Here is a 72,089-nt window from a genome sequence, read left to right as displayed (position 1 = left end):
GCCTTTGCCTAGAGGCGTATAGGTGCCCCAGCCCACCTAACGTCCCTTAATTAGGACCACCCGAAATTAGAATCTTGGGTCCACCACTAAAGGTCCAAAATTGGATATGAGACCTCTCGACGTCACCATGGGACCTGAGTGTATAATTTTATTCAGGCGGTCAACTACAAAGACACGCAGATCTAAACCAAACCATATCGTGGTTCGAACAAATCAATTCCCCAATAGCTAGGAAGGAGCACAATTTCTTGAAAATAGTCAGCGCCGTAGGGAATTCACCCTCATTTCATTCTTCTAAATCCGTTTTCTTCTGAATCCGTTTACACGAGTGCAATCAGATTTTGTTAGAAAGTTAACTGTCTCCCGCTCTCTATCTCTCTCTCTAAAACCATTTCAAACTCACATATGATAAGCTCATATTTATATATATTTTACATCAAATTCACTTGTCTTTTCTTAGTTAGTTCCTTATATTTTTGAGCTATTTACTTTGTTTTTGTGTTTTCTAGGATTTGTCAAGCAAAGAAAAGAAAAATAGCACAAGTTGGATATTAAGTAACAAATTCGTCAAAACTGCTTGTGCAGGTCAGCTGACTTTGGAAGAAAGTTGTAAACAGCTCAAAATGAATTAGAGAATGAGCCTTATATGCTTGGAAACCTACGGATGTCTATTTTCTGGAGCATTTCGCAGATTGTTAATATCATTTTTGTAGAAGAAGTTATGGCCGTTTTAACACTAAAAGGTTCACAAGAGACTGGGCAGTTTGTAACTGCAATGAAAGCAATAAACCCAATAAATCTAGCAGCCAAAACTGATGCAGCCAAGAACAAGCCAGCTGATACCTATTCAAATATCAGAGGAAATGAAAATAAAGATGAGGATTAAGTGGGAATAATTGGCATAAAGGCTACCCAAAAAGTTACAATTGTTTTACCATTTCCTCTCATTTATTGTCATCTCTAAATGGCTGTTAGTGGGGTGAGTTATGGAGCAGAAATGATGCAGCAAGAATTGGTTTAAAAGCAACAACAAGAAAACAAATCAAACAAATTCTTAGTCCCGGCAACGAAACCATAAGGATTGAAAAAAAAATGACCAAATTGAAAATTTGAACTGGTTTGATTTGTTTTCGTGTTGTTTCTTTTTTTTTTCTTAGTTAGTTTTATTTACTCTAAACAGAAACACAAAAACATTTAGAAAATTTGAAAATTCAAACAAAATATTGTCTTGTTTTATTTATTGCTTTGAATTAGATTTTTGTTAGTTTCCCGACCCAATGATATAATTGGATTGAATTTGAACTACAGGGATCAAGAACTTAGTAAGCATGTGTTGTGTGAAATTCCTTATTCTCTTGTTAGCCTTGTACATGTTTAATCATCTGTGAAAAACCAAATCCACGTAGCCTTGTTGATGTGAAACTAAAGTATGACTTAAAACTTCACATGTGAATATAGTGACCATATACAACCTATGTGAGTTTTTGAGCCTATTGAAAAAGTGTGCATTTTTCATACATTCATATTCTTTCATGTGTGATGAACTTATGTGACTTACATCTCTAGAACTTGCGTAACGATCTTTCGAAATGTTTGTCATTTGATTGCATGAACTTGAAAAGGATAGAGGCATTAGGTTTATCACCATGGCCCAAATAAGCATGTTTCCTAAAGAGAAATGATATCATTAGATTGCCAATTTGAGCCGTATATATTGAGCCTTTTATTTCTTATCACCTGATATGTCTACCCTTATACCTTAAACATTTTTCCTTACCCTTTCCAAGCCAGCTAGTGAGCAATGTGAGATTGTCTTATGAGAAATATTTGTGAAGTACTTCGAAGGAGTTTGGCAAAAGAATAAGTGTGGGGGTATTTAAAGGTTTGTATTTAGTTATGTGCAAAATTGATTAAAAAAAAAAGAAAAAAAAGAAAGAAAGAAAAAAGTATACAAAGCAAATAATTTTTTTTTTTGAAGTTTCACTTTAGGGGTGTGGTTGGAGGTATTAGTAGAGTGGTTGAAGAGTTTGAGTTCTTGTAAATCTCAACAAGAGAATTGCTTGCAATGTAGCTTGGAACGTGTGTTTACCTATCCTTTCATTTCTACAACCCTCTTCCTAAGCCTCATTACAACCAATAAAAGTCCTCTTGATTTAAGTTTTGCAATTATGATTGTGGAGATGAGATCTTTATGCAAGCTTATGGTAGATCTTGCACATCTGATTCTTTGAGCGAAACACGTTAAACTAAACATAAATGTGATTGAGTGTATGTCCCGTGAGAAGGTCACTAGTTAGCATGTGGTGTTTTAAAAAAAAAAAAACTTGAAATTGCATTAGCATGGCTATTACACACACTACACTTCATGGATGATTAAAAGGTTACTGCTAACATTTGAATAAGGAAGATGAGCTTGGATTAGCTTGTTTGGTGCTAGCTAAGGTTCTTGATGATTTGTTTTCTTGAAAGAAGTTCTATGAGGGTCACATAGGGGGAAGCTAATATTTTTCATGTTTTCTTTGTTTTGCTCGAGGACTAGCAAAAGCTAAGTGTGGGGGTATTTGATAAGCTCATATTTATATATATTTTACTTCAAATTCACTTGTCTTTTCTTAGTTAGTTCCTTATATTTTTGAGCTATTTACTTTGTTTTTGTGTTTTCTAGGATTTGTCAAGCAAAGAAAAGAAAAATAGCACAAGTTGGATATTAAGTAACAAATTCGTCAAAACTGCATGTGCAGGTCAGCTGACTTTGGATGAAAGTTGTGAACAACTCAAAATGAATTAGAGAATGAGCCTTATATTCTTGGAAAGCTACGGATGTCTATTTTCTGGAGCATTTCGCGGATTGTTAATATCATTTTTGTAGAAGAAGTTATGGTCGTTTTAACACTAAAAGGTTCACAAGAGACTAGGCAGTTTGTAACTGCAATGAAAGCAATAAACCCAATAAATCTAGCAGCCAAAACTGATGCAGCCAAGAACAAGCCAGCTGATACCTATTCAAATATCAAAGGAAATGAAAATAAAGATGAGGATTAAGTGGGAGTAATTGGCATAAGGGCTACCCAAAGAGTTACAATTGTTTTACCATTTCCTCTCACTTATTGTCATCACTAAATGGCTGTTAGTGGGGTGAGTTATGGAGCAGAAATGGGGCAGCAAGCATGGGCATAAAGGCTGAGGTTGCAACGACAAAAGAGGAGTTTTTTTTTAGGAAAAAAAGATAGGAAAAAAAAAGGAAGGAAAGGAAGAAAAAAAGGCAAGGCTGCTGCGTTGAGAAAGGAAAGAAAGGAAGGAGGAAATCTTGGCATTCTCTTCTTTCGGTTTTATCTTCTCAAACTCATGTCTTTCTTTTGGTTTAATTTGAGAACTATGTGTAACTAAATTTTTATAAGTTAGGGGCTGTTTTGAAGCCCCGAATATGATTGCAAGTTTGTTATGACATTTCGTTTGAATTACTTTTATGAATGGATGAAAATTGGTTCACTACTTGTCTGATTGATGAATTCTTTATTTGTTTTCTATGGATGCATACTTAGTAAGTATATCTAGGATTCTAATGCTATGAATATGTGTGTGCCTGCCCTTGTCGAATGAGGACCTATATATGTTCTAGAGTAGGACTTGTTAATTGCAATTAACATGTGAACCAATTTCTAGGATAAGTAAGACAACGCCAGTACTTACGATGCCTTGTGATAACTCAAACTCTTTTCGTTCTTAATGATTTCTACTTGTTAAATCTATGAACATGCCATTCTAGATTGCATGCTAGGGACTAAGTTAAGTTGAAAACACCATTCTCTTAACATACTACGTAAGAAAGAGTAATATGTTGAGTTCTAACATTGAGCCAACTTGAGCATCTTCATCTGGAAATAAAAGGAATTTGAATGAAACATAACATGTTTGCATGATTATTTGGTGGTGGATAGCAATTCCCTTAACTCGTTTTTCTTAATTTGTGAACTACTTAAAATTTGTTTTTGTCCTGTTTTTGTTCAATTTAATTTAAATAGCAAATCAACTCCAAAAATCCCAAATATTTGTAGGAGTGTAGCTCTGTGTGTCTAGTATCTTCATATAAAATTTCGTAGAATTTAGATAAGTGTAAGTCGGTCTAATAATTAGTTTTCGGTGGCTGGTCAGTAGGGAGAGCAACTAGTTTTTGTGACATTTTAAGTAGTTAGATAAATCAATCTTCTGCGGGAAAGACCCTTATTTTCATATGCTACAATTGACAAATCTTAGTGTTAATAAGGAAAATAAATAGGACATTTGTGTGCTACTTTGTGGTGTGCTTTTAATCCTATCAAATTTTTTGGTTCCGTTGTAGTCTAGTTGGTCAGGATCTTATTTGGGCATGGTGATAAATCTAATACCTCTATCCTTTTCAAGTTCATGCAATCAAATGACAAACATTTCAAAAGATCGTTACGCAAGTTCTAGAGATGTAAGTCACATAAGTTCATCACACATGAAAAAATATGAGTGTATGAAAAATGCACACTTTTTCAATAGGCTCAAAAACTCACATAGGTTGTATATGGTCACTATATTCACATGCGAAGCTTTAAGTCATACTTTAGTTTCACATCAACAAGGCTACGTGGATTTGGTTTTTCACAGCTGATTAAACATGTATAAGGCTAACAAGAGAATAAGGAATTTCACACAACACATGCTTACTAAGTTCTTGATCCCTGTAGTTCAAATTCAATCCAATTATATCATTGGATCGGGAAACTAACAAAAATCTAATTCAAAGCAATAAATAAAACAAGACAATATTTTTTTTGAATTTTCAAATTTTTTGAATGTTTTTGTGTTTTTGTTTAGAGTAAATAAAACTAACTAAGAAAAAAAAAACAACACAAAAACAAATCAAACTAGTTCAAAATTTTCAATTTGGTCATTTTTTTTTCAATCCTTACCCCCCAAACTTAAATTGGACATTGTCCCCAATGTCAACAAAAAAAAAAACACAATAATGCATAAAATAAAAATAAAATAAAATAAAATAGTAAGAAACAAAATGAAGCATTTGGACTGAAAACTTCCCCAATTTGCTGTAAAATCAAGCAATGACCCCCAAACTCCAATTCTGCAATCAACTCCAATGGTGGACATAACCAAATTTTCCTTTAACACGTTTCCGGTCTTTGCACTTTGAATTTCCACTTTGATTTCTCGACGCTTTCGAAGTGTTCGTTCAAGCTCAGGATTGTAGGAAGATAGGTCAATGCTCTTGGACCTCTAAGTATGCATATACTACAAAGAGTACCTGAAATAAAAACAAAAATAAAAACACTAACTAAACAAGAAAATAAAACAATAGAAAAATAAGTAATTAGAGATAACAATCCCCGGCAACGGCGGCAAAAATTTGATAAGATTAAAAGCACACCACAAAGTAGCACACAAATGTCCTATTTATTTTCCTTATTAACACTAAGATTTGTCAATTGTAGCATATGAAAATAAAGGTCTTTCCCGCAGAAGATTGATTTATCTAACTACTTAAAATGTCACAAAAACTGGTTGCTCTCCCTACTGACCAGCCACCAAAAAATAATTATTAGACTGACTTACACTTATCTAAATTCTACGAAATTTTATATGAAGATACTAGACACACAGAGCTACACTCCTACAAATATTTGGGATTTTTGGAGTTGATTTGCTATTTAAATTAAATTGAACAAAAACAGGACAGAAACAAATTTTAAGTAGTTCACAAATTAAGAGAAACAAGTTGGGGAATTGCTATCCACCACCAAATAATCATGCAAACATGTTATGTTTCATTCAAATTCCTTTTATTTCCGGATGAAGATGCTCAAGTTGGCTCAATGTTAGAACTCAACCTATTACTCTTTCTTATATAGTATGTTAAGAGAATGACGTTTTCAACTTAACTTAGTCCCTAGCATGCAATCTAGAATGGCTTGTTCATAGATTTAACAAGTAGAAATCATTAAGAACGAAAAGAGTTTGAGTCATCACAAGGCATCGTAAGTACTGACGTTGTCTTACTTATCCTAGAAATTGGTTCACATGTTAATTGCAATTAACAAGTACTACTCTAGAACATATGTAGGTCCTCATTCAACAAGGGCAGGCACACACATATTCATAGCATTAGAATCCTAGATATGCTTACTAAGTATGCATCCATAGAAAACAAATAAAGAATTCATCAATGAGACAAGTAGTGAACTAATTTTCATCCATTCATAAAAGTAATTCAAACGAAATGTCATAACAAACTTGCAATCATATCCGGGGCTTCAAAACAGCCCCTAACTTCTAAAAATTTAGTTACACATAGTTCTCAAATTAAACCAAAAGAAAGACATGAGTTTGAGAAGATAAAACCGAAAGAAGAGAATGCCAAGATTTCCTCCTTCCTTTCTTTCCTTTCTCAACGCAGCAGCCTTGCCTTTTTTTCTTCCTTTCCTTCCTTTTTTTTTTCCTATCTTTTTTTCCTTAAAAAACACTCCACTTTTGCCGCTGCAACCTCAGCCTTTATGCCCATGCTTGCTGCCCCATTTCTGCTCCATAACTCACCCCACTAACAGCCATTTAGTGATGACAATAAGTGAGAGGAAATGGTAAAACAATTGTAACTCTTTGGGTAGCCTTTATGCTAATTACTCCCACTTAATCCTCATCTTTATTTTCATTTCCTTTGATATTTGAATAGGTATCAGCTGGCTTGTTCTTGGCTGCATCAGTTTTGGCTGCTAGATTTATTGGGTTTATTGCTTTCATTGCAGTTACAAACTGCCCAGTCTCTTGTGAACCTTTCAGTGTTAAAATGGCTATAACTTCTTCTACAAAAATGATATTAACAATCCGTGAATGCTCCAGAAAATAGACATCCGTAGGTTTCCAAGCATATAAGGCTCGTTCTCTAATTCATTTTGAGCTATTCACAACTTGCTTCCAAAGTCAGCTGACCTGCACAGGCATTTTGACGAATTTGTTACTTAATATCCAACTTGTGCTATTTTTCTTTTCTTTGCTTGACAAATCCTAGAAAACACAAAAACAAAGTAAATAGCTCAAAAATATAAGAAACTAACTAAGAAAAGACAAGTGAATTTGATGTAAAATATATATAAATATGAGCTTATCAACATACAACTTCTACTTCTCTCTCTAGAAGAAACGTCGGATGTTGGAGTCAAAGCTTCAGCAGCAAAGCATGCAACAAATTCATGTAATTTCTCTACACCTCTGACAGCTCATAATTGGTAATTAATGAAATTGATTACTGTTTTGTGAAATCGTTCTAAATATAGGTATATATACACACACATTTGATATTTTGGTTATGAGATTTGATAGAAACAAAGCTTCATTGGACATCTATATGTGTTTGTAAATGGCAGTCAATGAGGCATGACCTGGGCTCATGACGAAAATGATTTTCTATTGGACATATCACAAATTTCGATCAATGAGTTTGAAGAGACTTTCAGGGCTCATATTACATGTTGAGAACAAACTTGCTAGATGGGTGTACTTTGAGATAATCACTACATGCATATGAATCATTTCTCCTTGAAATAACAAACAAGAGTTGTTCAATCATATTGTTCGAGACTCCTCCCCACCTCCTTCCCCTCCGGCTAAAACACTAGCTTTCGAGGTTGCCCCTCCAGCAGTTGCACCGCCCATTATGGCTGGACCTCAGGCTGATGCACCAACTTTCATGGCTACCCCTCCAGCACCACCGCACACTGCTCCTCCTATAGTTACCCCTCTAGCACCACTTCTCCTTGTTACTAAAAACAAAGTTTTAGTTTCCTCCAATATTTTATTCTAAAATTGACTTTACTCTTGTGCATTTGTGTTTCAAGATCACTGATAGGAGCATATTTATGCGACTTAATTAGCTTGTTTTCTTGCGTTTTCGTAGTTAGTTTGTGTTTATTATAGTGATTTAAGCTATTTTCGTGTGTTTGTAGGTCCAAATGACAAAGTTGGCAAGAAAGTGCATTTTGAAGCATTTTGGAGCAGTTTTGGGCACTAAATGGATAGCACATGTATAGGCCAAGGTGGATGGACGTTTTTGGAGTTCAAAAGGCTAGGAATCTGATAAGGAGATGAAGAAATTAAATTCAAGACAAAGAAGATAAGGAGTCAGCTCAAAAGAAGAAACATTATCCAAAACCTTATCCAACCTTATCTTATCCAAACTAACCTTATCTTATCTTATCCTATCCTAATCTTATCGTGCCTTAATTCTAGCTGCAAGGGGACCTAAATATCTATTTCTAGAAGCTATTTCTAGAAGCATTCCCTTCTAGAAGTCCTAATTTCTGCCACAAAACACATTGTTTCTAGAAACCCTACAAAAGTGGCTCTTATTCCCTTCTAGAAGGTTTTTGCCTTGCCTTGCAAGCAATTCTCATTCCCTCCAATCCTTGCTGTTCCTTTCCTCACCCAATTCCCCTTGGATTCTGATTTTGTTAGCCTTATTCCTCATGGATTTGGGTTGTGCAAATCCTTTTCAGAAATTAATTGGGCCAAATCTTTTTCTTGGTGGATTTAAACACTTGTGCCGCACCCTAGGGCCCTAATTCTCTTAATGTGCTAATTCATAACCCTAATCTGATTCACCCTAGGGTTTGGCTGAACCTATATATACATCTTTTCAGCCAAAATTCGTCACCACCCTCTACCATTAAATCACCACACCATCCACAACAATTTCGTGCACTACACATATAAGAGCCAAAACATCAGAAAATACATACTTGTTCGCAGATTTGCAAGGAAGGAAGGAAAGGAGACCATTGAAGTTGTGCCCTGCCATTCAAGCTTGGATTGCTGGACATTCCTAGGTGTATTCTATCCTTAGTTTTAGTTCAATGTTTGTTTTAATTTGGTTTTCAGTTTTTAAAGACACGTGGAACTAATTTCTTTATAGTTAGAGGTGAATTCGAAGCCATGATTATATGCTTTATATGAATTGATTACATCCAGTTATTGTTTCTAAAGTCTTGAATATGGTTTGCTTATCTGAGTTATTAAAATTTGTTTATGTGTGTTAATTGAGGGTCGACACTTAATTTGCATGCATGAATTTGATGCTAGAGTATAAGGGAGTTTCACATAATTGTTATGAACTTATATTCACAAGTAGTGGAGGTTGCTAGTCACGATCATGTTAAGTAAATCTTTGGCAGGAGTATCATGCTTTTCATAGTTATGAATGCTTCGTCAATGCTTATGATTTTCAAAGAACTTAATGACCTTTGATATGTTTTCTATCATGCTTTTCATAGTTAGGGGACTAGATAAGGATAATTTGGTTATGATGCGTATCCCGTCCAATTCAATGAATTAAGGAAAATCTGATGGTTAATTTGTGCTATCACGGTTAACTTGGGGTGTTGTCATTCATGGTTTAAAGGAATAATAACTGGAAGTTGGTTTGTTTGCATATGTCATGTGTGGAGAAGGACCCTCTAACTAGCCTTTCACCCTTTTCAATTCACCAAACTCGTTTTTATAAAGTGTTTTATGCAAAGTTTCTGTTTTAAGTTTTAAATTCGTCAAAAACAATCCCTCATTCGTTAAGTCTTGTTAGTTGAGTCATAATCTGTTTTCTTTTAGTCTTTTGAGTCAAGTTAAGTTTTATTTTCGTCAAAATCACTTGTTAGGTCTAGAATTTAGTCTTTTTGATTGTTTGTTGTTGTTTTGAGTCATTGAAGTCAGTTTTGAGTCTATAGAGTCTAGTTTAGTGTTTTTGAGTCTTATTTGTGTTGATTAGCATCCCTAGTTAATCTCTGGTCTATAACGATCCCTACTTACATCTTTGCTACAATTGTTATCAATATGGTTTAATTTGTGTGTCAAGTTAATTTTCACATCAATCACTTTAAAAGTGTACACTTGCAATATAAAATTCATGCTAAAATCAATAAATTAAATTCATACCCATAACAAACTAGTTCATTTTCACACATTTAGCATGAATATTGAGAGCCTAGTGCAATTTCTGTTTTTTCTCTAGTGCAAATGAAGCACCAACTTCTTTTTCATTTTATTTAATTATACATGTTATTAATCAGTTTAATTAAACATGTGGGGTTCAATTCGTGATACTATTTCAAGCCTTGCCAACTGCCAAGAGGAACACTAGTGTTACCTCTAGTGATGTAACTTTGAGAGCTTAAGGTAATGAAATATGATTAGGAAAGTTTCAGGTTCAATTCTCTCTCATGTAACATAAAGAAAAACAGAATTGACGAAAAATTATTTTCGACTACTTTTTTTACATGATCTCTGGTTTATCCTCTAATGCAATATCGCACTCTTGTAGATATAATACATCCATTACCTCACACAGCCACATGCCAAATTATTTCAGTCATTAAACTCCTAAACCTAAAGTCTGACACTATCAACATGATTTTTATATATCCATCGACATGTTGGTGTGACCGGGCAAGTTGTTGAGTTTTTATTGTCCAACTGTCCAGTTCTTGAGCTAGTTTGATATTGCTGTGTTTTTAAAAAAAAAAAATTTCTATTATGTTGTGAGAATAAACAATTATAAAATAAAATTGTGAAGTGTTTGTAAACTTTTTTTTTTGTAAAAGTGCTTTTAATAATAAAAAAAAAGCAGTTTTTGAGTGTTTGGTAAACTTTTATAAAAATTGTTTTAAATATGTTAAATGACTAAAAATGATATAGTATTTAACGTGATAAAATAATTGTCCAAGACAATAATGTAGGGGCAAAGATTGTAATTTTGTAAAATATGTGGGGTTATACATTTCATTTAAAAGTTTTATTAAATGAGCATTGATTACTATGTTTTTTATTTTTTTTTTAAAAGAGCCCTTTTTGTTAGGAGTATGGTATACCCTACTTCTGCTTTTTTATGCTTGTCTACTTTTATTGACAACAGTTTAAAAAAAAACTTTTTTTTTTGTTTTACCAAACACATTTAATGTTTCAGATTTTTTAATAAGTTGTTTTTTTTCAAAGCATCACAATCCCAAACCAATGGAAACAAGTGAGGTATAAGATACGTTAGTTATGTAGTTCATGTTGTGAATAATGTGTTTAAGAATGGAAAAAACATAACAAACTCAAAAATGGAAAACAAAATAACCAAGATAAATAACACTAAGAATTTACGTAGTTTGGCTATGCGCCTACGTCTTCAGGTAAGCAACAACAAGCCTTCACTATATCAATAATGAGTACAACGGATAATCTTGCCAAGCCTTTAGATTAAGACTTGACGAAAAACCTAAAAGAATAAGAACAAGAAATACACTCTTATCTCTTTTCTTTTCTCTCGCACACGCTTTTCCCTTACAATATTTGTCGAGCAAAAAATAATCAAGAAAATTATGAAGGTAACATATGGACTTTAGGGTGAGAAGGACAAAATTACCCTCGAGGCACACCGGGATTCCCACGCGCATACAACGGATAATAACGGCTCAATCAAGGAAGAGTCAGAGATAAAAATGGTATTTATTCAAAACCCTCTCATCACTCCTTATCAAGTCCTCACTCAAAAGGTAAATCCCAATTTTCCTATTCAATTTGGGATTAATTGCCAAGTTAATTGCAAGATATTATTTCACATAATATCTTACAATTACAAATGGCGGGAGTAACTATGACTCTCTTAAGGTAGCCAAATGCCTCGTCATCTAATTAGTGACGCGCATGAATGGATTAACGAGATTCCCACTATCCTTGTCTACTATCCAGCGAAATCATAACCAAGGGAACGGGCTTGGCAAAATCAGCGGGGAAAAAAGACCCTGTTGAGCTTGACTCTAGTCCGACTTTGTGAAATGACTTGAGAGGTGTAGTATAAGTGGGAGCTTCGCAGCAAAATTGAAATACCACTGCTTTTAATGTTATTTCACTTATTCCGTGAATCAGAGACTGGGCATCGCCCCTCTTTTTGGAACAAAGGTTTGCTCGCAAGTCGATCCAAACGACAGACATTGCCAAGTAGGGAGTTTGGCTGGGGTGGCACATCTATTAAAAGATAACGCAGGTGTCCTAAGATGGGCTCAATGAGAACATAAATCTCGTGTGGAACAAAAGGGTAAAAGCTTGTTTGATTTTGATTTCCAGTACGAATACGAACCGTGAAAGCGTGGCCTATCGAACTTTTAGACCTTGGGAATTTGAAGTTAGAAGTATCAGAAAAGTTACCACAAGGATAACTGGCTTGCGGCAGCTAAGCGTTCATAGTGACATTGCTTTTTTATCCTTCGATGTCGGCTCTTCCTATCATTGTGAAGCAGAATTCATTAAGTGTTGGATTGTTCACCCACCAATAGGGAACGTGAGCTGGGTTTAGACCGTCATGAGACAGGTTAGTTTTACACTACTGATGACAGTGTCGCAATAGTAATTCAACCTAGTACGAGAGTAACCGTTGATTCGCATAATTAGTCATCGCGCTTGGTTGAAAAGCCAGTGGCGTAAAGCTACCGTGCGCTGGATTATGACTGAACGCCTCTAAGTCAGAATCCGGGCTAAAAGCAACATGTGCACTCGCCTCCCGATTGCCGACATGCAGTAGGGGCCTCGGCCCCCAAAGGCTCATATAATGGTCAAGCCATCATGGCGGACAAGTCGTGGTGGCCACCTTGAATTGCAGACGACTTAAATACACGACGGGGTATTGTAAGTGGCAGAGTGGCCTTGCTGCCACGATCCACTAAGATTTAGCCCTGCGTCACTTCGATTCATCTCTCCCATTTTCCTTCCCCACCCAACCTTTTCAATTTACTTATGTGTTTGAAGGCGAGGCTATTAGTCAACAATTGGGCAAAAATTCCTAACACTTTGCCCTGTCCAACAATTGTGCAAAATTCCTAACACTTTGGCCTGTCGGGATTTTAAGTCTGCCAAGTTTTTTTTCCAAGTCATGTTGGTACTTTAGCTTTGCCGTGTATTTTGACATATAGCCTCGCTTTATGTCGACAACAAGCGAGGCGAGTAAAACCCTTGTGATTTGCTATAACATGTCAAAAGGTCCATGTGATTTTGCTATGACATGTCAAAAGGTGCTCGAGCCTTACTTTATGCTAACAACAAGCGAGGCTATGGCTACTAATGCACATTGTCAATGGCATGTCGCAGTGCGTTCAATATCGACATTTTCCTCGCATAATATAATGCTCTCCATTGTTATAGTTTGTGGGTTGTTAGACGATTAATGAATGGTAAAAGTGAACCGTCTAATATTGGGGTCCTAAATCATGTGAACATATTTTGTAGTCCAATAAAGCAATTGTTGTTATTGCACTGGCCAAGCCAAAAAATACAACGACGACACTTAAGTAAAGGGTTTCTTGATCTAAAAGTTGGCTACCAATTCATGTCGCAAAAGAAGCTTGTTAGACATTAGCTTTGCATGTATTTTTCCAACTCATGTCGAGACTTGGACTTTGTCGTGTCGGGAAATTGTATGTCGCGACATGCCAAGACTCGCAAAGTGTCGGCATAATGCATGGTCACTCCCCTATAAATAGCCATGTTTTCCCACTAAAATGCTAGGTCATTCTCTTCCCAAAAATTCCTAAACACTTTCTCTCTCAAATTCTAACTTTGGCATCGGAGATTCTTCGGCCAAAGCTCCCCCACCCCCATTCATGATAGGTGCGTGAGACTTTTGGCCTTAATATTAGGTGTTATTATTTTGCAGGTGCCTTTTCATCAAAGGAGAAGACGACGGAAATTTGCATCCACTAATTGGTGCTTTCATTGAGAGTTTGATTCACACACTTGAAAAAGACTCTTGCAGTCAAAGTTTCTCATTTCTCGTTCATTTGTAGATTTTTCGTATATTCTTATTCTTAGAATTTTTTATAAGTTCTTTGAATAAATGTAAAAGAAAAATACAATGACTAGAAATTCGAAAACCACAAAGAATGGAACTTCTTACACTCAAGGATTTGGACCAAGCGATGGAGATCGAGGCATAGCTCCACCACGACGATCCACAAGGCTTAACACAATGGTTAGTGGAGTAGCACCACCCCTATGGGGCACCACCGTGGCAGCCCTCGGTGAGCTTTCTGCCTTCGGTGAGCATGCAACAATGCAGCAGCAAGCTCAGGCCAGCACCACCTCGCAGCAGCAGACCCAGGCCCACTTCATAAGGCCGCAAGCCCAGAGCGAAGCAGGCCAAAATGTTGCGCCCCAGCAAGCCCAGGAGATGTAGGCCCAAAACCAGGTGGACGTATACCCAAGGCAACAGTGCTTAGTGCCACTCTAGCCCACATGGGCTTATGCCCAAGGCAAGCTGACCCGAGCTACATGAGAAGTAGCCAAAGTTGCAACTCAATGTGAGCTCAACAAGCTCCAAGCCCAGCACAAACCCAATTCACCCTTGGCCCAACACCAAGCAGAATAGGTCGTACCGCGCCCACACGCTCCGCACGTGGGGCGGCCCATACACATGGCCCTCCTAGCAATCCCAATCGGTTAAAAGCCGGTTCAACCGTCCCACTTCAGATTTCTAGATTGACGATTGAACCGGGGGTATTTCACTTTATTTCTCCACAGATTTGACAAATCCCAACTCAAATTTCACACCTGGAGTCCATTACACTTCAACTACTCAAGGAGACGTATACCGTCCAAGCTTTTCCACCCCAAATGGCGAACAACACTTGTGTCGACAAGTCAAATAGTTGATAAGTGCCCTCATGCAGCAGACTACCTTGGTGAATCAGATCTTGCAGCGTACCAAGATGAAGTGTGCCCCAGACGAGATGTCTCGAAGTAGGACAAAGGCAGACGACAAACCTCTCCAGCAACATTACGACAAGCAGCCACTTAACCAGTCATGAACCTAGCGTTTTGATAGTGTACACTCTCGACTAGGACCTCGAGATAACGTATACTCTTGTCTTAGTGGGCGGAGGAGTGTGCACTCTCTGTTCGGCCCACAGACGAGCATATATTCACGATTAGGGCCACATTCTGATAATCAATATGAGTAACCTTCCATGTGAAGTGTTCATTCATGGCTAGGCCCGAAAGAAGTATCATCCACCTCACATCGAAGCAGGTAACACGACAGATGGTGAGATTCACTCGCCTGCTAGGAACGTACCACATGTACCGCAATCGCGACATAGATGAGCTGAGCACATGAAAGAGAAGCCTAAACCAGCAAGTCACGACTGGGGGCAATCAAGAGCTCTACTACCTCAACAAAGGTAAATTCAGGAAGAAGTACAGAGACTCTTGACTGAGCGATTACGTGATTTCCAACGCAACAAATCTACTGATAAAACGCTTCGGCGACACATGACCAATATAAACAGGTCACATTTCTTTAACAACATCGAGCAGACAAAACCATCCCACATACATTAGAGGATACCATGATTACTTCCATTCTGACAAACACAGCAACTCAGCCTAATCGCACACCGGGGGCAAACAAGTACTATAAGGACACACCAGCCCAACCACTAAGAACTAAGGGCATGTCTTGTTTTAAACTCCGCACTCAAAGTCTTGCCTACTTGCTCCATGGCCCCCGATCACCCTTGATCTGTCACTATTGCTCCCAACTGCGCCGATCTTGCACCTCGGCTATAAGTCATGTTGTAATAACTCGTTCTCAATTTTACAATTTTATTAATTTTAAAAGAGTGAATTGATGAAAATGCCCTAGAGGTGAAATTTTTAACTTTCGTTAACCAGCGCATAGTGAGACATACAAAATATCCTTTTAGCGTATCCTTGAAGTACTCGACGATACGAACACGTAGGCGCAAGCAGAACTGAATTTGGAATTATGACGAAGATTTTACAAATTTCAGAACGTGGAAGACGTTTTGGTAAATTCAAGTTGTGGAAGATATTTTTCTGTTTTTCTTTTGTGGCTTTATTTTGTGAGCCAGTGGGGCTCACGCCCCATTCCTCCACCTCTCTCCCGTGTCCCCCTACTTCTCGGGACTCTGTCTCACCTTTTTTTTCAAATTTCCCTCACCTCACTTCTCCACTCTTTAGCTGTCACCTCACCCTACCTCATTCTCTCCATTCACTCTCTTCCTTATTCCTCGGTAAGTACCGAGATGGTGCAACGGCATCGCCACACACCACATTCCCAGCGAACTCCATCATAGCCATCAGTGAATATCATGATTCTCACTCTCCCTTTTTCATTAATGTCCTCCCTCGTCTCTTTCTATCTCTACAAGTACAGAGACCACATCATCACCACCGCCATTATTCATGGCAAAAACTCTACTGTGCACAACTAAGGTATGCCTCGAGACCCTCAAATCTTTTTTATTTGGAAGCCCTTATAACGTTTTCAACCTTAAAATGTGTTAGGGGGTGATCTAATGCAGATTTCATCCTGGGAAAGAATTTCTCGAGATTTCTGGAAATTCAAAACTGTGGCCATCCAACCACTTTCAGACCAATATTCTAACCAAACCACAGCGAGTTAGCCATTGAGGATGGTACCAATATGTTCGCCTCATCTTGAGGTATGATATTCGTTTTTGAATTGCTCAATTTTGTTAAGTATTGACAAAGTTATGAACGTTTAAAATTTGTCCAGTTTTTCGGCCAATTACCCAGTTTCCAACGGACTAGTCACCTTTTAGGCCATTTTTTGACTATCTTCGGTCATGTTTTGAACTCTAAACATGTACAATCTTGTTCTACACTTTCCTAGCTTCATTTTGATATATTATGGGATAATTTTGGCTGAGAAACGAATGAGTTATCACTATTTAAATTTAACTAGAAAAATCTGGCCGAAGAAGAAGAAGAAAAAAAAAAGAAAAAAAAAAGGGCCTTAAGCCCAAACTCGGCCGAAAACCTAATCCAAGTATTTGACCCAAGCCTGGCCCAAACCTTTGGGCCATTATTCCAGCCGGCCCAGTTCTAAAATGGGTTCAGAATATTATGGGAATATTCTTTAGAATATTCCTAGAATATTTTTTGGAATATTCTCTGAAATATTCTTTGTGTTGATTTTTTCAGAATTTTCTTTAAAATTCTCATAGGCTAATTTCAATGTCCCAAGTCCATTTTTAACATCCATTTAATGAAAATTCGAAGTTTTAACATAGTTGACCACCGGGGCATCTCGATTGACTTTTAGGATTGACCGTTGACTTTTTCGTTGACTCTTTGTAAAATTTGCCCGAGACCCCTGTTAGCGTAATTTGACGCTCTGATTCCAAATCCGCCATCCGTTTCTCCAAATTCAAACATTTTAATTGAGTTTTAATATGGGGTCCCAATATTGTGCTTAGGTGCGATTACTATCAGAGATTTCGACTTCCTAGCTCGAACAAATGTGATATTGTAAGTAACTGTGAGTGGGTCTTTTCTTTTATATAGTATATATAATTGTTAGTTTCCATTTATACATTTTATTAGTTTCCATTTATACATTTCATAAAGAGTTTTCTACAATACGCCTAGATTAGCGTGACGTTTATAAGATCTAGAACATTGATAGCCATAATTATATTTACGGCTATGAATACTAGCATGTTGACTAGAATTATCGAATCACTATGGTATGACTATATTTATGTTATCTACTCATCGTTTACTGCATCGATGTTAGTAGTTGCTCGGACCAAGGCCAATCTTTCACGTGTATGTGCACATCACACCGTACACTCAATTTGGATCCATTGTAGGTGCCAATCCTGTCCTAGATTGCTATAGGCAATTAAGACTCTTATGTGTTGCGCATAACGCCAGTCTTCATGTGATTGTTGTACTATAGCATATATCATTGTTACACCCAGTCATGTTCATGTTAGAATACCTCTGCATGAACTTGTGTGTCAGCATGTGTTGATGAGCACTTGATATGATATCTTTGCCCATGAGACGTTATGTGATTACGGACGTCATGTGTTTAGTTACGAAATATTGTGCTATATTGAATTATTGAGATATTGTAGGCTATGGTAAGTATTTTCTTACTATATGTAGTATGTATATTTTGAAAACTATACTTGTTTTACAGCGAGGGGTTATTACGTTTTCGAAAAGATTTTTATATAACTTTATTTTTAGGCCACCCTTGTTTTTCGCCCCTCCAGGTTTTAGTGCTGAGCTGTCATGTCGACGAGGATTCTTAGCAAATCTTGGTATATATGGTTACCTTCGACGGTATGATTATGATCCTACCTTACTGTACTTTACTTATGCTCTGACATCACATGTGAAATGGGTTCATTCCCACTCACAAGCGCACTCTTATATTTAGGCACTTTTAAGTTTAAATTTATTAACATTTTCCACATTACTACACTTTATGGCTTTGTCACCCTCCGGGTGTCGGCCAGCACAATTCAATTCGAAGTCCAGGTGGACATTCCGGGTCAGGGTGTGTCAGGTTGGTATCATAGCATAAGTTTGGGCAGTATTGTGTTCATCACATGCTTGATGTAAGCGTTCTCGGTTCTTGAGCCTAATTTTCTAATTTTGTCACCTCTTCAAGCACGAAAAATATATTAGCTTTTTCCAAGTTATGGGTTACATGGACGATTTTCTGACCTTCTAGAAGAACATTTTGGTGACCGCCTCTAGACTTTAACAAAGAACCTCCCTAGCAAGTGCTTTTTCGTCAAATGAGAAGGCGATAGAAATTTGGCCTTAATCTTAGGTGTTATTATTTTGCAAGTGCATTTTCGTTAAAGGAGAAGACGACGAAAATTTGCATCCATAATATTCTCTCACTCTAACTCCTTGAGTGGTATATAACTTATTGTTTTGCTCCAATTCAAAACTAGTGCAATTGCCCTAGTTGAAATCTAGTTACGTATCCTTAGGATTTCTGATTTGCTTGTAAGGCAATGCAGACTATAGTGGAAAAATTTGCATCAATTACATATCTCAAGTTCAGTGCTTCCATACTTCGTACTAAACTGTTAACTTCTACGCTAAGTCAGAAAATGACTGGTATTATATTAAAAATATGGAAATATATGAAACTCAGATTGAAAATCGTACCTGTTGTAGTATCATTTTGCTTTAACTGGTTCTTCGTAGTTGTACATTGTTCTAACACAGTGGCTCCGTTTCAAGGAACAAAAACAAATTAAAGGGATAAGACAACAGTCGGAACAACTCAAAGGCCTAACACAGCTGACAGTTGCAACACAAAAGACTTCAACCTTCTGGTAATTGCATTAAAAAAAGTCTTGAAACTAGTCATGAAATAAAAAGCATCAAGTTGGTTCGAGAAAATGTAAAGCAACTAATGGGTAACCGGAACTACACAAGAACGATGGCAATTGAAGATAGATTTTGAAGATGTGCTAGGAAGAATCTTCTGAAATGGATGAAAAACAACTTGTTCTATCATTTGGGAATCGGTGTAGAGGAATTTTGGATGTTAAATGCAGTTATAATGATACATAGTATTAGCACCTAAGTACCACAAAAAAAACAAAAACAAAAAAATAGTGTTCTACATTGCAACCTCCCTGAAGCAACCAATGCAGCTGCAGTTAAAAATATTTAAATGTGCCAAAGCAACAGAAACTGAAGAAAGGACATGCATATAACTACTGAATAATGAAAAAACGAGGGAACTCCACAGTAACAATGAAAATATTAAGATTAATCACTGCATCTAGATTAACTAGTATTAACAAAATTTCCAAATATTCCAATCGAGAGACTTAAAAGCACTCAAACTTTATTATCTGGGCAGGATAAACTTACGCAAAAATCAGGAAAAAAAACATCAACCTTGCCAAAAGAAAAACTCAAAGATTTGGTTTCCACGGATTGAAAGAAGATCCATTTGTGGCAGGGACGTATAATGATTTGGTTTTGTGCTCTGACGACAAATATTTCGCTCGTTCGTACTACATATGCAATCCACACACCTTGACCTGGGTTGCGCTTCCTCCAACCCCTACCCGATGGGACATCGTCGCACACATGGGATTCGTCTGCGATATGCCCTACTATAACTATGAGGAAGGCCATAAGGAAGGACGACATGTCCTGCAGCTTAATGCTTAGTACAGGTGCAAGGTTGTTAGAATTCTTCCTCCTGGTGCTAAGGAACGTTCCGCCGATAAGTTTATAATAGAGGTATTCTCTTTTAATATACTCCATCATGTTATGTTTGATCGCTTTGGCTTTGCTAGCAACAGAAGGTTGCATTGGTCGAATCACGTTAAGGGCCGTCTTCTGGTTCTTGGGTTGGATCTGTTCAACGACAATAACATCACTGCCGCTAGTAAAGACCGCGGTGTTGATGATGAATGTCATTTCATTGTATTTGATGAGCCTATGGATGAACACTCCATTCAGTGCCTAGGTGATCAGTGTGAAGGGCGTCTGCATATGTATGACTTGGACATTGTCAGGAGAACTTTGTATGTTTGGGAGTTGAAAGAAGAAGATGATCAAGGAGATGGGAAATTGTGTTTGAGAGAACACAGGGTTTGTTCCTTGGACCCTGAAATGTACCACAATAATGCATATCCACTCACAATGGCAAGTGTGGACCCGAATAACAAGGATGTTTGGTATCTGCGTGTGAACCAAGATATTGTTATGTGCAACATTCAAGGGAGTGGTCAATGACAGCTGAAAAGAGTGCAATTACGAGTATATACTTCTTCCCGTATGTGCTGCCGTGGTGGCTGACACCCGTTCCTAGACTACCACAGTAGCGTGCAATCAGCTAGCCCAGGGAGAGGAATTAGCAAACGAGTTATAGCAGATAGGAAGAATAGCAAAGTTTTTATTTATTAGCAAAACTGATATATGTTGTTCAGCAATGGCAACTAGTTTCTTTGTGTTGTATTTTTTTTCTTTGTTTCGTTTCGCTCGGCGGTCTCCTATCTGTCTGTGACCAAATCTTATGTAATATAGTGATGTGTGAATTGAAGTTTAAGTAATAACAGCAGTTTGCCAATAAAAGCAGAAAATTTCAATATTTACCTTGAGGCTTGCTTGAGCAATTCCGTAATATGCAAAAACTTTAACCATTGGAGTTGAGGATTCTAAAAATGAAAGAATGACCCTAGAAATGCATATGAACTACTGAACGCATGTATGAAAGAGCACATGTTCGTATTACAATTCTGAGTCATCAAAGAAACCAAGTGAAAGCAAACAATTCATACACCATTGAAAAAGATGGTATAAAAGGGGAAGAGAATGAAAAATGTAAACATGAATTACTAACCCGATGGAGTTTTCAATTTGTAGGGAAGAATTTGTTTTGAAAGATTGGATCCTCACTAATTTATCTCACTGGCCTTCCCCATCATTTCATTACTCATTTTCTTCAAGGCTCACTACCAACAGGACTTCTACAGCAATAATAAACTTTCCCCACCTTCCCTTTTCTTCGAGCCCCGACGAATGAGCCTGCAACCTATGAGTCTGTAAAACCATCACAAACCATGAAAATTTTCGTTAAAAACTTTAATTGGATTTACGAAAATTGAAAGAGAGCAAAAGATGAAAACATTAATTACTAAAAACAGTACTCAAAATTATTCATTACTTCAGCAAAATTAATCAAAATCTCAAAACACCCATTTTGTTTTATCTCTTCGTGTTGCTTGGTGATGCGTCCACGGTTGCCATATCATTCCCACCCCACATTCAAAGACTTCTGATACTACATTCAAAGTCTTCCCAAACAACAGCAACCAAAAAATAAAAATTCTATTGAAATCAAAATTGCTATACCTCATATTGAAAAGCCCCCCATGCATGCACCATAAAAGGGATCTGTCACTGATTTCCTCAACCGCTTTCTTTTCAGAATGAATGGAAACCACACACTAAACTACTGAAAACAAAAATTAGTACATGCACTGAAAAGGGGAAAAAAAGACTGTAAACTAAAGCATAACTTGAATTTGTCATAGTGGGCAAAGAAACAATAAATTTACAATGTAATTGTTACTTGAATTCCTCATTGTTGAGCCTTAAATAATTTTAAAAATCTTAGAGCCGATACGAGGACTTTTGCTCAAGAAAAATAAGATTGCCCTTATTAAATAGGCAGGCTTCTCAAATACTCTCACGCACAGCTCATCACCCTTGAAGGTCCAAGCAGCTGAATATAACTGCCCACAGCTTACATGCCTATGGCAAGGAAAAGTCAAATCATTAAAAATAAGGATTAATTATCCAAATTCTATCTTTAATACATCCTCAATTGAAGAATTGATTCCATTCTAGTAAGTAATCCCTATTTAAATCAATTAGGGATATTTGCACCATTATCTCAAGATATTATTTCTTATTTAATAGCTTGAGAATATTCTCTCCATAAACCTTGGCCAATAGGATACTACCATGTGTAGGGTAAAACTCTTACACCATGACCGCCCCCCTCCTATAAATACCTCAATCTTTACCAAATTCCGGTAAGCTTTAGCTACCCCTAAAAGTCCTAAACACCTACTCTTTTTCATAGAAACTAACTTAGACATTGGAGATCTATTGGCCTAACCCCTACCTCGTGGGTGCGTGAAGCTTAGGTTTTTGATTAAAAGTGTTGATTGCTTTGCAGGTACATGTTCGTTAAAACTAGAGACGGTGGAAAATTGCATTGACACTCATAATGGGCAAAGAAAAGATTAATTTACAAAGTAATTGTTACTTGAATTCGTCATACTCAATGAAGAAAAAATAAATTTACAAAGTAATTGTTGTGGGATCAAAATTTCATTGAAATCAATGGCACAAACAAAATTAATACATATTTCAAAAAGTGCTATACCTGATTTTGAAAAGCCCCCCTTGCCTGTAGAGCAGATAACCCATAACGCCAACAACCAAAAAGGGGATATGTCACTGATTTTGTTGATCCCTTTCTGTTTGCCTTTCTGTTTGGAATGAATGGAAACCACACAATAAATTTCTGAAAACGAAAAATAGTTGCCTTCCGATTATTCATCTCTAAATATTGGGGGTACATGGGTAGTTACTATTGAATCTCAATCTCCCACTAAAGTGAGATCAGATCGTGGGAATCCTTGAGAGAAAACTGCTAATGGTTGGTTTGAGATTGTGGTGCTTTAAAAAAAAAAGCAACTTATTAAAAATGTGTTTGATAAAACAAAAAAAATGTGTGTGTGTGTGTGTGTGTTTAAACTGCTGTCAATGAAAGTAGAAAAGCAGAAGCAGGGCCTAGATACTTTTAAAAGAAATGTATTTTTTTTCAAAGCATAGTAATCAATGCTCATTTCATGAACTTTTCAAATGGTAAGTATAGCTTCACATGTTTTACAAAATTACAATATTTGCCTCTACATTATAGTCTTTAACAATTATTATATCACACTAAATACTATATTCTTTTAGTCATTTAATGTGACAACCCATCCCTAGTTCTACGATTTTATAAATTTTAAAAGTGTAAATTTACGAAAATGCTCTAGAGGAAGGTTTTGACTTTCGTTGATCAACGTATGGTGAGACATACTAAATATTCTTTTAGCGTATTCCTGAAGTACTCGATGATACGAACGCATAAGCGCAATCAGAAGTGAATTTGGAGTTACGGTTAAAGTTTTACAGAGCTACGAACCCGAAAGTGTTTTGAAGAAATAACTATTTTAATTATATTATATTATTTTATACTACAAAATTATTAGGCCACATGTGTGGCTGGGAGGAAAAAAAACAGAGAAAGAAATAGAAACTGTCGAATGGCAGCAGGAGGAGGAAGAAGAAGAGGGGGAATCGGGAAAGAGAAGAGGAGAGAAGGTGATTGACCAATGATAGGAGCATATTTAAGCGACTTAGTTAGCTTGTTTTCTTGCATTTATGTAGCTAGTTTCTACTTAATATAGTGATTTAAGCTATTTTCGTGTGTTTGTAGGTCCAAATGACAAAGTTGGCAAGAAAGTGCAATTTTGAGCATTTTAGAGCAGTTTTGGGCCAAGAATGGATAGCACATGTATGGAGCAAGGTGGATGGACGTTTTTGAAGTTCAAGAGGCTAGGAATATGCTAAGGAGATGAAGAAAATAAAGTCAAGACAAAGAAGATAAGGAATCAGCTAAAAGGAAGGAACATTATCTAAAACATTATCCAACCTTATCTTATCCAAACTAACCTTATTTTATCTTATCCTATCCTAATCTTTTCCTACCTTAATTCCAGCTACAAGGGGAATCAATTACACATTAAATCACCTAAATACCCCTTTCTAGAAGCCCTATCCTTTGCCTAAGTGGTGTTGCACCCTTTTATCCTTTTCTTCTAGAAATTTGCTAGATATCCCTTTCTAGAAGTTTTGGCCAAATTTCCTAGTCCTTTTTCCTAAGGATTGGGTAATCCTTCTCCTCCACAATTTTTGTGCTAAAACCCTAGCATATAAATACATATTTATAACCACAATTTCGTGGACCACAGACAGAAGAGCCAAAACATCAGAAAAATACAATTGTGCTGCAGATTTGCAAGGAAGGAAGGAGAGGAGACCCTTTGCCGTGACTTGCCATTTAATCTTTGGAATGCTGGAGCGTTTCTGGGTTCTTTCTATCCTTAGTTTTAGTTCAATGTTTGTTTTAATTTGGTTTTATGTTTTCGAAGACATGAGGAACTAATTTCTTTTTAGTTAGAGGTGAATTCGAAGCCATGATTATATGTTTTATATGAATTGATTACATTCAGTTATTGTTTCTTGGGTCTTGAATGTGATTTGCTTATCTGAGTTATCAAAACTTATTTATGTATGTAGACTGAGGGTCGACACTTAATTTGCATGCATGAATTTGATGCTAGACTATAAGGGAGTTTCACCTAATCGTTATGAACTTATATTCACAAGTAGTGGAAGTCACTAGCCATGATTGTGTTAAGTGAATCCTTGGCAGGAGTATCATACTTTTCATAGTTATGAATGCCTCATCAATGCTTATGGTTTTCAAAGAACTTAATGACCTTTGATATGTCTTTCTATCATGCTTTTCATAGTTAGGGAATTTAAGAAGGATAATTTGGTTGCGATGCGTATTCCATCCAATTCAATGAATTAAGAAATCTGATGGTTAATTTGTGCTATCACGATTAACTTGGGGTGTTGTCATTCATAGTCTAAAGGAATAATAATTGGAAATTGGTTTGTATGCATATGTCATGTGTGGAGAAGGACCTTCTAACTAGCCTTTCGCCCTTTTCAATTCACCAAATTCGTTTTTATAAAGTGTTTTATGGAAAGTTTCTGTTTTAAGTTTTAAATTCGTCAAAAATAACCCCCCATTCATTAAGACTTGTTAGTTGAGTCATAATATGTTTTCTTTTAATCTTTTGAGTCAAGTTAAGTTTATTTTCGTCAAAATCACTTGTTAGGTCTAGAATTGAGTCTTTTTGATTGTTTGTTGTTGTTTTGAGTCATTTAAGTCAGTTTTAAGTCATAAGAGTCTAGTTTTGTGTTTTTGAGTCTAGTTTAGTGTTTTTGAGTTTAATTTGTGTAGATTAGCAGCCCTTCTAATCTCCGGCCTAAAACGATCCCTACTTTCATAAACTACAATCATAGGGTTTTAATTTGAATGTTAGAATATTTTACATCAACCAATGAGCACCAAGAGAAAGGAGAGAAAGGAGAGGGAAGAAAAGGAGAGGAACATGGGGAAATCCACCCAGCCAAACCGGGTCATTCTGTGACCCGCGGCTCGACTCGGCTACATACGTGATTTTTGACGCATTTTCAGACGATTTCTCCGATGATTAGAAGCCACACACCACCTAGAATTGACCTAGCGCTCCTTCCTCTTCCAATCTCATCAAAAAACCGAGTTAAATGGGTTTGATTTCGAGATAAACTTATCGGCGGGTTCGTGGGTGTAAGGCTCAAATTCCTCCATTTTTGAACGTAGTACAGTCGACCACCACCATCAAAATACTCATTTTGAGGTCTGGAACAAAACCCAAACAACTATAGGGGCGGCAGAGCGCTGGAGGTGATGGATCAAAGCCACCAATTTCTAGGGTTTTCGGCGGGTTTGAGTGAAATTGGGGCTTTTACCGGCCAAATTGGACTTGGCCACATGTATAAAACTTTCTCTACTCATTGAGATCTGTTGGAAATTTGAGTAGTTTGAGTAGAAATTTCCTTGTCCCACATTGGCCATTCCCAAAAGATTTTATCACTTTATAAGGTTTTGTCCTTTAAAGAAAGTGATTGGAGTAATAGGCCTGGAGACTAAAATTGGGCTCACCCTTGGGGTTGGGCTTTGGGGTGTAATAATTAATTGGTAATTAATATATAATTAATTATAATTAATATATAATTAATATATATTTAATTGTCAAAAGATGGGCCTTGGGCCTTGGGGCTCTTGGGCTCTAATAATTAAATTATTTAATTAATTATTTTTTGGATTTACTTAATTATTTTTTAATTAAATTCGAATTTAATTAATTATTTATTTTTTTATGAAAAGACTCATCCTTTCAGATGAAGTCTGAGAGTTCTTTCTGAACACAGAGCAAAGCACCATTCTGAAGAGATGTCTCCCAACAGTCACACCCCATTCTCATACCTGTTGCAAACAGGCATCTATCTGCTATATATACATACATCTGCATAGCATTTAGAACACAGAAATAATAAACTTCATCTTCTACATTCATAAACCTTCTTACTGAGAGAACCACACTAAATTCGCCAGAAGTTAAATTTTCCGGTGCTGGAATTTTAACTTGATCGTTGAATCCTGGTGAAGCAGACATCCGTAGAACTACAAGCACAGAGTAGGGACGAAATTTCTGTTTCAAGGACATTGCGGTACGCAAGCCTCGATCTTCAAGTTGTCTGTTTTATAATTCATATTCTAGTTTATATTTTGTGAGTTTCTATTGCATTTATTATTTATTAGCATATATAAATTATCACAGATTGTTGACTTATATCCAACAAGATCTTCATTATGGCAAAATTTGGAAATTTTTAGAAATAATTAGATTTTTCAGTGAGTCGGGGCGGCCGACCGCCGTGTACAGCGATGAGTGGCAGCGGCGCATGGGCTGAGGCATCCCCTGACCTTCCTAGATTAAATTTGATTCTCTAATTCCATATGTGTAGTCTGATTGACGAATTTTCGTCATTTGAACCTATTTCCATTAAGGTCTGTAATATTTGAGGATATTAGAAACTTACGGATTGAGAATTTGACGTACGGATCTTCCCAAATTGAAATTGTAAGTTCGTAAAATAAAACATTGACCACCACTTGAATTGACAATTGGAGGAGATCCAACCGTTGGATTGTAATGAAACTTTAGTATGATGTTTTAGAAGCACAATGTGGATCCTTGGAAGTTACGGATCAGAAATCTGAGATGCGGATATTCTGGATCGAGTTATGTAGGGTTGTGGACCTTACTGTCGATCTTTGATCAACGATTGAGTTTTGGTCAATGGGTCTCAAATCATTCTAGAACTTCCTTGGGGATATGTTTTATGTAAGTTATGTGTTTTATTGATGAGAACTCTGAGATGTGATTTGATAATTGTTATAGGCGACGATGGTTCGTGATATCTCGATTTTTGTGCTAGGGAGTCGTAGTGCGGACCTCAGGTGAGTGGGTCTTTTCCTTTTATCGTATATAGATATGACTGATAATTCCACAAATGCTTTTAAATTGTTCTATACATTTTATGCCATGTTATATATATATATATATGTTAAAATACTATGGTATGGTTGAGTTTAAGATTGCATTATGGTATATCTATATGCATATTATCGACATATAATTATTGTGAATGCTTTGAAATACTAAGTTAAACTACGAATGGCTTGATCCCGTTTGAGGGTACGTAGGCAGTCTAACAAGAAAGTTAGATGCACCATAAAACAATCCAAATTTAATATGGTACTTGGTTTCTTTAAGGAAAAAAGTTATGATGGTTAACAGCGTAGAGATTAACCATGATTTTATTCTGGTCTATCACTGGGTTTAGTTCTAATTAAGAATGTTGGGATGTTAAAGTGGTTATGCCAAATGACGCTGCGGACGCCTAGGTAAGCTTTAGGTGAATACTTATTGATGATAGAAATTGCAGTGAGTATAGTTGTGATGAGGGTCAGTCGTACAGGTCACGTTAGGTGACTCCGGCTGACATGGTACTATTGATGGATAAGGGTCAGTCGTACAGGTCACGTTAGGTGACTTCGGCTAACATAGTACTATTGATTGATGAGATATGGATGAATCGTATAGGTCACTATAGGTGACTTTGACTTATGTGCTAGCATTGATTGATGAGATATGGATGAGTAGTACAGGTCACTATAGGTGACTCCGACTTATGTGCTAGCATTGATTTGTTGAACACATGATTATTTATATTGCTCATAAGATGTTGTGTCGTGGTATATTTATGGATTTACTGTTGATATACTTTTGATTTTACATTGATACGTGGTATGATTTTTTTTTAAACTATACAGGTGTTACAGCAAGTGGTTATAATGATTTAGAAGGTTTTTATTAAACTTGTATTTCCAGGGCCACTCACCCTTGCTTTGTTTCCACTATCCAGGTTTTTTTTAGCTGAGCTTTCTTATCGACGAGGATTCGGGGCAAATTTTGGTATTGGAGATTACCTTCAATGGTATGATTCTCAATCCACTCTATTGTACTTTACTTATGCTTTGACATCACGTGTGAAATGAGTTCATTTCCGCTCACAACGCACTCTCGTATTTAGACACTTTTAGATTTAAATTTATTCACATTTTTCCCACATCACTATACTTTATGGCTTCGTCACCCTCTTGGTGTCGACCAACACAACTTGATTTGGAGTCCAAGTGGACTTTCCGGGTTAGGGTGTGTCATTTAACATTATCAAAGCAATTTATATAAAAGTTTACTAAATACTCAGACATTGCTTTTTTTGTTTTTTTTTAATTTTTTAAAAGCATTTTTACAAAAAAAGATTTACCAAACACTTAACAACTTTAATTTACATCTGTTTATTCTCCAAGAACAACAAAAGCAATTATTTTTTAAAAGCACAACAATACCAAACTAGCCCTAACTCGTCGTGCTTTTTCTTTGAAGGTTGAACACATAACCTCATTTTTTTTCCCTTTTCTCTTCCATTTTTTTACCTTTTTTATTGACTTTTTCACTACATAAACAACATGTATCTACTTCATAGTTAGATTTTTTTTTTAATTTTTTAATACATTCTTTTTGTAGTTATGATTTTTTACCAATTTGTCGTCATTTTTTTATTTTTCTGAATTTTAATTGTGAAGGAAATTAAGGGGGTTTTGTGACGATCCATCCCGAATAATTATATATTTTTATCCTTGAATGTGTGAAATGACGATTATGCCCCGATGCTTAATGACGTGGATGTACGTATATAGTTTCAAATTATTAATTTTTCACTAATGTGATCAAATTGTACTCGACGTCACGAGAGCATCGACGCAAATTAGGATCAAATCGAGTTCGTAACTTAACGGAAAAGTTACGAACAAATAGGTGTAGATGAATAAGTTTTGGTTTTACACTTAATCTACCAATCATTTCTTTTCTTTTCCTACAACCTTGGACCAATTGTTAGGCCCTAATTCCATAGCCCAATCAAGGCTTTGTTTCTTTTATTTCTGCCCAATCCCGTAACACACACATACACTCACACCTGCAAACCTTCTTTTTCTCTCTTCTCTTTTCTCAACTCTTCTCCCTTGTCTGTACGATCCGAGCCTTCAACTCTCAAACACCATCCAAACTTCTTTGATCGAGCTTGAGCTTTGCACCAACGTGTTTCTGGTGACTTCACGAACCCATCCATACCATTGGATCAAAGAATAGATCACGGGAACCTGAGAACCTAAGAGCTCCGACATGGTGCTTTGTTGCTTCGTCGTGATCGTGGTTATTTCACGGAGTTTTAAAGCTTAAGGGAGTCTTAAAACTACTACATAGAGACCTGGGAACAATTTTTGGAAGGTTTTGGACGTCAGGATAGGCCAGTTCCTTAAGTTACAGGTTGACCGGAATATTCAAGTATATTCTGACTATATTTCGTCAATTTTAGGACCTCTGAGAGGTAAGATCATGTTCTACTCGTTCAGGGCTTCAAATTGATATAAAGTTTGTGAAATTTGGTTGAAAAACGAGGAAGATATTAAGGTTTAAAGATTTTTCCAGAATCCAGTGACGCAGGGGCGGCCGGATTCGGATCCCGGTGAAACACTGGAGAAAAAAGGAGCATATTTTGTTAACTTTGACGGAATATACTAATGGCGTCAGGTATATTTTACGAAATATTCTATTATTTAGCATAATATTCTCTAACGGCGTTAAAGGTTCCGTCCAACGTGCCAAGCACGTGCCTATGCATGGCCGGCGTGTGAGGGCGAGTGGGTCATCAGAAAGTTATTCTAAAAATATAGGGATGCTCATGGTGTTGAGTAGGCCATGATGATATATTTAAACACCCCAATTGAGCAACATATGAGAAGTTATTACGCGGTTTTGATTATGTGCTTAAAATTAATGTTGGATTAGTTGTTTCACATATAAGTGAGACGTTTCCGGAGGACGAGTGTAGCCAAGCGAGACTCGAAGGTTACGACGCTGCTACCTACCAGTGAGTGGGTTTTTGGTTTTCTATATATACGTATATATGCTTTACAGTTTTCCCAGAAATTATTTTAAATGGATTTACATTCTTAAATGCCATGTCAATTGCATTACATTTTAGCATGTGCATTAGTATAGATATGCATATTATTGCATGACGCTGCGGATGCTTAGGTAAGCTTCAGGTGAGTACATATTGATGATAATGATTGTAGTGTGTTTGGTGATGTTGAGATACATTTAGTGCTCATTATCCTACACCTCGATGTTAGTGCTTCGCCCGAGGCCAGAGCCTAGCCTTCACGTGATCGTTCACCTCCCGCACCATACACTCACCTTGGATCCAAGGCAGGTGCCAGCTTGTCGTACATACCACATTAGGTGGTTTCGACTCGTAGGTGACTTGTGATACTTCACACAGCCTTCACGTGATCATAGCACTTGAGCGTACCTATTTACACCCAGCCTGTCGTACAGACCACATTAAATGGTTCCGACTCGTGTGTAGAATTTGGTAGATAAGCTATAGGTTCAGCTGTACAGGTCACGTTAGGTGACTCCGGCTGACATATCATTTTACATTGATTTATCCCACCTGACTTACTTATTTCATGGCTGAGATACTTGACATGGCATATACTTGGTTTTCATTACTCTCGAGCATGATTTCTATATACGTATGTATTAATATTTTCTGGGAAATTATACGGGTTTTATGATAAGGGGTTATTACTTTTGAAAAGTGAAATGGTTTTTGAAAGCTTTGTTTTTGCCCACTCACGTTTTCTGTTTTGCGCCCCTCCAGGTTCTAGATAGAAGTTCGTGTTGGTGACTCACGAGGACTCTGCGGCGGTTCTGACAGACATCCATCAATGTAGGGTTTTCTTTCATATCTTGTATAATTAGTATTTAGCTTGCTAGACTGCACCTTGGTACCTACGCTCTGATTATGTGTATCTACACTCCAATACTTCCACTCGTACTTATACACTAGTCTAGTGTAAGTTAGTTAGTTTGGTTTTTATTTACCCATATTATCTTATCACCTTCACTTCCGTACGACGCACATGGATACGTCACCCTCACGTGACGGCCAACATGCCTCGATTTAGGTCGGGGTGTGTTAGGTTTCTTGGCATTTCAAAATGCTTCACCTATATGGCCTTCTGGCATTATATATACTAGCCTTCATGCACGCGCTCACAAGTGTGCAAAAAGCATTTTTTGAATCACAGCGTGCTACGTGTGACTTACACATTTTAAATGTATTTATATGCATGAATTGACAAAAGGAAAATCAAATATTTGAAGTAAATGAATAATCTTAGATCATGCTAGAAAAAAGCCCTCACAAACCAATCAAAGCAACTGAATTCATATAATAAAATCGGTTTTTCAATTTCCATCTACATTCTATTGAATTTACATTAAGAATAGAGAAAATAATATTTAATAAACAACTGATTGAATCATATTATTGCTAACCAATTGTGAGGCTAAGCCCACCTCCTCCCCTTTAGTGTAGATAATCGTTTGTTCGAAAAAAAAACATCATTTGGCAACTAATTTAATCATATTATTATGCGCATGCGAAAAATCTTTTTTATAACCGGCATTATACGTCTCTTAAGATGTTTTGAACGTGTTTAAAAATAGAAAAAATAATATTTAATGAACAACTGATTTAATTATATTATTGCTAGCCTATTGTGAGGTACTAATTAAAAAAAACTGTACAAAAAAAATTAATTATTAAAAAAACACTGTTAAAATGACGAAAATACCCTGCATTATTTGGTGCATTATTTTGGATTGCTTTTGAAATATTTTGTTTTGGGGGGCATTTTTGTCCAAAATCTTTTGGTGAAACTTGTGACTCCAAAAGGAGTTGTTGGCTTTACATAAGATGATGATAGAAGATAAAATTATAAGTTAGATTGAAATTCCAACCGATATGCCAATGTTATGTGGATTGACATATCTATTGTGTGATGCCAATTTTGATATATGAAAAAAATTTGACGTCAAATTATTTTTAAATATTTTGTTGTATGGATCTTAATGCACCAATCATAGATAATGAAAATTAATTTTTATTTATTTATTTTAAACAATGAGCTCCACAAATATTTATCTCTACTAATTAATAAAACATTCATTGTCAACCAAAACCCTATGAAGTTACCAGTTTAACATTCTAATTAAAACAGAACATGAATAAGAAGTATGGGGCAAAATGTAATTTTATACAACCAAATTTTGCTGTATTTTTTCAAAGCTTCACCTACATATAATCCTAACATATTTCTAATTTAAAAAACAAAAAAAAAACTTTCCACTTCCACATTCTCTATATATCTCTTCCTCTCTCCTTCTATTTCAAAAACAAAAATAAAATTTTTTTTCACACACTTTGTGTGTGCCCATAGTATTAAATAAAAAATAAAAAAAAGAGTTTGAGCAAAAGGAAAATTCGAGATTACCACATAAGCATAAGCTTTTAAATTTACATTTACCTATTTTTTTTTGACATCTCCTGTGATCTTATCTGTTTTTTACGGATACGAACTCGAAAACTCGGGTCCGGACTCGCTCTCTATAAAACGAAGGCCTGAAAGCGTAGAACATTGAAGCACATTTGTCTTTGCCTGTTGTACAAGCTAAACTCTGATAAAACGCCAACCTCCGTCGCTCACCGATCTTAGAAGCTCCAAACCATTTCCGCGATGCTTAACGGTAAGAGCGCCTCTCGAGTTTAATTTCTCATCCAAGTTATACTGTTTATTGATTTTATTTTTATTCCAAATTGGTGTTCGTACTCAATTCTTTCTTCGAGCATTTCTGGCGCTTAATGTTTCACTTTTGGGGCGCATTTAGGGGTTTTCTTTCAGTTTTTTAATCTGGGTTACCGGAGTTTGTGGTATTTGACGCGACTAAGCAGTTTGTTGTTCCGTTTTTTTTTTTTTTGGAGTAATTTGAGCTGGATTTGTGGGTTGTAATTCGAAATTAGGATCTGGGTCTTTGCAATTTCGGGATTTCTGATGTGGGTTTTCGTATTTAAGTGGAGTGGTTCGGTTACGTATCATTTTGGTTTCTTTTTGCTGTATCATTTTATGCAACAATGTTTTGCATAGCATACTATCGAAGAATCTAAGGTGTTACTGAAATCTCAGTTTTACAAGACTTCAGACTTTTATTAGAAATGAATTAACTAAGTTTACTTTTAGAGGAATTTCGGATTTTTGATGTGGGTTTTTCGTATTAAGTTGCACATATAATTTCTCAGTCAATTTGGTTTCTTTTTGCTGTATTCATCTTATGCAGCAATTTTGCATGGTGTAATATCGAAGAATCTAAGGCGTTGCTGAAAACTCAGTTTTACAAGACTCCAGACTCTTATTAAATGAATGAACTAGTTTTACTTTTAGCCGAATTTGGGATTTCTAATGTGGGTTTTCATATTTAAAGTGGAGCGGTTCTGTTGCACGTATAAAGTTCTTAGTCAATTTAGGTTTCTTTTTGCTGTATTCATCTTATGCAACAATGTTTCATAGCATACTATCGAACAATCTAAGGCGTTGCTGAAAACTCAGTTTTACAAGACTCCAGACACTTGATGGATTCGATTGCATTAGTTTTAGCTCGGTATCAAATTTTTTCTCTTTCCAGACGCTATTATTACCTTAATCTGAGGACAGCATAAATGGGTTCTTCATAAGTTCATATGTTGTTCTGTAGATTTGTAACTTTTAACTTGGTTTGTAGATTACATTATTGACAATAGTGATTTATTACTCATTTGCAGTGAGTGTAAAATGGCAAAAGGAGCTGTTGAAAGCTGTGGAAATTGATACCACTCAGCCACCTTATGTATTCAAATGCCAACTATACGACTTAACAGGGGTACCTCCTGAAAGACAGAAGATAATGGTTAAAGGTGGTTTATTGAAGGTAAATAGATTGCTCAGGCTTAGTGAAAGTGTTCATATATACATTATATATGTCTTGTTTAATTGTCAAGTAAATCCTTCTTTTGTGTTTGTATGTTTTTAAATGTAGGATGATGCAGACTGGTCGACTCTAGGAGTAAAAGAGGTGGGGTTTTTTTTTTTGAAGCGAATCACAATTAGTATTATATTTATCTGCTTCATATTTGTTGTTGCTTTAATCACAAATCTATAACCTTTCCTAAAAGAAAACAAAATGAACGATAATATATACTTTTTGTAGGGTCAAAAATTGATGATGATGGGGACAGCAGATGAGGTTGTCAAGGCTCCAGAGAAGGCTATTGTATTTGCTGAAGATCTCCCAGAAGAAGAACAAGCGCTTAACTTGGTAAGTACTTTGTACTTGTGTTCGGTAGATTTAAATAGCTGAACAAGCTCTTAGTGTGTCCAGTACTAAGTACTTGTTCTGAAGATTTTAAAAGCTGTTATTTCTTCTTAGTGGACCTCGTGCTGTTAATCTGATGCACTTGTGATATTTATCCGCAAACTTCTCCCATCTCTTTCATTTAGAGTTTTGCAAACTTCTCTTATATTTTTAATTCGACGTTGTGATGTTATTATGATATGCTAGTGGCTCTGTAACATTTTGAGTTTTTCTTACTTTTTCTGTAAATATGACATTAGTTAGGATTTTGTGCTGTACTGTTCTGGTATGTTCCTTGTTGACTAGTAGTACCAATACATTATTTTATTCTCATTTGCATGTGAATCATTATCAGAAATAATGGCTTCAGAGCATTCTCAATTATGCCACCTTTACATATTTGAAGGTTCAGTCATAAATGAACTTTTGCGTCTTTTTCTCTTTTTTTTTTTGAGTAATTTTAACTTGTTAGACTTTTATGCGTTTCTAAATTCCATGATTTTGTTTCGGGCTTCAATATTTTTTCCTTTTCTTTTTGCTTTGTGTATAAATTATTTCAACCTATGTTACTTTTATTTCCAGGGTTACGGTGCTGGTCTATTTAACCTGGGAAACACCTGTTATATGAACTCCACCATACAGTGTCTGCATTCTGTTCCAGAGTTGAAATCAGCTTTGATCAAGTAAGTCTTCAGTTAAAGAATGTATTTCAATTTACTTCAAAATTTGTTCCTGTCAGACTAGTGCTGACAGTGTATTATTTCTTCAGGTATTCACATTCTGGAAGAAGCAATGATGTGGATCAGACTTCTCATATGTTGACTATTGCAACTCGTGATTTATTTAGTGAACTGGATAAAAGTGTCAAGGCTGTGGCACCCATGCAATTTTGGATGGTTTGTTATCCTAATTCACTGTTTTAATTAATTTCTTGAACATGTTTCATCTGTCAATGAAGCTTACGAAACTTGTACAGGATATTCTTAATTCTTGCATTCTACTTTGGCATAGAAACTTTGTCATGGAGCCTGATATCATTAGTGTATAGGTAGTTTCTTACTAGTACAGGCGGAAAGATAAACAAGTTGGTTTGTTGTTATATCTGCAGGTATTACGCAAAAAGTATCCTCAATTTGGTCAGCAGCATAATAGTACTTTCATGCAGCAGGTTTTCAATTTGGTTTTTATCCTATTGTAATGCTGCACTTTTTCAGTCTAGTTACTTTGGTAGTTTATTGAATTTTTTGTTCTTAATGTGTGACAGGATGCTGAAGAATGTTGGTCACAGCTTTTATACACCCTTTCTCAATCTCTAAGATCGTTAGGTTCTAGGTGGGTAATTTTATTTTATTTTATTTTTCTGGGTTTGGATGTGTGTAGGAACTGAAAGTGGTTTAATGACCTTAAACTAATGATCTATGGAGACTTTCTTTTAGGTTCAGTAGCAATTTTTGTGTTCTCCTAGTTTTGGTTTCCAGTCTGCTTTTTGCCATATATATTGGAAATTATACTGAATAATGTCCTCTTGCAGTGAAAGTCCAGACTCTGTTAAAGCCCTTTTCGGCATTGAACTTGTTAGCAGGTTAGAGATCTGCAACTTATCAACTTATTGTATACTAATTAGATATTGACTAACACTCAATAGCAGTATGAGATTACGTAACAGTTTTCTTTGTTGTGATTATGAAATTAACATATATACTTCAGTTTTCTGGATGATTGGTTTAAAGAAAATTTAACAGTTGACGTTTGAATAATTTGTTCAGTTTCCTCTTGCTGGCACAACATATGACTGGCTTGTTGAAGTTCATATTTCATTTATGAGTTATAAGTTAAAGAGTTATTAAATGAAGCTACCACTTCATGTATTTATTGATGTGGTGGAATGCTAGGGTGCACTGCGTAGAAAGTGGGGAAGAAAGCTCAGAAACAGAGTCAGTTTATTCTCTGAAGTGCCACATATCACATGAGGTGAACCATTTGCATGAAGGGTTAAAACATGTAAGTATAATCTTCTTCATTTCATTTTGTGTGTGTGTGCTAGAATATGTGATGATATAATCAAGATACTCTATAGTAATTACAGGGTCCTCATATATTACACTGCTTCATGCAGGGTTTAAAATCAGAATTGGAAAAAAATTCACCTTCCTTAGGGCGTAGTGCGATCTACGTCAAGGAGTCTCTTATAAATGGCCTTCCGAGGTACAAAATGACTATATGTATACTATTCTTAATGCATTATTCTTGATTCTAACATTTTAGTCACCAACATGTAATAAGTTACACTATCACGTAGTCAGTTTAGTATCTTGTGCCCTTATTTAAGGGTCTCATTAATAAATCATTTTCTTTTTAATTTTTAGTTTTCATTTATTTTTTGTGCAACGGAGAGAGGAAAAATATGTAGGAGAAAGGTGGAATAAAGAGAGGTAAAGGAAGGATGGTGGAAGAAATGCAAAAGGAATGTGTATGGAGTGACAGACAAAATGAAAACTAAAAAACAAAACTGGAAACAATATTGTTTTCACTTTCATATTTTTGTTTTCATATAATTTTCTTCATTTTTCTATCCTCCTTCCAACCACCTCCATTCATCCCTTTCCGCTCCTCACTTCTCCCATATACTTTCCCTCTATTCTAGCACAAAAATTTAAAATATAAACTAAAAACGAAATGGTTATCAAACAGCCCCAAGTTTGTGGATGGGTGGCTAAATTGTGTGTGGTCTGCCCTTTGACTTTAACCCAAAAAAATATTACAAAAGTGGAATCTTACAGTTAAATTTTTTTCCCTCAAGGTACTTGACCATTCAGTTTGTACGCTTTTTCTGGAAAAGGGAATCAAATCAGAAGGCTAAGATTTTGCGGGTAATGCCTATTTTCTTCTGATATACAAATTGTCATTTGTCTCTTTCCATATTGTTTTAGGTGGAAAAAGAAAGTATTCCTATGAGAATTTCTGCGTATGTGTTGAGTATGCTTGACAGTTTTTTTTGCAACTTTAGTGCACTGATATCTTATTGTGAAAGTGTTATTAGAAACACTGCCTATTAAATTTAAACTGTTTTCACTTATCTCAGAAAGTCGATTACCCTTTGCAATTGGATATTTTTGATCTGTGTTCAGCTGATCTTCGCAAAACATTGGAAGCTCCTCGTCAGGTATATACTTCTCTTTGATTTTGACGAACTTATGTTAACATTTGGTAAAAAATATTGACTTATTTTTTTTGTACTGGTCCTATTTATTTCCAACCTCAACTTTCAGAGACTGAGGGATGAGGAAGGTAAAAAACTTGGTTTGAAACCCAGTGAAAAGAGCTCTGATTCAAAAGACAAAGATATCAAGATGTCTGATGCGGAGGTGATTATACAACCTAGCCATACACTTTCACACAGAAACCTCATGAACTGCCTATTTGATTACGTATAAAGCATCACCCTCTTTTCTGCGTGCAGGGATCTTCAAATGGAAGTGGAGAATCATCTAATCCTACACCAGATGAAGGTTAAAGTCAATCAACCTTGTGATTTTTCTTCTTCTGTGTTTCACTCTGGTTCTTCGAGTCCTTAGTTTGCACTTATTTCGCCGTCCCATTGCTGCAGGTGCTATGACTGGAATTTATGATTTGGTTGCTGTGCTGACACACAAGGGTCGTAGTGCAGACTCTGGCCATTATGTTGCCTGGGTCAAGCAAGAAAGCGGTCAGTTTTCTGGAATAACTGCTAGTTTGTTTGCATGTGATCAATACAAACCTTTCAACTCATGGGATTCTTTTGTTGGTTCAAGGGAAATGGATCCAATATGATGATGACAATCCCTACCCACAGGAGGAGGAAGACATCACCAAACTCTCCGGAGGAGGTAGGATTGCTGGAATTTCTTTTCTTGCTAACCTGTATAGTAGCATGAATTTCACTAAGGGCTGCTATGTGGTTCTCTGGCGCATATATAACAGCAGAGCGGCTCACTCGTTAACTTGTCAATTAACAATGCCTAAACCCACTTACCCATGTCTTGGGGCAGCGATCGTGTCCCGCTTTGGCATTTATCTAGGTCACCTTAAAATGGTCCGTCACTCTAATAGTTTTTGCTTGTTTGCAGGTGATTGGCATATGGCCTATATCTGCATGTACAAGGCCCGTACCATCCGCATGTGATATTTCCTTTACCTCAATTGAAATTGAAATACCCTTCCAGTTTGTATTTCTCAGGATTAGATTCTACACAACCGTATCGTGTGCAATTGAAATTTGTCCCAAATGTGCGTTACAACGAAAAATTCTGATATTTTAGATGCGTTTTAATTATGTAAGCAAATTTTTTGGTTTACATTGAAGTTTGTCCTAATTGTGTGCTAGAACGAAGACTCTTTTGCCATTTAGATGCGTCTTTAATTTGCAGAGTATTACATATTCGCCGTAATGCTTGATTTACGCTAACAGTTAGCGCGCTGATGACGGTCGAGTCGATGACTTGAGTGAAGTTGAAGGAGAAAATCTCCACTATAAACTTGTTGGTGTGACTTTGCAGATCCTCGACACCAGGAGGAAGAATTCTAACAACCTTGCACGTATACTGAGCATTAAGCTGCTCGACATGTTTTCTTTCCTTATCGCAGACGAATCCCAAGCTTATCAGAGCGCGTACGATTAAGGATCCGAGATGAGAGTATGCCAATGCGTGGACACACTTGCATTGAAAAACGAATCTACTGCTTGAAAAACGAACATTGAGCTGAGATCATCAACTTTGTTCCGTTACCCTTCATGATATCCAGACGACAAAGGAGGAGGATTCTCTCCCCTTCTTTTCTTTTTGTTTGTTTTCAACATGACAATAAGTGCCATGGTTCCTTCCTTCTTGATGACAAAGGCAACAAAACGATAAGGCGAATTAATCCCCTATACGTTGAATGGATACAAACTAATCAGATGGTTCTCTCCAGGATCACTAGTTCGCTACCCCTAAAGTTCTTTCTACCATCGTCAGCAAAACGGATCCTGCTTCTGCATGGTCTTGTTTAAAAGAACGATATGCCTCTACCTCTCAAAATCGAATTATCTAGATGCATACTGAATTAATGAATACTGCTCGTGGTGACCTTTCTATTGCTGATTACCTAGACAAAATCAACGTTCTTGATGACAACCTTGCTCTTTCTGGACCTCCCGTCTCTGAATCTGATTAGTCGCGGTTATTATGAGCAAAGTCGGTCCTTTCTGCCGAAGCACGTGACACCCCAATCACCTACAACGCCTTGGAAGTGCTATTGTGAGTGCTGAGCAGCGTCATAATGCATTCTCTCTTCCTTCTGATGTCGACACATTTGCTTTTGTTGCTGTATGCGGTGGTTCCATAGGTCGTCATGGTGGTTCCTCACGTGGCTCCAATTTCTCAGATTCTGCTTCTGGAGGGGTTGCTACCTTTTCTTCCTCAGGAAGCTTGTGTCGTAATTCTTCAGCTAATTTCACAGGCTTACTTGGCCCTGCTCCTGGCCCAACTCAAGGCTTTTCTAATGGTTGATGGATGACACATGGCAGTAGATCAGTAGCTGCTGCCATGTCAGCTTATATGGTTGGAAATGGTTGTTGCCATGTCAACTAATGAGGTTGAGGTAGTTGGAGTTAGTTGTAGGCAGTTAGAATCTGATGGTTAGGATATATGGTTTAGATAAGGAGGGGTATTTTAGTCCTTAACAAATGTTGCTCTATAAAAGCTTTGTAATTGTGTTTTACAGATTCATTCAATACAGTCAATACATTTCTCAAACTTCTCTATTCTCCTGTTTTGCATTTTCCTTTTGAATCTTCTTTTTCATAGCTATGTTTTCAGTGAAATACTTCTGTTATCATGGTATCAAGAGCCATCGATCAGTTGTGGGTAGATGAATGTTCATGGGTTCTGCAATTCTGGGTCTCTTCGGCTGAAGTTGTAGCGGTCGATTAAACTTCTGGTGTCTGCGGATTTCAGGTGATACGTTTCTGTTTGGATGTGTTTCTTTCTTTTGCTATGATTGTCGAGGCACGAAGCCATTTCTTGTTGATTTGTTGAGGCACAAAGCCATTTATCTTGTGAATTTGTTGAGGCACGAAGCCATTTATCTTGTGAATTTGGTAAGGCACGAAGCCATCTTTCTTGCGAATTAGTGAATTTGTTAGGGCACAAAGCCATTTTTCCTGCTGATTTGTTGATTTCTACGGCACGAAGCCATTTTTCTGTATTTCTGCAATTCTTGGATTTGAGGACAATGACGGTTCCGGGTGTGAAAATTGAAGGTCTTTTGGGGATGTTAACGATTAAATTGAATGATAGGAATTTTTCTAAGTGGGTTTTTCAATTCAAGTCAGTTGTGAAAGGGTACAAGTTGTTTGATCATTTTGATGGATCTGCTGTGTGTCCGTCGAGGTATGTCATTCATCCAGAACATGGGGTTACTACACAAGTTTCTGAAGCTTTCTTGGAGTGGGAATCTGTTGATATGGCTTTGTTGAGTCTGCTTCTTGCTACCTTGTCTGATGAGGCTATTGAGCATGTTCTTGGATGTAGAACAGCACATGAAGCTTGGTCTAGTTTACAGGATAGGTATGCCTCAGTGTCAAAGGCTCGGGTTAATACTCTCAAAACTGAATTCCAAATCTTGCAGAAAGGGGGAGATTCAATTGATCAGTTCTTGTCCAAACTTAAGGATATCAAAGATCAATTGCTTAATGCTGGTGAGACTATCTCGGATAATGATTTTATCTTGGCTGCCTTATCTGGGTTACCTCGTGAGTATTCTACTATAAGGACAGTAATTCTTACTAGAGATACTCCTCTAACGTTGCGGGAGTTTCGTGAACAGTTATTATGTGCTGAACGGGAAGCTGAATCTGTCTTACATACTGTGTCTCAGAGTTTTTCAGGATTGTATATGCAAGGGTCATCACAAGGCTCCTTTCAAGGGTCTACTAGTAATTCACAGGGGGTTTCGTATACCACTGGTGGTGTCCTCACTCAAGTGCCAAGAGGACCATCTTCTTTTGGCCTGCAATCATCTAGCCTATCACAGGGCACTCCATCCAACGGTGGTTCTGTGTCATTTCCATTGTTGCCAATGTCAGTTTCTTCTCCTATGCCAGTATCTTATCCTTTGATTCCTGGAAATCCATATGGTGTCTCTCCATATCCATTTCCACAATATTCTGAGTTCTCAAATGCCTATGGTTTTGTGGGTAATGCTGGTGCTCCAAGGCCCTATTCAAATCCAACTACTGGTTCTCGATCTTTCCGGCCTAACAACAACATGAATGGAAATAGTGGTTTCAGGTCTTCACAAGGGGGAAATAACATGAATACTGGCAGGGGTCCGTCTTCGGGTAACAGACAGAATACTAGGAGTTGGAATTCGTGGTCTGGTCATACTGACACCAGATCAAACATTGTTCCAGAATGTCAGATTTGTTCTAAACGGGGTCATACTGCTCCAAATTGCTGGAAAAGGTTTAACAATGTAAGTTCCAGTGGCTCAGTTGTTGAATGTCAGATTTGTGGAAAGAAGGGACACAGTGCTTTAGATTGCTATCACAGGAATAATTTTGCTTATCAGGGGACTGCACCATCACCAGTGTTAACTGCAATGCAAGCTGAAGCTCAGTCTACTTTCTTACCCAATGATTCCTGGATTGTGGATACAGGGGCATCACATCACATGACTGCTGATGTGAATACTCTTCAGCAAGTTGATACATATGATGGTACTGATCGAATTACAATTGGCAATGGAGAAGGTTTGCCAATCCATCACATTGGATCTGCAAAATTATACACATTACCTCGAACTTTACTTTTGAGAAATGTGTTGCATGTTCCTACTATTGCCGTTAGTTTGTTGTCTGTTAAGCAATTATGTAAAGACAATTTTTGTTGGTTCATATGTGATGAGAATGATTTCTTTGTGCAGGACAAGGTAACCAAGGCTGTGATTTACCACGGAAGGAGCCCTGAGGGAGAGTTGTTCAAGATTCCTACCAAGTTACTTACAAGCACAGCAGTGACGTCTAAGCACAGGTCAACAGGTTTACTCGGTCAGAAAGTGAAGCATTCCATTTGGCATCAGTGATGTGGGCATCCCAGTAATGAAGTTCTGTCTACAATGTTGAAGCAGTCTCAGATACATAGTATTGTTGATGACACACTTTCTATGTGTTCAAATTGTATTTCTGGTAAAATGACTAGGCTACCTTTTCAAAGATAAGAAAGACAAGTCTGTATTTCCTTTTCAAAAGGTTCATTCGGATCTTTGGGGTCCCTCACCTACTAAATCAGTTGAAGGATTCCGCTATTATGTAAGCTTTGTAGATGACTGTTCTAGATATGTTTGGATCTTTCCATTGGTCAATAAATCAGAAGTGTTTGATGTTTTTCTCAAATTCTACAGTTTTGTTTTAACTCAATTTCAAGTTGGTATTAAGTGCATTCAAACTGATGGTGGTGGTGAATATATGAGTACCAGATTTCAGAATTTCTTAACACACAAGGGTATAGTCCATAGAGTCTCTTGTCCATATACCCCTCAGCAAAATGGAATTGCTGAGAGGAAACATCGTCATATTGTGGAGACAGCTATAACTCTTATGACTGCAGCTGGTTTATCCCAAGAGTTATGGTTTCATGCGTGTGCTCATTCTGTTTTTTTGATTAATAGAATGCCATGTAAGTTTTTGGATGTCAAATCTCCTTATCAGTTGTTGTTTGGGTGTATTCCTTCATTACAAGAGCTGAAAGTGTTTGGTAGTGCTGTATATCCATATGTTAAGCCATATAATGCAAATAAGTTGCAACCAAGAGCTGTGTAATGTATTTTCCTTGGGTATGCACATGGTTATAAAGGTGTCATATGTTATCATCCTCAGACTCGAAAGTTCATTCTTTCTAGACATGTTGTTCACAATGAAGATGTGTTTCCTTGTAAGAGTAGTCCTGCAGTTCCACGAGATCAATTTACACATCAGTCTACTTCTTCTGCAGTTCCAGATAACAGGTCATCTCCAACATTTGTTCTTCCCTTGCATCATCGAGCAGCTAGTTCAGTTTCTGATACAATGCGTTCATTGTCTAGTAATGCAGTGCCTCATTCCATGTCTGAGTCTGTGTCTTCTATATTACAGTCACAAGTTCCAGTGTCAAGCTCTCCATTATCTCCACAATCTGAACAAACTCTCCCCTCTCCGATTCCAGCCTCTGTGTTACCTGTCCTTCATCCTGCACAATTGGAGGTAATTCTCCCTCCTGCTACTTCTGCTATTACTCCTGATTCACATAGTGCTACTCATCCTCGCAAGATGCAAACCAGGTTACAAACTGGTACTATCTCTCGAAAAGATTACTCTAGTTATATTGCCTCTTTGCCTGAATTATCTACTTTGAAATTGGATGATATAGCTACTGGTTCAGGTGGATTTTCTTTTCTGGCTACTAGTACTGATATTGCTGAACCTCAATCCTTTCGAAGTGCTGCATCCCATAAACATTGGCAGGATGCAATGCAAGAGGAGTATGATGCCTTGAGGAGTCAAGGTACTTGGGTTTTAGTTCCCCCACCTACTCATAGAGCTGTTATTGGGAGTAAATGGGTTTACAAACTGAAGAAGAATCCAGATGGTTCCATTTCCAGATATAAGGCCCGATTGGTTGTTCAAGGCTTTTCTCAAGCACATGGTCTGGATTATTTTGAGACTTTTAGTCCGGTTGTTCGACACACCACGGTCAGACTCATTATCTCTCTTGCAGCACAACACAAATGGGAATTGCGACAACTTGATGTCAAAAATGCGTTTTTGCATGGTGACTTAGAAGAGGAGGTTTATATGACCCAACCAAGAGGGTTTGTTGACTCTCAGCATCCCCATCATGTCTGCAAGTTAGTCAAATCCCTGTACGGTCTTAAGCAAGCACCTCGCGCATGGAATGCGAAGTTTACTGGTTATTTACCTGCAATGGGATTCATAATGTCTCAGTCTGACACTAGTTTGTTTGTGAAGCATGATGGAGTGGATGTTATTGCCTTATTACTCTATGTGGATGACATCATTCTCACTGGCTCTAATCCTATAAAGGTTCAGGCAGTTATTACAGAATTGGGTGATGTATTTGATCTTAAGGATATGGGTAAATTGTCATACTTCTTGGGTCTGCAGATTGAGTATAAGTCAAATGGAGATATCTTCCTAAGTCAGTCCAAATATGCTCAAGACTTGTTGCACAAGGCAGGGATGGATGACTGCAAATCTGTCACTACACCATGCAGACCTCATACTCAGTTTCTTGATTCTGATGGAACTCATTTGGCTGATCCTACATTGTATCGTAGTTTAGTTGGTGCCTTATAGTATATCACTTTTACAAGACCTGACTTGGCATATGCTGTCAATGCTGCATGCCAATATATGAACACTCCCACTGAGGTGCATTATGATCTCGTTAAAAGAATCCTTCGATATGTGCAGGGTACCATTTCATATGGCCTCACGTATTCCTCCTCTTCAGATAGTTCCCTTGTTGCCTTCTCTGATTCAGATTGGGCAGCTGATCCTAATACTCGGCGTTCCATCACAGGTTTTGTGGTGTATCTTGGTCATAATCCAATTTCCTGGCAATCTAAGAAGCAAGCTTCTGTTTCTCGGAGTTCCACTGAAGCTGAATACAAGTCTCTTGCTCATTGTGCTGCAGATATTACATGGATTCGGAATTTGTTGCGGGATTTACATCAAGTCTTACTGGAACCTCCTCTTATCCATTGTGATAACTTGTCTGCTTTGGCCTTGTGTTCAAATCCTGTCTTTCACACACGCATCAAACATCTCGACACAGATTTTCATTTCATTCTGGAAAAAGTTCAGAAGAAGGATATCCTTGTTCAGTATGTTCCCACAGAGGAGCAAACTGCTGATATTCTGACCAAAGGCTTACACAGTCCTGTGTTTTTTAAACATTGCTGCAATCTTTGCCTTGGTCCCCCAGCCAAGATTGAGGGGGATGATGGATGAAACATGGCAGTAGATCAGTAGCTGCTGCCATGTCAGCTTATATGGTTGGAAATGGTTGTTGCCATGTCAACTAATGAGGTTGAGGTAGTTGGAGTTAGTTGTAGGCAGTTAGAATTTGATGGTTAGGATATATGGTTTAGATAAGGAGGGGTATTTTAGTCCTTAACAAATGTTGCTCTATAAAAGCTTTGTAATCGTGTTTTACAGATTCATTCAATACAGTCAATACATTTCTCAAACTTCTCTATTCTCCTGTTTTGCATTTTCCTTTTGAATCTTCTTTTTCATAGCTATGTTTTCAGTGAAATACTTCTGTTATCAATGGTTTTCTTCTTCTGGGCGTTTTGAATGCCAAGTTTGTCAACGGTTTGGTCACTCGGGTATTGTTTCAATCGTCTCGACGTGTTATATGTATTGTCGTGAGTCTTTGGAAAATAGGAATGTAAATATTGTGTAAATATTAGAATTCTTTATTAGGAAGGATATCTCTTTGTGTCCTTTTTTGTTTCCTTGGAGAACAAGGATTGTATGTACTTATATACCAAATTATGCAATACATGAAAATTAAGCCGTAAAATTCTATTTGGCATCAGAGCCTGGTATTCTGCTGCCAAGGAAAAGAAGGAAAAAAAAGAAAAATCTGCAAGGGTTGTATTTCCTGCTCTTGCCGTACCAGTGCTGGTGTGTTTTTCCTGCACTTGCCGTGTGTTTGTACTGCAGCAATTCTGTTTGCGATTTTGTGCTGTGCAATCAGCGTGGAATGCCATGTGTCGTGCACAATTGCAAGTGTGCTTTTCTTGCTGCTTCCCAAATTGCTGCGTGGAAAAAAAGGGTTGTCCCTTCTGTTTATGACGTATGCTGTTGATCATAATAAAGGGAAAATTGGGGATTGGAAGTGTAATTTGATTTTCAAGTGCTGTTCTCTGTGTTTCTTGTAGCAGGTGGTTCCGTAATTTGTTTGGTACTATAATTGCCGTGTATTATTATCGTGTGTGATTACAATGACCAATACAAGTTTGATTTTAGATTCCGGTGCAACGGATCATATGACATATGATAGAACTTTGTTTCAGTCCATGAAAGATCCTCATAGAAAGTGTGTGGCAACTGCCAATGGTACTACTGCTGCTGTTGTTGGCACGGGAACAGTGTCTCTTACACCCTTTCTTCCCTTACATAATTGTTTATTGGTTCCATCATTGTCCCATCACTTATTGTCAGTACCTCAAGTCACTGAACAATTGGATTGGGTTGTATTAATGTATCCTTCATTTTGCTTGCTTTGGGATATTCAAACAAAGGAGATCATTGGGCATGGCACTAAGAGAGAAGGGCTATATTACGTGGATGATGTGGTTCCTGGAAGAGTTAATTTGGTTCATGCGTCATGTAATAGTTATCTACAGAAGGTATTATTATTGCATTGTCGTTTGGGGCATGCATCGTTTGGTTATTAGAAACATATATTACCTGATTAGTTCAGTGGTATTGAAGACTCAGAATTGAAATGTGAAGTATGTATTTTAGCCAAAAGTCACTGTGCTTCATTCCCTCCAAGTATGAATAGAAGATATTCTCCATTTGCGCTAGTACACTCTGATGTGTGGGGACTTTCCCCTGTTAGTACTACTTTGAGAATTAGGTGGTTTGTTACTTTTGTGGATGATTGTACTTGTATGACGTGGTTGTATGTGTTGAAAAATAAAAGTGAGGTTTGTGATGTGTTTCGTCTGTTTCAACAGATGATTAAAACTCAGTATTCCTCTTATATTAAAGTTTTGCGTTCTGACAATGGTGGAGAGTATATAAATTCTGAGTTATCCCGGTTTCTACAAGATTGTGGAATTATTCATCAAACTACTTGTCCGCATACTCCTTAAGAAAATGGGGTTGCTGAGAGAAAGATCGTGCCTTGCTTTTTGGTGCATCCATGCCTAAACGTTTTTGGCCTAAAGCCGTTACCTGTGCCGTGTATGTGATTAATCGCATGCCATCTTGGGTTGTGGACTTCCATACATCTCTTCAAGTATTATCAGAACATGTTCCCATAGTATCCACCAATTTCCTAACTCCTCATGTGTTTGGATGTGTAGCGTATGCTCATATTCACAAGATTCATCGTAGTAAATTGGATCCATGTGCTCTTCGTTGGATTTGCATCCCAACAAAAATGTTATAAATGCTACCACCCTAAAAGTCGACACATGTATGTAACCATGGATGTGACTTTTTTTGAATCAGAATATTTTTATACTCTAGTATCATCACCTTCTGATCGTAAGGGGGTGAATGCTAGTATTTGTGATCTTGATAGTGATGTTGGGTGGTTGGATGTACAAGATGTAATTATTTCGAGGGGAGTGCACCGTGACAGTGACAATATCGTGCCTGGTGCTGCAAAACCTCGGTCTCTTCCTACCGAGACTGTTGCAGGTACTCAGCCATTGACTGTCGAAGAGTAATGTGTTGAGAGTCCTTGTGCTGTTCGGCCATCTATTGCCAAACCTAACGTAACTTCACCGTAGGTTGCTGCCGAAGCTAGCAACCCTGAGACTTGTGCCGAAGATGCTTCCCCCTCTCTCTAGCTCAATAGTGTTGTCATCCAATAGGTCTTCTCTGAATATCGCTGAGGTAATTACTACTGATGCTCATGTAACTAATGATGTTATAAGTACATATAAGTTGCTACCAAGGCAAAATCGTGGTGTACCTCCTGACAAGTTTTCTCCAGAAGGAAAAGTGAAGTATCTAATACCAATTATGTGTCATGTAAAAATCTTTCACTTGCGTCAAGCTTGGGTGAATAATGTGCAGTCAGTCCAAATACCAACTCGAGTAGGGGATGCCTTGAAGATTCGAGAATGGGTTGAAGCAATGGATGAAGAGATGAAAGCACTACAGAAAAATAATACATGGGAAGTAGTGGAGCTGCCAAAAGGGAAAAGACCAGTTAGGTGCCGATGGATTTTCTCAATTAAATACAAGGCTGACGGATCACTCGACAGGTACAAAGCAAGGTTGGTAGCAAAAGGATATACTCAGACAATATCGGTGTTGTTGGAAATGGGCTGTATGGCCCGTCTCTCTGATAATTCTACAATATGAAGGTCGGGTTCCTTTTTCAAGCCTATGCTGATGCTGCTCCCTTTTCTCGAGCTTCTACATCTACTCTTTCCGTTCATAATTGGTTATTTGATTCTTGTGCTAATTCTCACATAACTAATGATGTGGGACAACTTCACAATCCTTGTGAATATCATGGAACCGATCAAATTCGTGGTGTGCATGGGGGTCCAGGTTTGAAAATTTCAAAAAATTGGCCCTAGATTGTCCTAAGCATCTACTAATGTGACTTCCATGAACCGTTTTTCGGATTATAACCATTCCTTCTTTACGTTACATCTCAAATTTTATTATGTGTAGGATTTGTGGATGGGGATGATCCTTTTAAAAGGCCGGAGCAGTCTTTCTGCTAATCAAACTCATGGTGTCTTTGCTTTCTTAGGTGAACTGACACTATGTGGCATTCTAGGCTAGGCCATCCTTTTTTTTCAATCTTAAAACATTTAATTTTTCCAAATAAACTGCCATTTTAAGGCTCAATTTCTCATAAATGTATGTGAGCTGCCTGCCCGTCCCGAATAGATGAAAAGGAACAAATTGTCAATTTTGTCCTCTTGGTAAAAGTCATAAGTTACCATTTTCTTTATCCCCATCTATGTCATCTTCTCTTTTAGAATGAATTCATTGTGATGTTTTTACTTCTCCGTCTCTTTTTGCTTCTGAATTTAAACATTGCGGTGTTTGTGGATGATTTTTCTCGCTATACTGGTTTTGTCCATTATGATTGAAATTTGATGTTTTCTTTACGTTTGTTACCTTTAAATATTTGGCTGAAAATGTGTTTAATGTCAAGATTAAAGGTTTACAAACGGAAGGTGGTAAGGAATTTGTTAATCATAAATTTCGCAACTTTTTGGATGCAAATGAGATTTTTCATCATCAAACATGTCCTTACCACCCTGAACAAAATAGTTTAGCCAAACGCAAACATCGCCACTTGGTTGAAATTGGGCTTACTTTCTTAGCCCAATCATCTTTGCCCAAATCTTATTTTGTTGAAGCTTTTCACACTGCTAATTATATTATTAACCGTTTGCCAACTCATATTTTACACCATATTTCTCCATATGAGAAATTATTTCATAAACCTCCTCAATATAGCTTTTTCAAATATTTTGGTTGCGCATGTTATCCTTGCGTCCGTATAATAATAGTAGTAATAATAATAACAACAACAATAACAACAACAACAATTGGGCTAATTCAATTCCCTCTCAAGCTCTCTCTCCAACAAACCAAAGATGCCATCTCACCACAAGATCAAGTCCAGTCCCATTCTCCACCACATCAACCTAACACATCTTCCCAGCAACTCACACCCCAGCGTCCCCTCAGTTTATACACGCAAAACCACTCACACAAACCACACTGCGCCCTTTTCCAAATAAACGGGTTACAAAATAAAGCGCCACCATGACAGTTCAATTGAGCGCTATGAGACAGGTTAGTGGTTAATGGTTTCCATAAAAAGAGGGCTTGGATTATGGTGAGACGTTTGGTCCACTTGTTAATTATGCTACTATGAGGCTAATCCTATCTATTGCAATTCATTTTAATTGGTCTCTTCGTCAACTTGATGTTCAAAATGTGTTCTACATGGCTCTTTGAGTGAGCAAGTTTATATGTGACAAGCCCCAAGTTTTATAAATCCGCAACGCCCTTCGGATGTCTGCAAATTAAGTCAGTCTTTGAATGGGCTCAAACAAGCTCTTTATGCTTGGTTTCAGTGTTTTTCGCAACATTGAGAAAATTTGGGCTTTTCGTCTTCTCATGCCGATTCATCATTGTTCACTTTTTTTTTTAATTTTTTTTAAATTTAAATTTTTTTTTTTTTACGGTTACGTGGTTGTTTACTTTATTGATTTGTGGATGATACTCTTATCATTGGAAATAGTGGTTCTCATTTTACTCGGCTTATTCACCAGTTGGGACAAATATTTTTAATGAAGGATCTTGGGCCATTAAATTATTTGCACTGCCATCGGTCTTCATTTTACTCAGATAAGTTACATTATGGATCTTCTAAAGCGCACAACTATGTTGGAATGTAAACCTATTTCTACTCCTGCCATTAGTGGTCGTTGTCTCACTCTGCATGATGGTGAACTAGACACAGCGAAAGTTATAACCAAAAGAGATCACGAAGTGTCATCCTTGATGAAAGTCTGGAATACCAAAGGTTGTGAGAGAAACTCTCGTTTTCAAAAATTTTATTGAATTAAAGATGCTCAATACAAGGCCTATGAACAGAATATAAAGGATTGCTCAAGAGAACAAAAAGACAAGCAATAAAACCCTTGGAACCTCAAAAGACATATAATAAAGAACATAATGTTGTAAATAGTGGGTATGTTTGCCCACATGTGTATAGTAATATGTATAGTAAAGTACCACATGTATATAGTAATGTGTATGGTAAATACTCACATGCATATAGTAAGCCTTTCACTATGTTGCTTGTGATTTGCTTCTATAAAAGCAAGTCTTATGGAACACAACAAAGAAAAAATAGAATATGAAATTGAGAGGTTCATGGAAGAGATAGGAAGGAAGAAAGGAAGAGAGAAAAGAGAGGAAGACGAGAGGAGATAATAGAGAGAGTTATCTTTGTACTTTTATTATTTCAGATTATAATGAAAGCACCATTGCTGCTCCGAGGACGTACTCCAGTCACATTGATTATAGAGGAATCTCGTAAATTTTGTGTCTTGTTTATTTATTCCACTGCACACGCCGTCGATTTTACAACACGTTATCAGAATGAAAAGCTCTCGTGTCAGTGGAAAGCACAACATCACAAATCCTGTTCACCTCTGTCGCCTGGAATCTCACAGATAAGAAAATCTTTTCATTTCATCTTCAAATCTCAATACAATTGATTTTCTTGAAGCAAATATATATATATTGTTGTATGACTGTATATCATCATTTGCAGAAGCAAAAGAGTACAGACTCAAAATTCGTAGAGAATTTGACAGACATGTAACAGCCCCTGCAAACTCATCATTCGCAGAAAACTGGACAGTCACCTTATGAGTACCAAAACTCCATTTCGGTAGCTCAGATCGAAATTGTTTCTTCATGAAAGTTGTTCAGTATCCTCTTATCCATATCATAATAAAATTTGAGATAAATCTAACTGTTTGATCTTCTCATAAGTTGTAGACACTCTTGACTCCAAAACTTATGGGAACCGTTTCGACTTTTTTGAAACTCACCGGAGGAGGAACACCAATTGGAACCCATTGTTACTATTATTTCCTGAGTGACCAAAATGACTTTATGACTGTGAAATAAAAATAAAAATAAAAGGAATCAAACAAAAGAAGTGGCAGACCAAGAAAAAGAAAAAGCAAAAGATGAGGACTTAATCATTGAATTTTCTGTTTTGGCATATTTATGTGCATAATGTTGGTTTAAAGCCCATGTCACAAGTTCTATTTATTTAAAGCAATTTATTTACAGTAGGTAGAATTATTACCCTTTGCTTTAAAGCTTTGATATTTATGTGAATGGTGCTGAATCAAAGCCATTGTCACAAGCTTTATTTACTTTAAAACAATTTATTTACCATGGATGGTTTTACCGTCTATTGCTTTAAGTTTTGATGGTGCTAAATTAAAGCCCTTGTCACAAGCTTTATTTACTTAAATGCAATTTATTCATTATGGTTGGAATTACAGCCTATTGCTTTAATTTATTTATTGCACTTATCTTTTGTTACAATGAGTATATATAGGACCTAAAGTTCATTGGTCAGATCAGAACCTGTAGTTTCTTGATCCTCATCATATAAAAATGATTGGACCTGAAGTTCCATCACGCAAAAAGATCAGGTATGAAGTCCCTTGATCCTGAAGATCAGGACATGAAGTTCCTAGATGAGTACCGTAAGTTTGAAGTGCCACAATGCCTCAACTTAATTGTAATAAAAGCCATAAGAGTCTCAGTTTACAGACTATTAAATAAGGATCAGAAGTTCCTTATGTCCATACTTAAAATGGTTTAGCAGAAGCCTTTATTAAGCGGATGAAATTGATTTCCCGCGCTCTGCTCATGAAAACGAAATTGCCAGTTTTCTACATAGGGACATGTAAACTTTACATGATGCATTATTAATATGGTTGAGACATGTTACCAACCATCAATACTTCTCAGTACAACTCGTGTTTGGGAACCAGCCAAACATTATACTTTTACGAGTTTTTGGTTATGTTATCTATGTGCCTATTGCACTGCCACAACGTACTAAAATAAGGCATCATCGCGGATTAGGAATTGATGTTGAACACCATCTATCATTTAATATTTGGAATCCTTAACTGGGGATATGTTTATTGTGTGGTTTGATGATTATCGACAATTTTTCCACCATTAGGGGGAGAAAATAACATCATTCTAGAAGAACGATGAGAAAATATCATTCCAGAAGAATGATAAGAAAATACCGTTCCAGAAGAACGAAGAGAATTTGTCTTATTTTGATTCACGAAGCAATCAATGAGAAAATGAAATAGGAATAATTGAATGATGCAACGAAAGTGATGAAATCATATATACTTGCTGCAAATGTGCCTACAAGAATTGATGTCCCTGTTGGACAAAATAATGAGACAGTAAATGATTTATCTGTTGCACGCCTGAAGCGTGGCAGACTTTTAGACTCAAAAGGTTTAGTCATTTGAAAGAAGAAGAATATGGCACTATTGAACTATTGCATTCCCAAAGCATAACTGTTGCATGCCAGAAGCATGACAGTCGCTGCATGGATACACGTCCCAGATAGAACAATCCATGAACATGGGAATATTGATGTCTCATGCATGTAGCATGATAGAAGTATAGGTTTCAATGACTCAACTCCTCGGAAGTGGAGATTAAAATCCAAGCTCTATAACGCTCAAGAGGAGGTTATGACTATCCTGGAAGAGATAGTGTCATGCCCTTGAAGAGGCAATGGATATCCAAAGAAATGAAAAGCTTTTATGCATGCGCATGCACATGAGAATATGGGATCACAGATTGATGATAACCAATGGTAATTTTGGTTTTTACAAGTAGCTACTAAATTCATCAATGAGCTGTGTTAATATTGAGTCACGTTCTTTTGTTCGCCGACAAAAGGAAAATTATTGGCCAAAAATGGAGAAAGGCAATTCCATTACAATTTTGTAAGAACGTGGAAAAATGGACCTATATATTTGAATACAATACAAATAGCCAAAAGATGTTGAACCAAGGAGGTTACATACGGGCACTTGTAATACAGTGTAATACACTTACATGATATGACACAAGGTTAGTAATTGAAACCCGAAATTATACTCTTGTAAACGAGTTCATATAAATGGAGAATTATATACGAAGGGTTGTGAGTCGCCCACATCATATCTCCATAAGTAAATCCCTCAAGTATACATGGGAGCAAATAGCTCTGTATAAATTCCAAAGAAAAATGTGTCATGAAGTGCAGAAAATCCCTGAAGGATTCAAATTGCTTGAAGTAAGCCCCCGAAGGGTAAAGCATAAAATATGTACTCAATAGCAATGGATGGTATAAATTGCCTTAGTGAGTACTATCATTATGATATTGTTGCAACATACTAAAATCTCTTGCAAGAGTCAATGACATTAAATTAGAACTCCTGAAGAGTTGATGATATTAAATTGAGACTCATGAAGAGTCAAGAAAGATTATAAAGTGTTGAGAGAATTATTGTCTCGAGCTGCAGATCGAACAATCCACCAACACGAATCTTATCCATGATGTTTATGATATTAAAAGAACCATATGGATTAAAGATTATGAGTTGAATACTCAAATGATGTAGACACTAAGAATAATCATTTATCTTCGTGAGGGTAAAGATAAATTAATATTTGGTCCAGAAGTACCACATGTTAGTGAAGTATATGCTTTATTGTATTTGGCACAATACATTGAATGAAATAAAGCTTATCTATTAATATCTCCAAGAAATTACAGATATGTACATACACATGAGTTAAAACAGTCAAACAGGATGGAGCTTTCACAAAGGTTGCTCATGTGAAGCCTCAGTACTTGGAAGTACCCCAGAAGGGGGAGGCACTGGAGATTGATCATGTGGTTCCCCAGTACTTAGCAAAACACCAGAAGGGGAAGGCATCAATTGCTTTCGGAATCTAGCAACGAACCTCTGGTGATCACTTTGAATCCAAATTTCGGATTCCTGCAGCTGGTCGAGCTTTCTTTTCATGCTCGTAGAGTAATTATTCGCAAGCACGTGTAACACTCTATTCTCGTGCTTGAGCCCTCTGATCTCTTGTTTAAGACTTGCCACCTCAGCCATCAATGATTCAACTTGGCAAGTTTGAGCAAGTAGGCGTTGGCCCATATTGGATACAAAGCTCGCACATTGAACACTGAGAGCCAATGAGTCTTGAACGGCCGACTCATCAGACCATTTTGAAAGGATCCTGTTATCCTTTGGAGTGAGAAGATTCCTAGCTACCATAGTAGCAGTTATGTTATTCTTCATTACAAAGTCCCTAACCATAAGAGGACCATTAGAAGATAAGAAGGACAAGCGCCATATATTATCCTGACGTTGCTCATTTGTATCCCTCCTAAGACTCAAATCTAAGCAAATGTTAGATGGACAAGTCATTTTCATAAATGATGAAGGAAAAAAAAGAGGTCAAATAAAATTTCAGAAGTGCAAGATGGGGGAAATTTCTACAGGCAGCAACTTTCTGAGCATACTCTTGAACACAATTGATGTCTCTATAAAAGAAGAGGCAACATAGCCACTTGTTTAGAGATCGAAGAGGCATCGCTCTCCGAATTTCAAAAGCCAGATTTTTCTGAATAAAGTTCATTGGCATTTTTCAGACCCAATCTCAACTTTTTTGGATATCGCGTGCAACTTTGTCAAAGATCTCTGACAAAGTTGAAAACGCGTAAATCTTACTGTTCTAATTATACCACAGTTGCTGACAAGAGTAAAGGCACAACACCACTACCTACTATTGGGAAATCTCTATATATGTCGACCTCTGTTCTCCATAACAAGGCAAACCTGCAAGAATGTCCAACTCTTTCTCATCTTCGAGAATGCATTTTCAACAAAGCATCTTGAAATTCTCAGTTTTCTTCATCTCCGAGAATACCTCTTCAAACAAGTCACACCAGAGCAAGATTATCTCATATCTTTAGGGACGAGGGCAAGAGTAGTCATCTTCAACTATTGTTGGAGCTGGGTCTCCAGTCACCAAGAAGTGATGAACCATTCAAATGCAAGGGTTTGCATTCCACTCCTGCATCAGGGGACAAATCCTACAAGAAAAGATGCCATCCATGTAGGGGAAAACCAGGAAAAATACCACTTATGCAAGGGGAACAAGTAAGGCAAGTGAAAATGATATATTGAAGCATATGGAGACAAACGCAACAAACACGTGCTAATTCATCCCTGACAAAGTCGAAGATCACTTGCCACATGAAGCTCCTCATTGTACAAATTCATTCAAGATCAAGCCTTGAAGGTCCTTGAAGAAATCACAAGTTTGATTCAAGATCAAGTGTCCATTACCCTTGAATTTCCAGATAAAAGAAGTAAATTCAGACCTTTAGAGCAGGTCTAACAGAAGGCCCTCCAACCCAGTTCAAGAACAAGCCTGTGGAAAGTTAACAACAAGTAAAACACCTCTTTTGGCAACTCTTCTTACTAAGAAACTGAAGCAGAATGATCAACAATCAGCTTAAATGATTTGAAATCAGGGGGAGATACTCATTAGGGGGAGCATCCAAAACAGATCAAGATCTTAACGAGTCAATTGAAGACTTATATGGGCATCCAAGGGGGAGTGTTGTAAATAGTGGGTATGTTTGCCCACATGTGTATAGTAATGTGTATAGTAAATACTCACATGCATATAGTAAGCCTTTCACTATGTTGCTTGTGATTTGCTTCTATAAAAGCAAGTCTTATGGAACACAACAAAGAAAAAAGAGAAGATGAAATTGAGAGGTTCATGGGAGAGATAGGAAGGAAGAAAGGAAGAGAGAAAATAGAGGAAGAGGAGAGGAGATAATAGAGAGAGTTATCTTTGTACTCTTATTATTTTAGATTATAATGAAAGCACCACTGCTGCCCTGAGGACGTACTCCAGTCACACTGACTGTAGAGGAACCTCGTAAATTTTGTGTCTTGTTTATTTATTCCACTGCACACACCGTCGATTTTACAACACATAAAACCCTTGAAACCCCAAAAGACAAACAATAAAGAACCCCATTATTAGTAGGCTACAGTTTTGACGAATTTTTATGAAAGATGGCTTAAGCCACTTTTGTGGGAGAAATGAACACCTCTTCTGCAACTTGAAAAGTCCAAAACATCCACTTACAAGATATGGCAGCATCAAATAATATTTTAACCACTCCAATCACTTTTCTTAGTTAAATGATCTTTCTTCTTTTAACTCTCCTGCGTCTAAAATAACACCTACTCTTTTTACCACTGTATCAAGAAGGAAGAGGTGGTTGTAGCTTTGAAAAAGATGAAGCATAGAAAAGAAGTGGGCCCAGATGATATACCGATCGAAGTGTGGAAAGTCTTGGGAGAGACGGGTATAGCATGGCTAACAGACATTTTCAATAGGATTTTGAAAACGAAGAAGATGCCAAATGAGTGGCGAAAGAGCACTTTGGTGCCTATCTACAAGAATAAGGGCGATGTACAAAATTGCATGAACAATAGGGGTACTAAGCTAATGAGTCATACAAAGAAGCTTGATAGGAGCATATTTATGCGACTTAGTTAGCTTGTTTTCTTGCACTTTTATAGTTAGTTTATGGTTATTATAGTGTTTTAAGCTATTTTTGTGTGTTTATAGGTCCAAATGTCAAAGTTGGCAAGAAAGTGCATTTTGGAGCAATTTTGGGCATTGAATGGATAGCACATGTATGGGCCAAGATGGATGGATGAATTTGGAGTTCAAAAGGCTAGGAATCTGATAAGAAGATGAAGAAATTAAATTCAAGACAAAGAAGATAAGGAATAAGCTCAAAAGAGGAAACATTATCCACAACCTTATCCAACCTTATCTTATCCAAACCAACCTTATCTTATCTTATCCTATCCTAATCTTATCATGTCTTAATCCTAGCTGCAAGGGGACCTAAATATATATTTCTAGAACTTATTTCTAGAAGTATTATCTTCTAGAAATCCCAAATCAGCCACAAAACACATTGTTTCTAGAATCCCCACAAAAGCGGCGCCTATTCCCTTCTAGAAGGCTTTTGCCTTGCCTTGCAAGCTATTCTCTTTTCCCTCCAATGTGTGCCGAAACTCCCTATCCCTTTTCCTTTGTGGATTCTGATTTATTAGGCCATATTCCTTGTGGATTTGGTTTATACAAATCCTTTTCTGAAATTAATTGGGCTAAACCTACTCCTTAGTGGATTTAATTAATTGTGCCGAATCCTTGGGCTTTAATCCTTAAAATCTGCTAAGTTGTAACCCTAATTTGATTCAGAGCCCTTGCATCTTCTTCAATGTCTCCAAAATCTCTTGAGCCCTCTCACCTCCTATGGAGTTTGATTTATGCTAATCATATTCATCTTTTTCCACGTTATGAGAATCCAAGACCCTTGGTTTATTTTTTATTTTTTTATTAATTTATAATTTTTTGGCAAAATCAAATACCAAAAAAAATCTTTCTATTCCTCTTGAGATTTGATTCTACAACATTCTTGAAATTCCAACATAAAAAATCAAAATTAAATTATGGGATTCTTTAGAAATTATTGAATCTCAAAAACCCAGATCATAATTCTCTCCATTTTCCTTCTTTGATTTCCCCATTTTTTTGAAATTTGAACTACGTTAGTATTGATAACCTCATCGCGTCAGCTGTTTCTCCGATGGGAGCAACGGTCAGGGTGGTGGTCGGCAATTGAGTCTCCTTACTCGACGTTGTCTCCATGCTCTTTGATCTTCTTCTTCAACATCTCCTTCTCCTCTTGGGCGATTAAGTTGATTGTGATGTCTCAGCGGCAGCGATTGGGTCGATTGCACTCCATTCTCTTCCTTCACCTCTATCTTTCATTTTTTAGCATTTTAGCTATTCTTTTTCTATTTCATTTTTTTGTTTCTATTTCTTTACCCACATGGCACAAATTTGAACTCCAAATCAACAAAATTTGGACTTCACACTTGCCGCATCATTACTTAACAATTAATTTAACGGATTGACTAACAATTGTATGAAACTGAAAGGGGTAGAAATATAATTGTCTTATTTCAATTCATACAAATATATATACGAGTCAAGTGGCTTAGTGTACAAGTAAAGCTAAGCCCACAGGGATTTACAACACTTAGCCCACAAGAATCCTAATCAGATTCTGCTACAGTAACAGCCCCTGCAAACTTGGCGGTCTTGAAGTGACAAGTTTGGACCTTAAAAGTTCAAAACGCAGTTTCGCAAGTCCCTTAGTGAGAATATTAGTAGGTTGATCATCGGAAGGGATGACTGCACCTTATGAGTACCCAACTTCACCTGCTCATGAACAAAGTGGTAATCAAGTTCAATATGCTTTGTTAGAGCATGAAAGACCGGATTGACGGCCATGTTAGTGCCACTCAAATTATCACAAAATAAGCAAGTGGGTGAAGTTACTGGAAAACGAAGCTGACGAAGAACAAAGGAGATAGATTTAGTATAAGCATGAGCTAAAGCCCTATATTTGGATTTCGCACTAGACCGAGAGATAGTCAGTTGCTTGGTGGAGCTCCAAGAGATCAAATTGAGCCCATGAAAAAGAAGAAAACCCGAAGTGGAGTGGCGAGTGTCCGGACACCCAACCCAGTTGCCATTCGAATATACATGAAGCAAATGAGGTCTAGAAGAGCGACGAAAAGAAATGCCATGTTTAAGAGAGCCTTTGACCTACCGAAGGATGCATTTAGCAGCAATAAGATGGGTGTGGGTAGGACGAGACATAAACTATGAGAGATGATTAATAGCATAGGCAATGTCCGGACAAGTTAAAGTGAGATGTTGGAGAGAACCCCAGAAATGCCGAAACTCCAAAGAATCAGGGAACAGAGTACCACCTTGATTAGATAACAGAGCGCAAGAAGCAATAAGAGTAATGCATGGTTTACAATTAGTCATAATTGTCCACTTAAGTAAATCAAGAGTATACTTGGTTTGAGATGAATGTAGACACGGACCTCAAGCCCTAGGAAATAATGAAGTGGACCAAGATCTTTAATTTCAAATTTATGTCCCAAAAGATCCATAAATTTCCGTAGAGGGACATAATTATTTCCAATTAGCATAATGTCATCCACATAAAGTAAGAGAATAAGAGGAGTTGTACCATGATGGAAGGTGAAGAGAAAAGGGTCGGCATGGCTTTGAACAAACCCATGGCGAAGAATAAATGATTGAAGCATTGAAACCAAGTACATGGAGCCTGCTTGAGGCCATAAAGTGCCTTACGTAACTTACATACATGATTTGAGGATGCTGAGGATCCACAAAACCTGGCTATTGGACCATAAAAACATCCTCCTGCAAGTCAACAAGTAAAAATGCATTTTTGACATCCAATAGACAAATAGACCACCCATAAGTAACTGCTAACCTGAAAATGAGATAAATAACAGTAGGCTTAACAACCAGACTGAAAGTCTCATCATAATCAAACCCATGTTGTTGATGAAACCCTTTAGCAACCAAACAAGCCTTATATCTTTCAATGGAACCATTTGCATTATGCTTGATTCGAAACCTAGCCCACAAGAATCCTAATTAGATTCTCTTAGACTAACAAAATGAAATAAAAGCAAACTTATGGAATTGAAATGTTTTAAAGATGTTGTATGAGGTTGCAACTGATCCCAAATCTGAGGAGGAAAAATGTAATTTACCCTTTTATTTATTTTGAACTTTCTCTAAAAACACTATTCATGAGGGTTTGCAAGGTTTTAAAAGTTCAAATGACAATTTACCCATCGTCAAAGCATAGAGGGTGTGATAACAAGTGTTTGCATATTTTTTCACACTTGTAAATGATTTATTAATTTTTTAACGTGCTTTGGTATTTTTAAATTGCTTTGTATTTTTAATGTGCTTTGGAAATTTTTAATTTCACTTCTATGAGATTAAGTACTATGGCTATTGTAGTAACTAGTAAAGTTTTTTTAGTAATTTAAAATTATCAAGCTAACTTTTTTCTTGATGGGTTTAAATGGGTTACACGCATGTAAATCCGTTAAAAACATGTTATTAATAGGTTCTTAACGAGTGACTCGATTAGTTATTGTGTTGACCTGAAACTAGTTATTTTCAATGTTGAAAACTCACTATGCATATTTATATCATGAATGTAATTCTAAAGTTGAATTGGAAGTTTCATGATGTCCATACGATCAAAATTTTGGGGACATAGTTGGGTAAACGAACAACTTTTGTTTTGTCATACGATGCGTTCACCAGACTCAAACATCCATACAAAGAAGCAACTCGGTGTTTACCTCATTGAAGCGATCATTCAATTCTTTTAGTTGCATATCAAGGACTTGAAAATAGAGGTCTACATGATAATAATGAAAGTTCATGAGTCTTGAAGCTTTACCCCTTGATTTTAGGAGTACGAAATACAAATCCTCCATGTTAGGAACGATTATATCATGCTCCTCGCAAAAATTTTGTACATCATGAAACAACTCCCCAAAGTTATCATCTTTCAACGATTGTAATCTTTGCTTGCATACTTCCACTAACGCCATCGCATTCGCAATATCTTGATCTTTCTTCTGTAATGGATTTCTGCAAATGATGGCTTAAGCCACTTTTGTGGGAGAAAGATGAAGGAAATTTTGTGAAAAACATGTTCATTTGAGCAACATCTACGACATGCAATTAACAATTAAAGGCGGAATCATGCTTGTATGCACTCAAAACAAAACATTACCTATGAAATTCAAAGCCTAGTAGTTATGTGAACCAAGACTCAACTCAAGAACAAAGTGAGTTGAGAAATTTTATACCTTTGTTGATTCCTCTTTGCATAAGCAAAGGCTAATCACCCTATGAGAGGGCCTTCATTCCTTGCTTCTTAGCTCCATGGATTTCTTGGATGAGGATGGTTGAAAGGATTCTCCAAATTCCCAAAGTTGAGAACCTCTAAGTCTCCACAGCAAGGTAGGACTTGAAGAAGAGATGAGTGACCTTGGAGGAGGGAAGATTGCTAGCTAATCTCCTCTAAGGGGGCTGGCCTCCTAGAGAGAAAGGGAGAGACATTGTGTTCTCATCTTTTCTCCAAAAGAAACCCTAATGAAGAAAAATCTATAAAGTCATATTTATACCTACCTTCATTGGAGTGGCAAACTTGTAATAAGTCCAAAACCCACTCCTTTATCATTATGGCCGGCCATAGGGTTTATTGGGCTATTTGGGCCTTTGTGAATTATTAGTCATTAAGTTGTCATACAACTTAAGTCAATGGGCTTGACGTTTGAAGCCCATTGGGCCTTAAGACCCAAAACTAACCCGAGGTCTTTAACGAACTTTATTCATTTGATTAATTAACATATTAATTAATCATTGCCATAAATAATTAAACCATTTAATTATCCTTACTCATCTCCGTTGTTTCTTAAACCTCTACCTTACACGGTGTACGATCCATTAGGTTCCTTTTAGCGAGGTAGTGGGCGATTAGAACTCTTTCAAATCGATTGTGAATTGAAACTTACTTTCAATTCTCCCTTTAGTGATTATACACGTTTAGGGCTTCCACAAACCATGAGTGACACCTAGCAGTATGTCATGGTTACCCAAGCTAATCAGAAGAGATGGAGAACCTATTCAGTTTAGGTTTACAATGCAATACGGTCTTTCTCTAATACAATACTCTTGACCACATTGTTTTGTTTGATAGTTTATTCATGTCTACTATCCAATGTGATTCTCTTACTTATATGATTACCTTGAATGTGATTTGGAACGATTTCCTAAATCTCATTCATACTCTGGCCAGAGATTCTTAATCATATCATAGAGTATTCTCCCTCAAACGGTTTAAAGGTTAGAGATCCCTTGTTGCGCATTCACTTGCCTCCATGGCTAAGTGGCTTAACCCCAACTATACCGTGGACACCCTCTGACGGAGTGACTTTGACATAGTCAAAGATCAAGAATCTAACCACAAGATAACTATGATGCCTCAGGTCAAAGGACTACTTTGCATTATCCCAACCATGAGTTCTCATATGACATTAGTATGAGAACTCCTTGTTGATCGTGTTCAGTGGACTTATTCTCTATTGAGCACCTACATGCTTGTCTTGGTGTCAGTCATACCAATGATTCGAGACCAGTCACTCTCCCTCAGAGAAGACATAGCACATATTGATCTTAACAGATTGTCAATGCCCAATTGGCAATCATATGATCAGGAACGTTTAGGATATGTATACGAAAGAGAATGGTCTCATGAATCTAACTTCTTTAGATCACATTCTCCCAATTACATATTCCTTGGACTTATCGTTTAAGCGTATAACATTTATATAAGACGGCTTCAAACAATAATCTTTGCCCTTTATATTAAACTATATTAGTTTAACATGTGAAATGTCCGTAAAGTATCATCATATGATTGGTTTTAGGGCACATTTCTAACAATCTCCAACTTGCACTAGAGCCAATCAGCTTGGTCATCAATGATGATACCTCTTATGTAGTCGTTTCAAAAATGGCTGAGTAGTAGGCCTAGACAATGGATATTTATATGTTAACCATAGAAGCAACCTTGAGAATAACAACGTCACCATTATACATGATTCTTAATCATGTGGTTTAGTCTCTCATTTGAGTTTGGAATCTTGATGAGACCTTGATTCCCTGGCTTGAGCTATCGCCCTATTAGTGTCATAGTGTCGGTACACTGTAGACACTTTCTGGTTGGAACCAAATAGAAAGTTCATAAATGAACTTTCTTATCCAAACAACATTGTTGTAAGCTTCTATATGGCAATATATTTTGCATTCACAATGGAACACACTAAAGTCATTACTTTTAATGTTTCCATCCAAATATATTTTTAGTCATAATAAAAAGATATCTGATTATCTCTTCATTCATAATGAAGTAACATCCAATGATGGATTAGATTCATAATCTAATACATTTACGCTTCCATTACGTTACTCTAATTCTTCCTCATTCTTTGAGGAATATATCATTTAGTATTTCTTAAATACTTAAGGACTCACTTGACAGTTGCCATGGTTCTGATCCTGGGCTTGCACTGATATCCTCTTGTACCGTTCTAGGTACAACTCATATCAATGTTTTTCATACAATATGAAATACGTAAATCACATTTATGCGTATGCATAAAGGATTCTATTTATGCATTATGTTTCTTTAGGAGTCAAAAGGGTACGTTTCCTTTGAGAAGAGCAACTTACTAGTCTCACTAGAGTTGTCCTTCTGATTGAAGTTTATCATCATATGAGAAACTTCCTAGCATCTTTTGTCTATCATTAGGGCTTGATATAATCCAATTATATCCTGAAATCTATCATTATAGATTTCCATCCCATGTTTATAGACTATGTCTCCCATATACATTCTATCGTTATAGAATGTTTAAAGTCATAACTTTAACGAAGAAGTATTCTTTTCATTTCCAAGATTAATATATCATATATGTGTGTGTGTATATATATATATTCAAATTTAGGAACGTGATTAACTCCCACTAATCTTTTGTAAACCTAGTAAACAAAAGATTCATTTACATCTTTATGAGAAATCAAACGATTTGATCTTTCTCTCATAAGACGCTTATAGCTCCCACTAGCTTGCTAAGATTCATGATGGATGGATCTCTACAACTTACATGTCTTGTGATTCATAGTTTCAGACATATATTATCAAGACTATCTTAATAATGGTTTCGGAAACCCATATTATGTCCAAACATTGAATCACCATTTAGTTGTAGCTAGCAATCTTTGAATTAATTGAATCCAAGACTATGTCAAAGATGGTTTCTTCCAAGTCAACCATTCTCTTTGATTGTAGTCACCTTAAGCTACCAATTAGCTATGAAGGTTTCATTATTTCGCGTCAAATGGTACTTTACCATTTCCTTGAGTATATGTCGTATATACACTCAATGTAGTCATAAGGATTTTCATTATTATTTCTTTCGAATTAAGAGGTGTAACTCTATGACATAGTCATAAAGTTCAAACCATTCAACTAAGACAGTTTATAAATCCTTCTCGACTACCTTGGAGCTTGTGGTGTAGGAAATAGGTTGTTATATTTGTTGATTATCATCTTGTCTCTCAAAGAACCCATTCTTTGAGTTCTATCTTTCGTTCATTAGGCAAATCATATTGTAGGATTACAATGAACTACCCAACAAAACAACATTTGTTAGTTGGTTTATAGAAGTGATGTGATATCCAAAGGTTAATTTAAGGATATCCACAAGATAATTCTCAAACAAATATTGCTTATTAGCACACAACCCCAAATCTTAACACGATTAAGACTTATCTTTCTTTCCAACTACATCTTATGAAGTTATGAAAATTTTGGAAGATCTTCTAATTGACAATCATATTGTCTTAGAAGTATATATCCTATATATGGGTAATTGATAACATCCAACAAACTAAATCTTATTCAAGTTCGTTCTTCTCCTAATGGAGAAATCCATTATCTTATGATGCTTCTTTCCTTAATATCTTTCAAGGAAACTATTCTAAAGTGTTACCTTTCCTTGGATCAAATCTAAGGAGGTAAATACTTTAGACGTCTTACTCATCAACTTACATTCTTGAATTATTTGAAACCTTTTGCAAAGTATTCGGACTTGTGTTTATTCAAAATAAATGATAGTCCAACCGAGAGCGATCTTCGGTGAATGTCATACAACATGAGTAGTATTATGTTGTGGACAAGTGCCACTAACATCTAAGTGAATTAACCTCAACAACTTTGTGACTCTTTCTTCCTTTCCAAAAGAATAAAGAAGGCATTGGATCCGGATCTAACGATCCAAAGCATCCATCTATGACCAACTCGTAATTTATGTTTTAGAGGTATCACAACTCAGTTAGGATTAGTCACTACCTTGCAACCTTTTGGGTTTTAAGCATCGTTATATTCTAAACAGTTAACACTACCATATCATCTCTACTATAGAGATAATCAATTAGATTACAATAATCTAATCATTCATTAATAAAGAACAATGTTTTGTCAAACAAAACATTTATCCATTTCTCATACGGAATTAAGTTCCTTTATTCAATTGGAATGTAAAGAAAATCTTTGTTTTTCCATTTTCTTTGGTAGTTCATATGAGGAAGTAAGTACTACCTGCTTTCGCAGAGATATACATTTGATTCATGATCCGAATGTGAACTACTTTCTCTTCTCTCATTAATCTTCTACTTCTTATTAGCCACACTTTTACAACGATTGTAAAACATAGTTACTAATACGGAATCAAGCATTCAAGTAGAAGAACCAACTGTTTTGAACTATTCAAGAACAAATTACAACACCTTCGAAAGGTGTGTTCTTGACACTTGCAAGACATTTCTTGCAAATACCCCTTCCAATGTCCATCCTTTCATAAAGAAAGTTTGTTCCCTTGGAGTTATTTCGCCTTCTTCATTTGACTTTTCCTTTAACTACAATAGTCATGGTCCCTAAACTCCCACTATCTCTCTTGAAACTCATTTCAATTGTGTTATACACATCAAACAATTTGGAGAGCATGTGGTTATTGTTCACTATATACAATAAACTTAGTGAACCATTTGGATAGGGACACAAAAGTGAAGTCCTTGCCTAGTTTCCATCTTGTGAAGTGGTTTAACACTTCAACACTCAATGATTCAAAATCATAATAAGTCCATGTTGATGGACTATTTTTGTCAACCAACCATTATGTTCTAAACATAATTACAAACTTTCAAGAGTTGTTCAAGGCAACTCTCATTTCTTCATACAACAATTTGTAAGTGAAGAATCATGGCACATAAAGTGTCCATGCCTTTGTGCTTACTTCTCAAGTTCTTTGTTCATTTAACAAAGAAACAAGCACTAGTGTTTGCATTAACTAAGGGTTGTTCAAAGCAACTCTTACTTCTTCATATAACAATTTGTAATTGAAGAATTATGACATTAAAAGTGTTGTCCTCTTTATGATAGACTTATCTAACATGTTCTTCCAATGATACATTATCAATAGGAAGATTGCGAGGGTGAGACTACTTAGGTACATATACAAGCCATTAAAGTCAATCTATGGGATTGTAGTACCAAGTCCGGAAACTTAAGCTTTCGGCTTTTCTTTGTCAAGTTATGGATAGTATTTGCAAATATATTGGTAAATAAATACATAACGAATATAAATTGATTGATTTTAAGCCATTTGATCCGGGTCTTTAAATCAAATAGCACCACCCACTATTGTTGGCAAATTCCATATCCCTCATCGGAATTCGAGAGTTTTGGAGGAAACTCTTAGTAGGTTATGGGAGACTCATCATTACCAAGCCCACCTCACAATGATATGATGTTGGCTAGCATCAATAATAATGAGAGAGTACGCTTACTCATTTGCATCTCTTGCAAGTACCCATCTTATTTGGCCTCTAGAGAATGAAGCCTCACAATGATATGATGTTGGCTCTATTGCACTTAGTTAAGTCATTCCCACCATGCAAGTTCGAGTATGGGTTCAAGAACAACCTCACAATGATATGATGTTGATCATTCTCGTTGCCTACCTTCACAACATCATGTATGCATATAGAACTCCTCCTGAGTGTAAGCACGCACTTTGTACTCCCCCATGATAGGGTGAAGTCGGTGTACGAGTCACAAACGATCGGAGCCTACCACGGTGGAAGGCCACGAAAGAGTGTTCAAAGCACTCTCACGCTTATCAACTTAATAATGTTTTGGTTGAGGGTTTTAGGTCTCATCACATATAAGCATGCATTTTAATCTTATTAAAACAATTTGGTCATATTACAACTATTGGTCCATATGATTGATTTAGTTGTATATGATACTCCCACTATGCTTGTAAAATGGTTTTTAAAGCAAGAGTATATGGTACTACTAACATAAGGTTTGCATTCATTGATGGACTATATCGTTGCCTTAGGGCCTTAGGATGACTATGAACCTTTGATTCTATCCAACACGAGCCTAGTGTTGAATCTCGGTCTAGGGATGGTGATTGATTTTAGTTACGCGTTTAATCACATTAAGGCATGTTTTCTTATTGGGCGTTGGACCCTCTACTTCGTTTTCATGCATATCAAATAACACAAGAAAGAAGTACTTCAAAGTAAAGAAGAGCTTATGCTCTTTTACAACATTTGATCAAAACAAATTACTTTAAAGTAAAGAAGAGCTTATGCTCTTTTACAATATTTGATCATATCAAATTACAACCAAAATCTAATCTACACATTCCCATGGTTCAAACAAATTTGAGACGGCCTTTCACATAGCTCAATTTTCATAGGCTTAAGTTCATAATCACCCTTTCTTTAATTAATTAACACTTTAACTAATTAAACTTGAATGCAACATTTTCATTTGGTTTTTGTTTCCATAGAATTGATTTAAATGGAGCTAAATGAAATGAAAATCCAATTCTCATTTAAAGATACAAAACTATTTTGTTCTCAACTAATTTGGGCCGAAAAGCAATAACCTCAACCATTGGGCTATATTGCAAAACACAAACTTTTGAGGTCACTTTATAAAAACACAAAAGTCCACTACTTCATGTAATTACAACTAGAACCAAAAAATTTCATCAAATACAAAAACTTCATTAAAGGAGCAAAACAATTTGTCCTTTAGTGATTTTGGGCCTTTACGTAAAAACGTAAACTTTCAGGTCAAAACACAAATACACAAATGTATCAAAACTTTATGTAATTACATAAAAGCCCCAAAAGTACCCTACTTTTAGGGTGGCCGGTTTTGGTGAGAGTTTTGTCATAAAACTTTTGAAATTTTTCAACAAAGTGAAAGGTGATGGGTTGAAAAGGTGATGGGTTGGTTTGAAAAAGTGATATTCATAAAACGGATCCTTGAAACAAGGAAAAGGTGTAAGTGATTGGTATGGTGTGAATGATAGAAAAGGTATGGGTATTGATTGAAAATTCAAACCATCCATCACTAACAAAAACTTTATGTAATTAACCAAAACTTTGAATCAAAATACCCAACATTTTTGTTCTTGCCAAAAACATAACAAGAACAATGAAGAACATCCACGAAAACCTATAAGAGCTCCATGAACATTTTTCACCAAAAGACACCCCAAAAACTCTCAAACTTAAGGGAAAAAAACATATTACCATACTAGGGTACTTAGGGGTTCCTAATGTCACTTTAAAACACTTTTAACAAGACTAACATCAACCCAAAAATCCACCCTTTGGATTTGGCCGAATTTCCCCACAAACATGGCACCAAATTTTAGCTCCAAAATTCATGCTCATATGAACTACATCTACAACATTTGAGATAACAAATTTTCTAACAAATTTTACATTCAAAAAACAAGAATAAAGCTTGTAACAATTACAACATTCAAATCATAAACTATGAAAATACAAAACCCAAAAGGATTCACCAACTACTAAACCTAGGCTCTTGATACCACTTGAAGGAAATTTTGTGAAAAACACGTTCATTTGAGCAACATCTATGGCATGCAATTAACAATTAAAGGCGGAATCATGCTTGTATGCACTCAAAACAAAACATTACCCATGAAATTCAAAGCCTAGTAGTTATGTGAACCAAGACTCAACTCAAGAACAAAGTGAGTTGAGAAATTTTATACCTTTGTTGATTCCTCTTTGCATAAGCAAAGGCTAATCACCCTAGGAGAGGGCCTTCATTCCTTGCTTCTTAGCTCCATGGATTTCTTGGATGAAGATGGTTGAAAGGATTCTCCAAGTTCCCAAAGTTGAGAACCTCTAAGTCTCCACACCAAGGTAGGGCTTGAAGAAGAGATGAGTGACCTTGGAGGAGGGAAGATTGCTAGCTAATCTCCTCCAAGGGGGCTGGCCTCCTAGAGAGAAAGGGAGAGACATTGTGTTCTCATCTTTTCTCCAAAAGAAACCCTAATGAAGAAAAGGCTATAAAGTCATATTTATACCTACCTTCATTGGAGTGGCAAACTTGTAATAAGTCCAAAACCCACTCCTTTATCATTATGGCCGGCCATAGGGTTTTATTGGGCTATTTGGGCCTTTGTGAATTATTAGTCATTAAGTTGTCATACAACTTAAGTCAATGGGCTTGACGTTCGAAGCTCATTGGGCCTTGAGGACCAAAACTAACCCGAGGTCTTTAACGAACTTTATTCATTTGATTAATTAACATATTAATTAATCATTGCCATAAATAATTAAACCATTTAATTATCCTTACTCATCTCTGTTGTTTCTTCAATCTCTACCTTACACGGTGTACGATCCATTAGGTTCCTTTTAGCAAGGTAGTGGGCGATTAGAACTCTTTCAAATCGATTGTGAATTGAAACTTACTTTCAATTCTCCCTTTAGTGATTATACACGTCTAGGGCTTCCACAAATCATGAGTGACACCTAGCAGTATGTCATGGTTACCCAAGCTAATCATAAGAGGTGGAGAACCTATTCAGTTTAGGATTACAATGCAATACAGTCTTTCTCTAATACAATACTCTTGACCACATTGTTTTGTTTGATAGTTTATTCATGTCTACTATCCAATGTGATTCTCTTACTTATATGATTACCTTGAATGTGATTTGGAACGATTTTCTAAATCTCATTCATACTCTGGCCAGAGATTCTTAATCATATCATAGAGTATTTTCCCTCAAACGGTTTAAAGGTTAGAGATCCCTTGTTGCGCATTCACTTGCCTCCATGGCTAAGTGGCTTAACCCCGACTATGCCGTGGCCACCCTCTGACGGAGTGACTTTGACATAGTCAAAGATCAAGAACCTAACTACAAGCCAACTATGATGCCTCAAGTCAAATGACTATTTTGCATTATCCCAACCAAGAGTTCTCATATGACATGAGTATGAGAACTCCTTGTTGATCGTGTTCAGTGGACTCATTCTCTATTGAGCACCTATATGCTTGTCTTGGTGTCAGTCACACCAATGACTCGAGACCAGTCACTTTCCCTAAGAGAAGACATAGCACATACTGATCTTAACGGATTGTCAATGCCCAATTGGCAATCCTATGATCAAGAACGTTTAGGATATGTATATGAAAGAGAATGGTCTCATGAATCTAACTTCTTTAGATCGCATTCTCCCAATTACATATTCCTTGGACTTATCATTTAAGCATATAACATTTATATGAGACGGCTTCAAACAATAATCTTAGCCCTTTATATTAAACTATATTAGTTTAACATGTGAAATGTCCATAAAGTATCATCATATGATTGGTTTTAGGGCACATTTCCAACAAAAGAAACACTGCTTCCATAAATAGTGTTCTTTTGAACAGTCTGAAAAGTCCAAACATCCACTTTCGAGATATGGCAATAGCAAATAATCTTTTAATCCCTGCATTACCAATTTTCCAATCACTTTTCTTAATTAAATGGTGCTTCGTCCTTTTAACTCTCCTACGTCTAAAATAACACCAATTTCGTGCTCCGTTAGAACCCTTATTTGATATAACCGAGTTTCGTAGTATTGTGGAAGCTTTGCAGTATCTTATTTTCACTAGGCCTGATATTGCCTTTGTTTGATAATTAAATTTGCCAGTTTATGCATAATCTACTTTGAATTTTAATTATGTTATCACTTGTACATTAGTTTTGTCCTACAAGGATTTCTATTAGGTTTGTACTGTTATA

The 72,089-nt window shown here is 36.7% G+C and overlaps 1 protein-coding gene across 1 annotated transcript; it reads left to right on the top strand.

The window, feature by feature from the left end:
- The first annotated feature begins 33,121 nt into the window (after positions 1–33,121).
- On the top strand, positions 33,122–39,319 carry LOC114822574 (ubiquitin carboxyl-terminal hydrolase 6-like). Its single transcript, XM_029097172.2, has 18 exons — positions 33,122–33,347; positions 34,417–34,562; positions 34,671–34,706; positions 34,842–34,949; positions 35,568–35,668; positions 35,755–35,881; positions 36,094–36,153; positions 36,250–36,317; positions 36,517–36,567; positions 36,878–36,986; positions 37,102–37,190; positions 37,786–37,855; positions 38,068–38,148; positions 38,255–38,350; positions 38,446–38,494; positions 38,593–38,691; positions 38,777–38,851; positions 39,092–39,319. Exons 1-18 carry the CDS (start codon positions 33,338–33,340, stop codon positions 39,145–39,147), a joined length of 1,431 nt encoding a protein of 476 aa, XP_028953005.1. The 5' UTR covers positions 33,122–33,337; the 3' UTR covers positions 39,148–39,319.
- The last annotated feature ends 32,770 nt before the right edge of the window (positions 39,320–72,089 follow it).

The sequence above is a fragment of the Malus domestica genome, chromosome 17 (genome assembly GCF_042453785.1).
Source record: "Malus domestica chromosome 17, GDT2T_hap1".
NCBI classification, from domain to species: Eukaryota; Viridiplantae; Streptophyta; class Magnoliopsida; order Rosales; family Rosaceae; genus Malus; species Malus domestica.
Note: the sequence above shows the minus strand (reverse complement) of the source record. Positions and strands in the feature narration are given on the sequence as shown.

Excerpts from the sequence above, each read along its gene's own strand:
- LOC114822574 (XM_029097172.2), top strand. Across the intron at positions 36,154-36,249 it reads ATAGTACTTTCATGCAGCAG|GATGCTGAAGAATGTTGGTC; the intron begins GTTTTCAATTTG and ends AATGTGTGACAG. Across the intron at positions 38,692-38,776 it reads CTGGGTCAAGCAAGAAAGCG|GGAAATGGATCCAATATGAT; the intron begins GTCAGTTTTCTG and ends TGTTGGTTCAAG.